Raw genomic sequence first — 72,089 nt, 5'->3', positions numbered from 1 at the left:
TCACATTGACTCAGATTTCATTTCTCTCGGTGACTGGATTTCTGGATCAGAAACACGTTTCCATCAGGAACTCCTAACCTCAAATCCGTGGTTTCTACAAAAAACATATTCTAACACTTTGTATTCTGACGTTTAACATGAAATCTACAAATTCTGCTTCATGATACTGGGGCAGCAACACTGCCAAACCTATATAAGTTCTGTCCTGCGATTTAACCATTGAGATCAATTACTAAGGTTACAACAAAACACACAAAAACGATTTCCCTCGCAGATAAGATAAAAGAGTATCCTAAAATATTTTATAAGTATAGTAAGGGAAAATGGTTGACTAGGGAGAGAGTAGGTCCCCTTAAGGATTAGTGTGATAATCTGTGTATGGACCCACGGGAAATGGGCGATGGCTTAAATGAATACTTTTCGTCTGTATTTACCGTGCAGAAGGTCATGGAAGCTAGTGTGTTCAAGGGAGGGAACAGCGATATCTTGGAGCATATCAACATTACAAGGGAGGAGATGTTGGAGGTTTTGAAGCGCATGAAGGTGGATACATCTCCAGGGCCTGACCAGGTGTATCCGAGGATGCTATGGGAAGCAATTGAGCAGATTGCTGGGACCCTGGCAGAGACTTTTGTATCATAGTTAGTCACAGGGGATGTATCGGAAGACTGGAGGACAGCTAATGTTGTGCCTTCATTTAAGAAGGGAAGCAGGGTGAGCCTTACATCAGTGTAGAAAGGTTATTGCAAGGGATTCTGACAGACATGATTTGCATGCATCTGGAAAGGCAAGATCCAATTCGGGATAGTCAGCATGGCTTTGTGCGTGGGAAATCATGTCTCACGAAGTTGATTGAGATTTTGAGGAGGTGACCTAGAGGATTGACAAGGGTAGGGCGGTGGACGTTGTGTACATGGACTTTAGCAAGGCCTTTAACCAGGTTCCGCATGGTAGGTTGGTCCAGAAGGTTCGAACACATGGGATCCAGGGAAAGGTAGCCAATTGGATACAAAATTGGCTTGGTGATAGGAGGCAAAGGGTAGTGGTGGACGGTTGTTTTTCAGATTGGGGGCCGGTGACCAGTGGTGTGCCGCAGGGATCGGTGCTGGGCCCTCTGTTGTTTGTCATATATATTAATGACTTGGATGAGAATGTAGGGGACATGATTAGTAAGTTTGCAGATGACAACAAAATTGGTGGTATAGTGGACAGTGAAGAAGGTTGTCTAAGGTTACAACAGGATATAGATCAATTGGAAAAGTGGGCAAGGGATTGGAAAATGGAATTTAACGCAGACAAGTGCTAAGTAGTGCATTTTGGGAAGTTAAACCAGGACAGGGCATATACAATGAATGGCAGGGCCCTGGGGAGTCTGCTGACCTTGGAATGCAAGTACATAGTTCCCTGAAAGTGGCAACACTGGTAGACAGGGTGGTGAAGAAGGCGTATGGCATGCTTGTTTTCATTGGCCGAGGCATTGAGTACAAGAGTTGGGACGTCATGTAACAGTTCTACGCATCATTGTTTCGGCCGCACTAGGAGCACTGTGTGCAGTTCTAGTCGCTGCACGACAGGAAATATGTGATTAAGCTAGGGAGGGTGCAGAAAAGATTCACAAAGATGTTGCCTGGTTTGGAGGGCTTGAGTTATAAAGAGAGATTTGATAGGCCAAATCTGTTTTCCCTCGGGCGAATGATGCTCAGAGGGGACATGATAGAGGTATATAAAATTGTGAGAGGCATAGATAGGGTAGTTAGCCAGTGTCTGTTTCCCATGATAAGGGTGACTAAAACTAGAGGGTATAGATTTAAGGTGAGAGGGAGGAGGTTTAAAGGGGATCAAAGGGGCAGATTTTTCATACAAATAATAGTGTTTATCTGGAATGAGCTGCCAAAGGAGGTGGTGGACACAGGAACAGAAGCAACATTTAAGAGGCATCTGGACAGGTACTTGAATGAGCAGGGCATAGAGGGATATGGAATTAATGCAGATAGGTGGGATTAGTATAGATAGGCATTATGGTCAGCATGGATGCGGTGGGCCGAAGGGCCTGTTTGTATGCTGTACGACTCTATCACTCGAAGAACAAAGCCACCTTGCACTCTTTTCTGCCCCATTATCCGGGGTGGGATTCGGTTTTGGAGACAGCACCGGCCGTTTGAGACTCTGGAGAGGAAAGAGACGGGGACAGGGTGGACGAATTCTGCATTAAGAAACTGTGCGAATTGACTATGTTTTACACTATTGTCTCGGCTCTGATGTTTGAAATCTGACCCACCAGCTGTACTGTGTATTGTTTCAACTACTCGCTGGATGAGCCAGCATTTCAGGTCCATCCCTAGTTGCTCTTGAACCACTGCAGTCCCTGTGATGAATGTTCCACAATCGTGTCAGATACAAAGTCCCAGGACATTGTCAACGGTTGATGATGGTATTATGTTATTTACTCGAACGTCCCAATCAATCTCTCCAATAACCATCCATGTTTGTGTTTAACAAATACCGATTCCATTGAGTCCCTCAATCAGATTGAATATTACACCAGTCACAGTTTGATTGAAATGGATCCTGGATCAGAAAATCCTGAAGGGAACTTCTCCAGTATTCAGGGTGAGTACATGTTTACTTGTTACCATCAGGTTTTTAAATCCATCACGCTGTCTGCTATCTAAAATCAGCAACTAAATATTTCAGAACTTCCTCGCCCTAAAATGATGCTGCTGAAGACATAGAGATTTTCTGAGTGATTTTAGTTTTAAAAAATGGAGAAATAATTTGGATTTCTGCAAAATCATCCCGATTGCGCCATGTAGTATAATGGAAATAAACTTTCAGTTCATGATGTTTTCTGACACTGTTGTCTGGGCGGTGAAATGTGAAATTTGTGTACATGTTGGATGGGTGATTCAATGGGATACATGTGACTTGAACTCGGAGGGCTGAAGTTTGTCACACAGTGACCACAGTCGGGGAGGGAAAATGCCGCGGATAGCGGTGCAAAGGAAGCTCGACGTCATTACACTATTAGGTGATATTCCCGGAATCGGACGAGCTGGCGGGTGGAGGCTCCACTTTAAGGCGCTGGTCAGGTAACTGAGCCTATAAAACAGGAAATGCATGGCAATTTTCTAAACCATTCACAATTTAGTGAAAGGCGGCCGAGAACAACAGTTTTCAGAGACTCGCCACCTGTAAAGAGGGGGAAGGTCAGTGGAAGGTCAGTTGTGGCTGTGAAAAGCATTACGTCACTGGAGGGAGGGTGAGAATTACGGCATTGGCAATCTGGAGGCTGACCTATCTTGCCGATCACAACAGAGGTATTCAGGGTGAGCATCTTCTCCGACGTGTAACATATGTATACAAAGTAGAAAGATTGGTGACATTGAGAAATAAGTGCAGCTATTTACAATAGGTCTCAGCCACTCCGGCTTTGAGGGCTCACATTGTGGAGGAGCATCAGAGATGGAGAGAGCTACAGTCCCCGGGAGTTGGGCTGCATCACCCAGATAGTGACAAGAATCATGAGGCTGGAAGACAGAGTGGATCATCAGGGCACACAGTAGCACGCAAGCAGCATCTTGAGTGCAGGAGATGCTACCCACCAGACAGGGTTTACCATCAGAGGCTCTTCTTCCTGCAAATGTCAGAGCAGCAGTCTCACTGAAGACTGTGCCTCTCCACGGAGGCAGTCACTGAGCTGAGCACTATGATGGTGGAGGATCTGAACCAATGAGTGGGGGTACCCCTTCTCCAATTTCATTTATATATTTTGTGACATTTAAGGTCGTGAGCTTAATGTTAGGCTCTGCACTCACCTTGCCATGCTACATACTAGATCATCTTCCTGCACCAAAGCTTCTTACCTGGACCACCACACGGCTGCACACCTGCTCCTCAGTCTCCTGCCATGCCCTCGCTGCCTGCCTAGCCGGCCTCCTTCACCCATCCCGTTGGGGAAAGCGCTTCCCTACTTGACCTTGCTACCTGGAGGAGCACTTCCAGCGAGGCATGAGAAAACCTGGACGCCAACCTTGCTCTGGCTGCTGCCATCTGCCAAACACACAAGTTGTCAGTCCTCCCACTCAATGTCCTACAGTGCTCCTGCCTTTCAATCGATTGCTGGGTGCTTAAAAATATAGCAGGGGCCTAAGAAGACTCAGCTACTGCGACACGATATGGTCCTAAAATTTACCAGCGTCTAATCGCACTACAGCTGAAGATCAGTCTACCCTGGCCGGCTCAGGTAGATTGACGTCTGATGATATCATTCTAAGCATTCAGTGATACAATTTAATTTAATTTCAGTGAAAATCATTATTTCCTCCCAGGTCTGGTTCCGGGTGATAATGATGATGTTCAGACTGGAGCTATTGAAACCCAAGATGGTCACTTGTTGCTGGACAGTGTTCCTGATGATCTCTTCACACTGACAAGTTCCGGCGGTGATCTCTCCACTCTTGGTGAGTTAAACTCCCACAGTCACCAGCTCTCTGTCACTACTTTGAATTTCATTCCAATCGGCGATGTCACAGACCCTGGTTGATTCAAATTCATGCTGTGATTAAAGGAAATTAGTCTAATCAATGCTTGACTTATTTTAGCAAAGACATCCTGATGTTATTCCGTGTGTGATATCTCTCTTATTAACACTCCCACGGGAAATCCTTCAGGTGCTCAATCTGAGCTCTCTGATTCAGGCTCAGCAGATCCACTTCATCTGCTTTCACCCAGCGGGAAACTAACAACACAGTGAATGGAGCTGGAAAACATTCAAATTCCAGTACCCATCACCTGATTGACACTTATTTCGATGACCCGCACTGAAATTCGCTTTCAGTCCAATCATGTATCCATAATCTTTCTCTCCACAGTATACAGCTCTCAGTCCCGCACTGATCCCGGTTTACCGGTTCCCTCCATTGCTGAAGACAATGAGGATGTTCACTGTGACACGTTCACAATAGTAGACATTCCACCAACGATGGGCCGTGACTGTTTGCTTCAACATATTACATCTACATAAACCCGGTAAGACTAATGCTGTATTATTTGTTTCATTTATTTGTGCTGACAGTGTGCAGTCCCGGATGGTTTTTTAATTTATTTTATTTAGAGTTACAGCACTGAAACAGGCCCTTCGGCCCACCGAGTCTGTGCCGACCATCAACCACCCATTTATACTAATCCTGCACTAATTCCGTATTCCTACCGCATCCCCACCTGTTCTTTTATTTCCCTACCACCTACCTATACCAGGGGCAATTTATAATGGCCAATTTACCTATCAACCTGCAAGTCTTTGGCATGTGGGAGGAAACCGGAGCACCCGGAGGAAACCCACGCAGACACAGGTAGAACTAGCAAACTCCACACAAGCAGTACCCAGAATTGAACCCGCTGGAGCTGTGAGGCTGCGGTGCTAACCACTGCGCCACTGTGCTGCCCTGACATTAATATGATAATGAGTGGTGTTTTCAACAGTTAGTGATTCTAAAGTATCAGAGAGACATTCTGTGTACTTACTATTGAAACAGGAGGCTTATTGAAACAGGAATATTCTGAGTCGGGAACATATGCTGTATTTGAGGTGTTTGTTTGATGTTTTGCATTGCTCTAACCCTCTCAAGTCGCTTTTGTTGTCCTTTCAGCTAACAGTCAGCCTCAACTCCTGCAAATGATGTCTGGAGGTGGATCACAGACTGGTGGAAAATATTCTGTGTTAAATCTGAGAGAATGGCATGAACTTTTACAACAGTGTAAACATGCTGAATGTGCTTTACTTCACGATATTAGCACCGCTTTATGTTAATCAATCACCAGATTACTTGGTGTTGAAATAACTAGATTTGGCTTTTCTCCACGTTTTGTCTGAAAGTGTGTGTATTCTGTTTAATTAAAATACCAAACAGAATTGATTTCGGATAATTTCTCTGTCTATACAAATACTGAGATATATCACTCCGCATGTAATTACTGACACTGTCACAGAGATTAAAACCATTGCTTATTAATATTGATTTTGTACGAAGATCGTTCTGTAACCGCTTCACATTTTCATATCCTATTAAAGAATGTTTAAAATACGTCAGGCGGCAAATATATGGTCTGTTTCTTTTACCTGCATTTATTGTAACAGCTTCCTCCACCGCTATATACTCGATGTGGACAAATTACTCCTGTTTATAAAGTAAGTGTTGATGTCCAGTGAAAACAATGCAAAAATAATAAAACATGTATTCAATGGGCGCCTTTGTCAATATTACTTCCAATATTATGGTTCAAGTACTAAATATACACCGATTCCTAGATACAATCCAACGTTGTTTTACTGTGCTGCACTATCCGGAGTGTGGCGGGAGAGCGGGGGAATCTGATCAGAAATTAATGTGTTTTTGCACTTCTGTTCTGAATATCTCAGTTAGTCATCAGTGGAGTGCAATTGTTAATCAGTCGGAAGAACGACGACACCGTGAATTACTCTCCAGCAGATTGTGATTTTTGTGATTGGTTGGCTTACTGAAGCACCCGTATCCACCAGCAGAGGGCGACCATTACTAGATTTGAAAACAGATTCTGCTGGAAACACTACTGGAAAAACAGGTCAGGTGTCATCTGTGGAGAGAGACACAGAACGAACTTTGCATGTTAATACGATTTCTTCAGAAACATATAATATTAGAGACGAACTACATTTAGCAAATACAGAACCGGGAAAAGGGGGCATGAAGAGAGTTAAATAATTGAGGTTTGTGTTCAGATGGAAGCAGGTGTGATTAAATGAATCCCGCCCGCTTTACGCTCTCTGATCTATGTCCCTTTGCTCTGCAACACTTCATTCTCTCAACCCTGAAATTATCATTAAACTTGCTCACAATTGTTTTCTGAAAAGAACCCTGGGAGCCTAAGCTCTAACCCTCTGACATACCTTCCCACTTTCCCCTGGACTATGACCACACCAGCGAACATCAAGTCATCCTTTCCCATACTATCACTGCATATGGAGAGTAGACCTGCGTGAGAAGGGCAGCGGCGGCATGAGATAAAAATCGTTAACAGAGAGCCCCTTCTACCTCTCTCGACCTGGAAGAGCTGAGGTGTGACAGCTCAGGAAAACAGATAGGTGATTGGTAGGTATCTCATCCGGGCCTTTTTTGATTAGCCAAGTGGTTTAAATCACGAGACGTTATTACAGATGATGAGTGCATTTAAGAAATTCACTTTTAAAGTATTTAGCATCCAAATTAATTAATTAAGTCGAATAGAGACGGCTGGGCAGGCGATGTGTTGCAGCTGTAGTATGTGGGAGTTGAGGGACGCCGGTGCGACCCACAGTGACCACATCTGCAGCAAGTGTTGGCTGCTCGAGGACCTTTGGCTCAGTGTTGATGAGCTGGAGTCCGAGTTGCGGACGGTGCAACAGATCAGGGAGCGGGGAGAGTTATCTGGACACTGTATTTCAGGAAATGGTCGCACCCCTTATATTAATTACATCAAAGTTTGAACATGGTTAGGGAAAGCAGGTGTGACTGCGAGTGAGGCAGGTATGGGGATCTGGAATTTAGCTTTGGAGGAGCCTCAGCCAATCCCCTTGTCCAATAGGTACGAGGTTCTTGCTCCCAGTGTGGACGAGGGCACAGACTGCTTGGAGGATGTGCGAACTGACCACTGCACCGTGGTTGAGTGTGTCATTCAAGTGCGGGGAGAAATGTCGTCGTAAAAGAGGATAGCATAGTTAAGGGAATAGATACTGTTCTCTGCAGCAAAGACAGGAAGTCCCGAAGGCTGTGTTGCCTACCTGATGCCAAGTTAAGGAGATCTCTTCTGGGCTAGAGAGAAACATGAAGTGGGAGGGGAATGATCCAATTGTTTTCGCCCACGTAGGTACCAATGACATAGATAGGAATCAGAAAGAGGTTCTGCTGAGGGACCATGAGCAGTTCGGGGCTAAATTAAAAAGCAGAACCACAAAGGTAATAATCTCCACATTACGACCTGAGCCACGTGCAAATTGGCGTAGGGTAAATAAGATTAGAGAGGTAAATGCGTGGCTCAAAGATTGGTGTGGGAGAAATGGGTTCCGATTCATGGGGCACTGACACCAGTACTGGGGAAGAAGAGAGCTGTTCCTTTGTAACGGGCTTCATTTGAACCAAGCTGGGACCAGTGTCATGCTGCAACGTATAACTAGGGTTGTAGATAGACTTTAAACTAATTGAAGGGAAGTTTAGTGAAGAGGCGAAAAGTAATCAAAGTGTGACAGGAAGGGGCAGAAAATATAAGCCGAAGATTGCAGCAGAAATTCGAAGCCAAATGAGTAATAATGGTAAAAAGTCTAAGCTTAAGGCTCTTTATCTGAATGGGCACACATTTATAACAAGATAGATGGTTTGATGGCACAAATAGAAATAAATGAATATAATTTTATAACAACTACAGAGACAATTTTGCAGAATGACAAAGACTGGAAACTCAAAATTCAAGGATTTCTGACATTCCGGATAAAAAAGGCAAAGCGGGAAAGGAGTTGAGGTAACTTTGTAAATAATGAAAGGTATCAGTGCAATATGTTGGGCTTGTTGACGCTTATTCATACTGAACAAGCTCGGCATGGTGATCAGAATCCTGGGCTGATTGAACCACATTCAGATTGTACCAGCACGGCATGGCGATCAGTATCTGGGGCTGGCTGTCCCATATTCACACTGTACCAGCCGGGTAAGGTGATCAGTATCCTGGACTGGTTGACCCATATTCACACTGTACCAGCTCGGCATGGTGATCAGTATCCTGGGCTGGTTGACCCATATTCACACTGTACCAGCTCGGCATGGTGATCAGTACCCTGGGCTTCTTGACCCATATTCACACTGTACCAGCTCAGCATGGTGATCAGTATCCTATACTGGTTGACCCATATTCACACTGTACCAGCTCGGCATGGTGATTTGTATCTGGGGCTGGTTGAGCCATATTCACACTGTACCAGCTTCGCATGATGATCAGTATCTTGGGTTGGTTGACCCATATTCGCACATTGACAGTTCAGCATAGTGATCAGTCTCTTGGGCTGGTTGACCCATGTTCACACACTGGCAGATCGGCATGGTGATCAGTATCTTGGGCTGGTTGACCTACATTTACATTGTACCAGCTCGGCATGGTGATCAGTATCCTGGGCTGGTTGACCCATATTCACACTGTCCCAGCTCAGCCTGGCGATCTGTAAACTGGGTTGGTTGACCATTATATGGGGGGAAAGCGGGAACAGGTTACTGAGTTGTATGATTAGCCATGATCATAATGAATGGTGAAGCATGCTCGAACGGCCGAATGGCCTTCTCCGCTCCTATTTTCGATGTTTCTATGTTCTATGCAGGGGTCTAACACTGCATTCTTAAAGGCAGGAGGATCGGACGATGCACAGGGATCTTCCTTTGCATTCTGAATGGGATGCGGCCTGGGATTACTGGGGGGAAAGTTGTGCTGGCATGAAGCGCATTAACATGTGCCAGCCCTCCGTTAACAGTGTGCTCTCTGTGTTTGTGAGGGGCCAATGGCACACTAGGCACCCTGTGTGAGTGGAGGGTGCCAGAAAGGGCAGGAGAATTAAGGTTATGTGGATGGTGGGGGCAATCGATTCAGCTGGTAGGATCTTGATGTTGTCATGCTGTGCCACTCTAAGTGTTGGCCAAGTTGGGAAATGCCATGGCACCCCACATAGTTGATCCAGGAAAGCATCTGATGTGCCTACCAACGCCAATCCTTGCCCTATTAGCAGCCTTCGAATATATGAAGGGTGCAACTTTATTTATCACATGGCAACAGATTTGGCTCGTCCGCCATTGTGTGATCCACTGCACGTGAGGATCCGTATGTGCTGGAAGCAATACCAACAGGCAGGTGCGATCCGTGTAGAGGCCCCTGGTCGTGAGCAGCAGACATCAAGGGGACCTGGCCATTACGTTTGCCGTACATCTACCAGGTCCCACATGATATACCAACAGATGTCAGATCACCAGTGTCAGAGGAGATTGTGCATATAGAGAGGGTGGTGGCATGTCTCTGTGCCCTGCTCAAGGATGACCTGCAGCCCATGGGCTCCTGTGGACATCCCATGCCTTTGTTTCTCATCGTTACAGCGGTTCGCGAGCCTAATCCCTTTGAAGCCTTATCGGGGCCCACCAGAGACCTTTGTTGGGTCATGCAGTTAGAAGTGCACCGCTGCATCAGGGAGGTCACCAATGCCCGCACCGGATGGCCAGCGAGGATGTTCACTTCAGGCCGGAGACTCACAGTCAGACCCAGAGGGCTATTGGTTCTGGCATCATTGCCGGAGAACCAAACGTTGTAATGTTCATAGACTGCACACAAGTGGTCATCAGGTCTACTGCCACGCTACCACCTGCAGACGCAATATTAAAGGAGCCCACTTAATCCAGGTGAAGCTGGTATGTGAACACCACAGTTGCTTGCAGTGAATGTGTGACCACCTCTCAGGAAACTGTCATGACACCTGGGTCTTGCACTCGTCCCGGCCACCACCACTGTTCACTAAACTGGCCAGAGGGAGGGGTGGCTTCTTGGAGATAAGGGCTATCCATTGCAGACATGGCTCCCAACACCAGTGAGAGACTCCACCACTGCTGCAGAGGAGAAGTACAACGCCAGCCACTGAGCTACAAGAGCCACAATTGAGCAGCTGATCGGCATGCTGAAAGAACGCCTTCAATGGCTGTATGGATAGGGTAATGCCCTGTACTACAGGCCGAAAAGGCCAACTCTTTTCTTTGCTGGTCTGCACAAGTATGCACCCAATCGGGGCCAGGCCTGGTATGATGAGGAGAGACGTCAACAGATTCCTCCTCGGAATATGAGGACGCTGAGGACCGACAACATGAAAGATACATTGGAGGGCAGATGACACCCAGGCTCTGCACACAGGGCTAGCAGTGAGCGAGGGACGTACAGAGGTGTAATATCAGACAAAGGCTGTCTGCTCCATAGGAACCACCATGAGCTCTGCAAGCCACACTGATGCAATGTCCATGTCACTGAGTCCCTGGAGACGCTCATGAGTAGTCATGGCATGGTAATGATGTTATTGCATACGTTGGCACTCCTGAAGTGCCAAAGGTGCAAAGGGATGTGACGTTGCCGCTACATGCTGGCACATATCACTCCCACAGAGAAAACGAATGTGCAAAATTAAGATTATTCACCCAAGTGCAGCATGCCTACAAGAGGGAATGTTACACTTAAGTGGGTGAAGAGAATCACGACTTCACAGGACATTGGGACGCAGCAGGGTAAGTATATGACAGCAACGCGGAATGTGTTAGGGTAACTGAGCAGGTCAGGCAGCATCTGCAGAGAGAGAAGCAGAGTTAACTTTCAGGTCTGTGAACTTGGACAAGTTAACTCTGCTTCTGTCTCCACAGATGCTGCCTGACCTGCTGGATTTATGCAGTACTTTCTGCTTTGCTGCCAGATTGACAGCAGCCCCACTCCGCAACAGTCATGTAAGTATTTCTCAGACGGCTGTCAGGAAACAGGTGCTACAGCGCTCTATATTAGTTATCAAGCGTAATTTAACAATTAACCAGAACAATAAACCCTGTGTATTCGGGATAACATCTAAGTTAGCAATTAACTGAAACGTTTTGCACTCTACTTTAGTTATCAAGTCTAATTTTACAATTACCAAGAATTTTATACCCTGTGCATTCGGGATGAGATCTTATTTCACAATTAACTGGAACAATTCATGTTATGTATTAGATATCATGCCTAATTTAACAACTAACCGGAATATTATGCCTTGTGTATTATTGGTGACATCTAATTTAACAACCAACTGGAGCGTTTTACACTCCGTATTAGATACCATGTCTAAAAAAGCAATTAACCAGAATATTATAACCTGTGCATTAGAGATGACATTTAACTTGATAATTTATTAGAATTTGAAGCACGCTATACTAGTTATCATGTATAATTTAACAATTAACTAGAATATTATAACTTGTGTGTTAGGGATGACATCTAATTTAACAATTAACTGGAACATTTTACAAACTATATTAGTTAGTTTGTCTAATTTAACAATTAGCAAGAATATTATACCCTGTGTTTTCGTGATGACATCTGATTTAACAAGTGGAACGATTTACGCTCTTTATTAGTTATACTGTCTAATTTAACCATTAACCAGAAGATCATTCCTTTTGTATTTGGGATGGCATCTAATTTGACAATATATTGAAATTTTATACACTCTTATTAATTACCATGACCCATTTAACAATTAACCAGAATATCATTCCTTTTGTATTAGGGATGGCATCTGACTTGACAATATATTGGAATTTTATACACTCTTATTAATTACCATGACCCATTTAACAATTAACCAGAGTATTATACCCTGTGTATTCAGGATGACAGCTAATTTAACAATTCACTGAAACATTTTACACTCTACATTTATCATCATGCCCAATTTAACAATTAACCAGAATATTACACCCTGTGTATTCGCGATGACAACTAATGTAACAAATGCCTGGACGTTCTATACTCCGTATTAATCATCATGCCCCATTTCGCAATTAACCAGAATTTTATACCCTTTGTATTCGGGATGACATCTAATTCAACACCTAATGGGAACATTTTGCACTCTGTATTAGATATGATGTCTAATTTAACAATTAACCAAAATATTATCCACTACTTAATATGAATGACATCTGATTGAACAATGCCCGGAACGTTTTCGTCTCTATATTATTTTGTATGTCCATTCAAACAATTAACCTTAATATTATCCCCTGTGTGTTATGGATGGCATCGAATATAACAAATGCCTGGAACGTTTTACGCTCTATATTAGTTATCATGTCCATTTTAATAATTAACCAGAATATTATCCCCTGTGTATTATGGATGACATTTAATTTAGCTATTAATTGGAACATTTGCACTCTCTATCGGTTATTTTGATTTGATTTAGAGATACAGCATTGAAACAGACCATTCGGCCCACCGAGTCTGTGCAGACCATTAACCACCCATTTATACTAATCATACACTAATCCCATATTCCTACCACATCCTCACCTGTCCCGATATTCCCCTACCACCTACCTATACTAGAGGCAATTTATAATGGCCACTTTACCTATCAACCTGCAAGACTTTTGGCTGTGGGAGGAAACCGGAGCACCCGGAGGAAACCCACGCAGACACAGGGAGAACTTACAAACTCCACACAGGCAGTACCCAAAATTGAACCCGGGTCGCTGGAGCTGTGAGGCTGCAGTGCTAACCACTGCGCCACTGTGTGGAGTTTGCAAGTTTCCCCTGTGTCTGTGTGGGTTTTCTCCGGGTGCTCCGGTTTCCTCCCACAAGCCAAAAGACTTGAAGGATGGTAGGTAAATTGGCCATTATAAATTGCCCCTAGTATAGGTAGGTGGTAGGGAAATATAGGGACAGGTGGAGATGTGGTAGGAATATGGGATTAGTGTAGGATTAGTATAAATGGGTGGTTGATGGTCGGCATCTCGAAACTAAACTAAACTAATGTAACAATTAACCAGATTATCCCCTGTGTATTAGAGATGATATCTAATTTAAAAATTAACTGGAAAGTTTTACACTCTGTATTAGTTAGCTTGTCGAAGTTAACAATTAATCAGAATATTTTACACTGTGTATTAGACATGACATCAAATTTAACAATTAACTGGAACATTTTACACACTCTATTAGTTGTAATGTCTAATTTAACAAGGAACAAGAATATCATCACCTGTGTCTTCGGGATGACATTAAATTTGACAATATATTAGAATTTTAAGCACTCTACACTAGTTATCCTGTGTAATTTAACAATTAACCAGAATATTACAACTTGTGAATTAGGGATGATATCAAATTTAACAATTAGCTGGAACATTTTACACTTTATATTTGTTATGATGCCTAATTTAACAGTTAACAGGAATATTCTACCCTGTGTATTAGGGATGGTGTCCTATCTAACAATTAACAGGAACAATTCATGTCCTATATTAGTTAACATTCCTCCTTTTACAACTGACTAGGATATTCACCCTCTGTATTAGGGATGACATCTAATTTAACAATTAGCTGCGACGTTGTACTCTCTAAATTAGATATCATGCATAATTTAACACTTAATCAGAATATTATAGCCTGTGTATTAGTGATGGCATTTAATCTAACAATTAACTGGAACGATTTATGCTCTATATTAGTTGTCTTTCCCATTTGAGAATTAACCAGACTATAAGCTGTGTAATGGTGAGTTCATGTTGTTTAACAATTTGCTGGCATGTTTTATACTCTATATTAATCATGTCTCTGTTGGAAGCTGCAGACGGAAGATCTCCAGAGGAGATGAGGTCAGTGACAGTCCCGGGGGAATCGGAAGAAGTGTCTGAGTGTTGGCACTGAGCGTCTGCAAGGTAGAGGTCGGTACACCGGACAATAACAGCACCACCCTTATCTGCAGGTTTGATGACAATGTCGGGGTTAGAACTGAGACCGGCATGTTCAGAGCAGGGATAGTTTAGAGTGAGTGTGGGAGGCAGAGAAATTATGATGACGCGCTGACAGTTTTCAATGAAAAGATAAAGAGCTGTTAAGAGGCCAGAGGGAAGGGTCCAGGTAGAGGGTGCATGCTGGAGGCGGGTGAATGGGTCTTCTGGCCGGGGAAGGACTCCTGTGCAAAGAAGTGAGCATGGACGTCAAGGCAATGGAAGAAGAAGTTAATATCGTGCCAAGCACGGAATTCATTGATGTGCGGGTGTAAGGTGATTAAACTGAATCCTTTGCTGAGTACCAAAAGTTCAGCACCAGAGAGGGGAAGGTCAGAGGGTATAGTGAATACATGGAAAGGGGTCAGATCAGAAGGGGTTGGGTCAGAGGGAAGAGAAACGGAAGGAGGATCTGCAGGGGCATTAGCTACCATCAGCTGTTGGAACTTGCGTTCCATAGCACATGAAAGGAAGAAAAAAGACTAATATTAATGCGTAGGATAAGACGAAGGATGAAATGAAACTGTGGAATAGAACAGCTTTGAGATAACGTGAGGTGGTGCTTCTGGAGAGAGAGGTCCAGTGTGTACATGCGGTGGGCACATGCAGAAATCCAGTGTGGATCTCAGGATGCGGCAAGAACAGCTGTCCGACGAACGTTGTATTTCTTAGAGATGCCTGTAATCCTGCTGGATTTTAAAAAAGGATGAAAATTCAGTTGGAATCCACGTGGAATAAGTCGGAGTTGGAGACAGTCACTGAGGAAGGAAATGTTAATGTGAAAACATGTTTTGGTAGACACTTTAGCAAGCAGCACGACGGAAATAGAAAGCAATGAAAGTGAACAAGGTAAAAGAGGCAAACGAAAATCCCGTCGGAGAGAAGAGCAGAACTTCTTCAATGTAATTCCTGGAAGAGAAGTGGCAGTGAATTAAACACTAAGTTAAAAGCAAAATGCATCAGATGCTGGAAATCTGAAATAAAAACAAGAAATTCTGGAAATACTCAGTGGGCCTGACAGCAGTGAGAAGCAGCGTTATTGTTTCAGGTCAGTGACCGATTTTCAGAACTGACAGATATTAGAAATGTAAAAGGTTTTAAGCAACTAAAACGGGGTGGGCAAGAGATAACAAAGGATAAGGTGTTGATACGACAGGGTCAGAGGCTAACTGACCATATTGTCATGGAACAAAGGCAAATAATGTGCTAATGGTGTGCTGACATACAAAGCGTGAGGACAAAGAGGGTGAGAATTGACTGTTGAGCAGAACGCACTCCAATCACTCACATTAAAAAAACAGTAGGTAAGCATAGTAGAAACAAACTGAAAAACCTAAAATAAAGTAAACAAATAAAAAAGGAAAAAGAAAACAAAAGAAAATATAACCAAAAATACAAAGGGGGGCGTCATGCTCTGAAATGATTTAACTCCGTGTTCAAGCCGTCAGGCTGCAGTGTGCCGAATAGGTAAATGAGATGTTGTTCCACGATGTTCTTCTGTTGATGTTCGCTGGAACACTGCAGCAATCCCAGGACAGAGATGTGAGCATGAGGGCAGGGGTGGTGTACTGAAATGACCAGCAACCGGAAGCTCGGGGTCATTCTTATGGACTGAATGGAGATGATCACCATGCCGAGCTGGTACAATGTGAATATGCTTGAACGAGCTCAGGATGCTGATCGCCCAGTCAAGCTGGGGCAGTGTGAATATGGGTCAACCAACCCAGGATACTGTTCACCATGTCGAGCTGGTGCAGTGTGAATATGGGTCAACCAGCTCAGGATATTGATCACTATGCCGAGCTGGTACAGTGTGAATATTGGTCAACCATCCCAGCATGCTGATCACCATGCTGAGCTGGTACAGTGTGCATATGGGTCAACCAGCCCAGGATACTGATCACCATGTCGAGCTGGTGCAGTGTGAATATGGGTCAACCAGCCCAGCATACTGATCACTATGCCGACCTGGTACAGTGTGAATATTGGTGAACCATCCCAGCATACTGATCATCATGCTGAGCTGGTACAGTGTTTATATGGGTCACCCAGCCCAGGATACTGATCACCATGTCGAGCTGGTGCAGTGTGAATATGGCTCAACCAGCGCAGCATACTGATCACCATGCCGAGCTGGTACAGTGTGAATATGGGTCAACCATCCCAGCATACTGATCACCATGCTGAGCTGGTACAGTGTGTATATGGGTCAACCAGCCCAGGATACTGATCACCATGCTGCGCTAGTACAGTGTGTACATGGGTCAACCAGTATTGGATACTGATCACCATGCCGAGCTGGTACAGTGTGAATATGGGTCAACCAGCCCAGGATACTGATCACCATGCTGAGCTGGTACAGTGTTAACATGGGTCAACCAGCCCAGGATACTGATCACATGCAGAGCTGGTACAATGTGAATATGGGTCAACCATACCCAGGATACTGATCACTATGCCGAGCTGGTACAGTGTGAATATGGGTCAACCAGCCCAGGATACTGATCACTATGCCGAGCTGGTACAGTGTGAATATGGGTCAACCAGCCCAGGATACTGATCACTATGCCGAGCTGGTACAGTGTGAATATGGGTCAACCAGCCCAGGATACTGATCACATGCCGAACTTGTACAATGTGAATATGGGTCAGCCATCCCAGGATATTGAGCACCATGTCTAGCTAGTGCAGTGTGGATATGGGTCAAACAGCCCAGCATTCTGATCACTATGCCGAGCTGGTACAGTGTGAATGTTGGTCAACCATCCCAGAATACTGATCACCATGCCGAGCTGGTTCAGTGTGAAGAAGCATCAACAAGCCCAGGATATGGCACTGATACCTTCCTTTATTAACAAAGTTCCACTTTTGCCTTTTTTCCCCGAATGTCAGATATCCTTGAATTTTGAATTCTAAGTCTTGGTCAGTCTGCAAGCATCTCTCTGTGATTTCTCTCAAATCACATTCATTTATTTCTATTTGTGCTGTCAAATCATCTATCTTGTTGTAGATGCTGCGTCCATTCAGATAAAGAGCCTTAAGCTTAGACTTTTTTCCCATTACTACTCATTTTGGTTCTAATTTCTGCTGCAATATTTTGCTGATATTTTCTGCTCCTTCCTGTCACACTTTGATTACTGTTCACCTCTTCACTACCCTGCATCTCTGATCTCTCATTTCCTTTTGATTGTTTTTAAAACTTCCCTTGAATTTAAACCCACCACCCCCGTCCCCCGCACTAATTAGTTTGAAATCGAATCTACAACCCTAGTTATACGTATGGGCATATGGGCAGGACACTGGTCCCAGCATTGTTCAAATGAACCCCGTCCCAACGGAACAACTCTCTACTTCCCTAGAACTGGTACCAGAGCACCATGAATCGGAACCCATTTCTTCCACACCAATCTTTGAGCCATGCATTTACCTCTCTAATCTTATTTACCCTGCGCTATTTTCCACGTTGCTCAGGTAGTATTGCGGAGATTATTGCCTTTGTGGTTCTGCTTTTTAATTTAGCACGAGCTGCTCATAGTCCCTCAGCGGAACCTCTTTCCGAATCCTTCCTCTGTCGTTGGTACCTACATGGGCTACAATAACTGGATCCTTCCCCTTCCATTCCAAGTTCGTCTGAAGCCAAGAAGAGGTCTCCTCAACCTTGGCACCAGGTAGGCAACACAGCCTTCGGGACTCTCTATCTTTGCTGCAGAGAACAGTCCCTATTCCCCTAACTATCCTAACCCCTATTAGTACATTTCTCTTTTCTTACCCACTTGAATGGCGCTCTGAACCATGGTGCTGTGGTCAGTTCGCTCATCCTCCCTTCAGCCTGTGCCCTCGTCCACACTGGGAGCAGGAGCCTCATAATTATTGGATCTGTCTCCTCCAAAGCTAAATTCTAGATCCCCATACTTGCCTCACTCGCAGTCACACCCTCCTGTCCCTAACTGCAGTCCAAAGTTGATGTAATTAATATAAGGGGCGCGACTGTCTCCGGAAGCACAGTGTCCAGGTAACTCTAACCCTCCCTGCTGTGTCACATTGTCCGCAACTCGGACTCCAGCTCATCAACTCTGAGCCGAATGTCCTCGAGCAGCCAACACTTGTTACAGATGTGGTCACCGTGGATCGCACTAGTGTCCACCAGCTCCCACATACTTCAGCTACAACACATCGCCTCCCCAGCTATCTCTATTCTAATTAATTAATTTGGATGTTAAATACTTTAAATGTGAATTTCTTAACTGTACTCATCATCTGTAATCACGTCTCATCATTTAAACCACTTGGCTAATCAAAACAGGCACGGATGAGATACCCACCAATCACCGACCTGTTTTTCTGAGATGACACACCTCAGCTCTGACAGGTGGAGAGAGGTAGAAGGGATTCTCTGCCACAGCTTTTTATCTCATGCCGCCGCTGCCCTTCTCACGCAGGTCCACTCTCCATGTGCAGTGATAGCATGCGAAAGGATGACTTGATGTTCGCTGGTGTGATCATGGTCCAGGGAAATTGGGAAGATACGCCAGAGAGTTAGAGCTTAGGCTCCCCAAGGTTCTTTTCAGAAAACAACAACAGAGATTCCATTGTCAGCAGGTTTAATGACAATGTCATGGTTGAGAGAATGAAGTGTTGCAGATCACAGGGACATAGATCAGAGAGAGTAAAGGCGACGGGATTCATTTAATCATACCTGCCTCCATATTAACATAAACCTTAATTATTTTATTCCCTCCATGCCTCCTTAAATTAGATTTATATTAGAGATACAGCACTGAAACAGGCCCTTCGGCCCACCGAGTCTGTGCCGAACATCAACGACCCATTTATACTAATCCTACACTAATCGCATATTCCTACCAACCATCCCCACCTGTCCCTACATTTCCCTACCACCTACCTATACTAGTGACAATTTATAATGGCCAATTTACCTATCAACCTGCAAGTCTTTTGGCTTGTGGGAGGAAACCGGAGCACCCGGAGGAAACCCACGCAGACACAGGGAGAACTTGCAAACTCCACACAGGCAGTACCCGGAATCGAACCCGGGTCCCTGGAGCTGTGAGGCTGCGGTGCTCACCACTGTGCCACTATGCCGCTTTTCCCTGGTTCTGTCTTTGCTAAAAGTAATAATCTCAATCATTACATGGTTCTGAAGAAATCGCATTAACGTGCAAAGCTGGTGCTGTTTCTCTCTCCACAGATGATACCAGACCTGCTCAGTGTTTCCAGCATTATCTGATTTCAAGTCTAATAATGCTCGCCCTCTGCTGGTGGTTACAGGTGTTTCAGTCAGCCGACCAAAAACAAAAATCACCATCAGCTGGAGAGTCAGCACGATGTAGTCGTTCTCCCGACTGAGTAACAATTGCACACCACTGATGACGAACTAAAATACTTAGAATTAAATTGCAAAAACACATTAATTTCTGATCAGATTCTCCTGCTCTACCGCCATACTCCGGGATAGTGCAGCACAGTAAAACAACATTGTATTGTATCTAGGAATTGGTGTATATTTAAAACTTGAATCATAATATTGGAATTAATATTGACAAAGACACACATTACAGCTAAAACATGGAATCAATGTTTTTATTAATTTTGCATTATTTCCATTGTACATCAACACTTACATTATAAACTGCAGTAATTTGTCCACATCGAGTAGATGGCGGTGGAGGAAGCCGATACAATAAATGCAGATAAAAGAGACAGACCATTTATTCTTCGACAGACGTATTCTAAACATTCTTTAATAGGATATGAACATGTGAAACGGTTACAGAACGAATTTCATACCAACTCTTTATTAATAAGCAATGGATTTAATCTCTGTATCAGTGTTGGTAATTACATGCGGAGGAATGTATCTCAGTATTTGTACAGACAGAGAAATGATCCGAAATCAATTCTGTTTGGTATTTTAATTCAACAGATTACACACACTTTCAGAGAAAATATGGAGAAAAGCCAAATCTTGTTATTCCAACACCAAATAATCTGGTGACTGATGAACGCAAAGTGATGCTTATATCGTGAAGTAAAGCACATTCAGCATGTTCACACTGTTGGAAATGTTCATGCCATTGTTTCAGATTTAACACAGAATATTTTCCACCAGTCTGTGAGACACCTTTAGACATCATTTGCTGGATTTGAGGCTGACTTTTTAGCTGAAAGGATAACAGAAACGACTTGAGAGGGTTACAGCAATGCCAACCATCAAATAAACACATCAAATACAGTACATGTTCTCTACTCAGAATATTTCAGTTTCAATAATCCTCCTATTTCAATAGTAAGTACACAGAATGTTCTCTGCGATACTTTAGAATCACTGACTGCTGAAAACACCATTCATTATCATATTAATATAAGAACCAGCCGGGACTGTACACTGTCAGCACAAATACCGGGTTTATGCAGATGTAAGATGTTGAACCGCACAGTCACTGCCCGTCATTGGTGGAATGTCTGCTGCTGTGAACGTGTCACAGTGAACATCCTCATTGTTTTCAGGATTGGAGGGAACCAGCAAAGCTGTTTCAGTGCGGGTCCGGGAGTTGCATACTATGGAGAGAAAGATGATGGATTAATTATTGAACTAAAAGTGAGTTCAGTGCGGGTCATCTGTATAAGTGTCAATGAGGTGATGGGGACTGGAATTTGAATGGTTTCCAGCTCCATTCACCGTGTTGTTAATTTCCCGCTGGGTGATAGCAGATGAAGTGGATCTGCTGAGCCCGAATCAGGGTGTTTAGATTGAGCACCTGAAGGATTTCCAGTGAATGTGTTCATAACAGAGATAACGTCAGGATGTATTTTCTAAAATAAGTCCAGCATTTACTTTTGTTCAGAGATACAGCACTGAAACAGGCCCTTTGGCCCACCATCAACCACCCATTTTCGACTAATCCTACACTAATCCCATATTTCTACCACATCCCCACTTGTCCCTATATTTCCCTACCACCTACCCATACTAGGAGCAATTTATAATGGCCAATTTACCGACCAGCCTGCAAGTCTTTTGGCTGTGGGAGGAAACCGGAGCACCCGGAGAAAACCCACGCAGACACAAGGAAAACTTGCAAACGCCACACAGACAGTACCCAGAATTGAACCCGGGTTGTTGGAGCTGTGGCTGCGGTGCTAACCACTGCACCACTGTCCCGCCCCATTGAGGAGACTAATTTGCTTTAATCACAACATGAATTTAAATCAACCAGCAGTCTGTGAGATCGCCGATTGGAATGAAATTCAAAGTAGAAACAGAGAGATGGTGACTGTGGGAGTTTAACTCACAGATAGTGGAGAGATCACCGCTGGCACTTGTCAGTGTGAAGAGATCATCAGGAACACTGTCCAGCAACAAGTGACCATCCTGCGTGTCAATGGCTCCAGTCTGAACATCATCATAATCACCGGGGACCAGACCTGAGAGGAAATAATGATTTTCACAAAAATCACATGGTAACACTGAATATTTAGAATGATATTGTTAGACGCCAATCTACTCAAGCTTGCCAGGTTTGACTGTGATATTCAGCTGGAATGAGATTTGAGGCTGACGAACGGTCGGACCATGTCGTGCCGCGGAAGTTGAGTCATCATAGGCCCGTCATATATTTTAAACGGCAGCCAGCAATCGATTGAAAGACAGGAGCACTGTAGGACATTGGGTGGGAGGACTGACAACTGGTGTGTTTGTAAGATGGCAGCAGTCAGAGCAAGGGTGGAGCCCAGGTTTTCTCATGTCTCCCTGTACGTGTTCCTCCAAGCGGCAATGGCAGGAGGGAAGCGCTTTTCCCATCGGAACGGGTGGAGGAGGCCGGCTAGGCTGGCAGGCAGGGCCTGGCAGGAGATTGAGGAGGAGTTGAGCAGACGTGAGGTAGTCCCATGTAAGAGGCTTCAGTGCAGGAACAGGATCAATGCCCTGATGTAGCATGACAAGGTGAGTGCAGTTCCTTACATTAAGCTGACAGCCTTAAATGTCACACAATATGAAAATGAAATTGGAGGAGGGGTGCCCCCACTCATTGGTTCAGATCCTCCTCCATCAGATCCTCCTCCAGCTCAGTGACCACCTCCCTGATATGGCACAATCTTCAGTGACACTGCTGCTCTGACATTTGCAGGAAGCAGAGCCTCTGATGGTAAACCCACTCGTGGGTAGCATCATCTGCACTCAAGAAGCTGCTTGCGTGCTACCGTGCTGCCCTGCTAATTCACACTCTGTTCCAGCCTCACGATTCCTGTCCCTCTCTGGGTGCAGCAGACCAACCCTTGGGGACTGCTGTTCTCTCCATCTCTGATGCTCCTCCACAATGGGAGATCTCAAAACAGGAGTGGATGACACCTATTGTAAATTGCTGCACTCACTTCTCAAACCCTTCATTGTTTTCATTTTTTATACCTATCTTATAAGTCAGAGAGGATGCTCATTCTGAATACCTCTGTTGTGATCACCAAGATCGGTCAGCCTCCAGATTGCCAATACCGTGATTCAATATCTCTCCCCCTCCCTCCAGTGCCACAATGCTTTTCACAGCCAAAACTGACCTTCCTCTGAACTTCCCCTTGGTTATCGATGGCGAGTCTCTGAAACTGTTAGTCTCGCCCGCCTTTCATTAAATTGTGAATAGTTTGGAAAATTGCCATGAATTTCCTGTTTTCTTTGCTCCGTTATCTGCCCAGCGTCTTAAAGTGGAGCCTCCACCCACGAGCTCGGTCGACTCGGGGAATATCACCTAACTGTGTAAGGACGTCAGGTTTCCTTTGCACCGCTATCCAGCGGCATTTTCACTCCCAGACTGTGGTCACTGTGTAACAAAATTCTGCCCTCCATTTAAAAGTCACGTGTATCCCATTGAATCACCCATCCAACATACACACAAATTTCACATTGCACCGCCAAGACAACAGTGTCAGAAAACATCATGAACTGAAAGTTTCATTCCATTATACTACTGGATACAATCGGGATGATTTTGTAGAAATCCAAATTATTTCTCCATTTTTTTAAACTAAACTCACTCAGCAAATCTCCATGTCTTCAGCAGCATCATTTTCGGGCGAGTGAGTTCTGATTGATTTAATTGTTGATTTTAGATATCAGACAGAGTGATGGATTAAAAAACGTGATGGTAACAAGTAAAAATGTACCCACCCCGAATTCGAGAGATGTTCCTTTCAGGATATTCTGATCCAGGATCCGTGTCACCCAAACTGTAACTGGTGTAATATTCAATCTGATTGAGGGACTCAATGGAATCAGTAACTGTTAAACACAAACATGGATGGTTATTGGAGAGATTGATTGGCACGTTCGAATAAATAACATAATACCGTCATCATCTGGTGACAATGTCCTGGGACTTTGTATCTGACGAGATTGTGGAAAATTCATCACAGGGGCTGCAGTGGTTCAAGAGCAACTCGGGTTGGACCTTAAATGTTGGCTCATACAGCGAGCCGTTAAAACAATACGCAGTACAGCCGGTCGGTCAGATTTCAGACATCAGAGCAGAGACAATAGTGTAAAACATAGTCAGTGAGCACAGTTTCTTAATCCAAAATCCCTCCACCCTGTCTCTTTCCCTTTCAGAGTCTCAAACGGCAGGTGGTGGGGCTCCAAAACCGAGCCCCACCCCGGATAATGGGGTAGAAAAGTGTGCAAGGAGGGCAATAACGGATTTGAAATTCGAGTCATAGAGTCGCACAGCAGAGAAACAGGCCCTTCGGCCCACAGCGTCCATGCCCACCAGAATGCCTATCTATACTATTCCCCCTGCCTGTATTAATTCCACATCCCTCTATGCCTTGCTCATTCAAGTACCTGTCCAGATGCCTCTTAAATGTTACTACTGTTACACTCTCCACCACCTCCTCTGGCAGCTCATTCCAGATAAACACTATTCCTTGTGTGAAAAATTTTATCCCCTTTAAACCTCCTCCCTCTCACCTTAAATTAATGCCCTATAGTTTTAGTCACCCTTAACATGGGAAACAGACTCTGGCCAGTTAACCTATCTATGCCTCTCATCATTTTATATACCTCTATCATGTCCCCTCTCAGTCTCCTTCGGTCCAGGGAAAACAGACCCAGCCTATCCAATCTCTCTTTATTAATCAAGCGCTCCAAGCCAGGCAACAGCTTTGTGAATCTTTTCTGAACCCTCTCTAGCTTCATCACATCTTCCCTGTAGTGCAGCGACCAGAACTGCACACAGTACTCCTAGTGCAGCCTAACCAACGTTATGTGCAACTGTAACATGACGTCCCAACTTTTGTACTCAATGCCTCGGCCGATGAAGGCAAGCATGCCATTCGCCTTCTTCACCACCCTGTCTAACTGTATTGATACTTTCAGAGAACTTTGTACATGCACCCCAAGGTCTCTCTGCTCAACAACACTCCCAGGGCCCTGCCATTCACTGTTTATCTCCTTCCCTGGTTTAACTTTCCAAAATGCATCATTTCGCACTTGCCTGCGTTAAATATACCATTTGCCAATCACTTGCCCACTTTCCCAGTTGATCTATATCCTGTTGTAGCTTTAGATAACCTTCTTCACTGTCCACTATACCACCAATTTTGGTATCATCTGCAAACTTACTAATCATGCCCCCTGCATTCTCATCCAAGTCACCAATATGTATGACAGACAACAGAAGGCCCAGCACCGATCCCTGCGGCGCACCACTGGTCACAGGCCTCCAATCTGAAGAACAACAATCCACTACCACCCTCTGCCTCCGATCACTAAGCCAATTTTGTATCCAATGTGCTACCACACCCTGGATCCCATGTGTTCGAACCTTCCGGAACAACCTACCATGCAGGACCTTGTCAAAAGCCTTGCTAAAGTCCATGTAGACAACGTCCACCGCCCTGCCCTCGTCAATCCTCTTGGTCACCTCCTCAAAAAACTCAATCAAATTCGTAAGATATGTTTTCCCACGCAGAAAGCCATGGTGACTATCCCTAATCAGACCTTGCCTTTCCAAATGCATATAAATTCTGTCTCTCAGAATCCCTTCCAATAAATTCCTCACCACTGATGTAATGCTCACCGGCCTGTAGTTCCCTGGCTTATTCCTGCTACCCTTCTTAAATAAAGGCACAACATTAGCTCTCCTCCAGTCTTCCGGTACCTCACCCGTTGCTAATGATGATACAAAACTCTCTGCCAGGTCCCAGCAATCTCCTCCCATAGCCTCCTAGGATACACCTGGTCAGGCCCCGGAGATTTATCCAACTTAATGTGCTTCAAAACCTCCAACACCTCCTCCCTTGTAATGTTGATATGCTCCAGGATATCGCTGGTCCTTCCTTTGAACGCATTAGCTTCCGTGACGTTCTGAACGGTAAATACAGACGAAAAGTATTCATTTACGACCTACCCCATTTCCCGTGGCTCCACACATCGATTACCACACTGATCCTTAAGGGGACCTACTCTCTCCCTAGCTACCCATTTACTCTTATATACTTATTGAATCGTTTAGGATTCTCATTTATCTACCAAGGAAATCGTCTTTGTGTGTTTTGTTGTAACCTCAGAAATTTATCTCAATGGTTAAATCGCTCCTTAAATATATCACAGGACAAAGCTTTCATCGATTTTCTAGTGTTGTTGCCCCAGTATCATGAAGTGGAATTTGTAGATATTATGTTAAGCTTCAGAATACAAAGTGTCAGAATAAGTTTTTTTGTAGAAACCACTGATTTCAGGTAAGGAGTTCCTGATGGGAACGTGTTTCTGATCCAGAAATCCAGTCACCTCGAGAAATAAAATCTGAGTCAATGTGACTGTCTCCTCCTGAGAGCAGTGATTATTTATGGTCTAGTTTAAATGGAATAAAATTACATGAAAGTTACAAACAAACTGAAATCACGTTCTTTAACCATTCGCGATGGGTGGGAATCTTCCCAAACCCATTGCTCATCTTACTATACACACTGATATAGACACACTCGCACTGTGATAGGACACCTTCACAGGGTGATAGTGAACGGATTTCTGACAGTGTTCAGTCAGTAAACTGACCATTAAAATGGGGTATTTAAGTGGAAGTGACATTTGTCTAGACAAAATTCGGTATGAAATATAAAACACAGACCTGAACGCCGGATCTGATAGGAATCCTTGCCAGGTGGAATATTCTCAATCTCTTCATAAATTGCTTGGTATAAACCAGCCGGTGAACCCTTGCCACCAGTGACAGAACCTGTCAGATGAAGGGTAGGGAGATTAAAGTTTAGTTGCAAACCACGAGCGTTTAACAGTAAATTATCTGCGAACACATCCAAATCACAGAGATGCCGATAGTAAAGAGACAAAGCCAGGTATTGTGAATGCAGAGTAGTTTTGTTGTGCATATTTTCGGATAAGTCTATGTATCTATTTTTTTTGCATTCTCATATATTTACCTGCAGCAGACTGGGGACAAATTCAATCAAGTTTGTTAGAAACGATCTCCCCCTGACAAAGCCATGCTGAGTTCCCCGATTAATGCCTGCCTGTCCAAGTGGAGATTAATCTTGTTCCTCAGGATTTTTTCCAATAGTTTCCGTACCACTGATGTTAGATTCACCAACCAGTAATTATCTGGTTTATCCCTGCTACCCCTCTTGAATAATGGTACCACATTCACTGTCCTCAGTCCTCTGGTACATCTCCTTGATCAGACAGGATTTGAAAATCTGTGTCAAAGCCCCTGCTATCTCTTCCCTTGTCTCACGTAACAGTATGTGGCACATCCTCCCAGGGCGGTACTGTGGCGCAGTGGTTAGCACCGCAGCAACCCGGGTTCAATTCTGCGTACTGCCTGCGTGGAGTTTGCAAGTGCTCCCTGTGTCAGCGTGTGATTCCTCTGGGTGCTCCGGTTTCCTCCCACATGCCAAAGAATTTCAGGTTGACAGGTAAATTGGCCATTGTAAATTGCTCCTAGTTTAGGTAGGTGGCTGGGAAATATAGGGACAGGTGGGTATGTGGTAGGAATATGAAATTAGTGTAGGATTATTATAAATGGGTGGTTGATGGTCGGCACAGACTTGGTGGGCCGAAGGGCCTGTTTCAGTGCTGTATTTCTAAACTAAGCTATCTCATCTGGGCCTGAGGATTTATCCATTTTAAGCCCACTAAAACATCTAATACTTCCTACCTTTCAATGTTAATTTATTCAAGTATATCACAATTCCCTTCCCTGATCTCTACACCAACATCATCCATCTCCATGGTGAACACAGATGAAAAGTAATAATTTAAAACCTAATCTATGTCATCCGGCTCCACACAGATGGCTACTTTGGTCCCTAATCGGCCCTACTCTTTCCCTGGTTATCCTCTTTCCATGAATATACTTTAAAAACTCCTTGGTATTGTCCTTTATCTTGCTCACAAGTGTTTTTGCATGCCCCCTCTTCGCTCTCCAAAGTCATTTTTTAAGTACGGCCTGTGCTTTCTATACTTTTTTAGGGCTTGCGCTATTTTCAGCGCTCTGAATCTGTCATAAACCTCCTTTTTATTCCTTATCTAATCCTCCATAACCCTTGACATCCAGGGTTCCCTTGGACTTGTTGCTCCTACCCTTCAACTTTACGGGAATATGTTGGCCCTGATCTCTCCTATTTCCTTTTTGAAGGTAAGAGCTCATGGGATCCAGGGCAATTTGGAAAATTGGATCCAAAGTTGGCTTAGTGCCGGAGGCAGAGGGTGACGGTCAAGGGTTATTTTTGCGATTGGAAGCCAGGGACCAGTGGTGTACTGCAGGGATCGGTGCTGGGGCCATTACTGTTTGTAATGTACATTAATGATTTAGACGTGGATATAGGAGGTATGTCAGTAAGACCGCAGATGACACGAACACTACTGGTGTCATAAACAGTGAGGAGGAAAGCCTTAGATTGCAGGACGATATAGATGGGCTGGTAAGATGGGAGAGGGAGTAGCAAATGGACTTTAATCCAAAGAAGTGTGAGGTGATACACTTTGGGAGGACTAACAAGGCAAGGGAGTATACAATGGATGGTAGGACCCTAGGAAGTACAAAGGGTCAGAGGGACCTTGGCGTACTTGTCCATAGATCACTTAAGGCAGCAGCACAGGGAGATAAGTTGGTTAGGAAGGCATATGGGATACTTGTATGTATTAGCCGAGTCATATAATATAAGAGCGGGGAGGTTATGATGGAGCAGTATAAAATTATAGTTAAGCCACAGCTGGAGTACTGTGTACAGTTCTGGTCACCACTCCAAAGGAAGGATGTGATTGCACTGGAGAGAGTGCAGAGGCGATTCACCAGGATGTCGCCTGGGCTGGAGCATTTCAGCTATGAAGAGTGACTGGATAGGCTAGAGTTGTTTTCTTTAGAGCAGAGAAGGCTGAGGTGGGACCTGATTGAGGTATACAAAATTGTGAAGGGCATTGATATGATAGATAGGAAGAAACATGCTCCCTTAGCGGCGGGGTCAGTAACCAGGGGGGATAGATTTCATGTAAGGGGCAGGTGTTTGAGAGGGGTATTGAGGAAGAAACTATTCACAAAGAGGATGATTGGAGACTGGAACACACTGCCAGAAGGGGTGGTAGAGGCAGTACCCCTCACAAAATTTAAGGTATTTAGATGAGCATTTGAAATGGGATAGCATGCAAAGCTAAGGGCCAAGTGCTGGGTAACGGGATTAGAATAGATAGGTGCTTGATGGCTGGCACAGACACGTTGGGCCGAGGGGAGTGTTTCTCTGCTGCATAACTCTATGACTCCATGACCTGATCTCGTGCTTGTGATCGTTTGCAAACTACTTCCAGTCTAGTCAAGTTACAAGGCTCGATCTTTTCAGCTTTATGATTGTCTTGTTACAGAGGCTGTTCTGGCCGGGTCCTTGGCAGAGATAACAGGTCTATGCTGTCCTAGCTATGGACTCTTTCTTATTCAGAGAGAGAAAGAGAGATTTTTCTATCAGAACTCTATATTATTATGAAAAGTGCTTTTTATTAAGAGGTCCATTTCTTATAATAAATCAGGAGTGGGTTAGATGGGTGAAATATGAGTGCAAGCGTTGTTTTGGAATGTCGAATCACCGCTGGTGAATACAGGAGGTCCTATACAAGTATCACTTGTCAAAATAACTGACAGGCCCGGTTAGACAACTCGCGATTGGATGCCCAGAGCCCGAATCTGAAGGGCAGGAATTGATACCCAATGGATGAAGGAAGATGAACAGTCAAATAAATAGCTGAATGCACAGCCCAAAAAATCAAATTATCTTCCTGATCCATTGTTACAATAAGTAAATTCTTCCAGAGTTTCATGTATTATGTGATGAACTCTCACAGTGAATGTGATCACTTCAAATCACTCTCCGTTTTGAATGTCACATTTTATTCATTCTGGAGCACCTTGAATGGAGAAAATCAGCAAAAACGACTGCAATGTATTTCTAACAAGGTCACCTGACAGTCCATAGAAAGCTGCATTGACCGAAAGTCTTGCAAGTATATGACATGAAATCTGCGATTTTCTGTTTGTTCCACGGTAAGATATGAGCCTCACCTCTTCTGATTGACTTTTTCTGTATAACCACCATCAGTGAGACCAACACACAGATTAGCAGGACTCCGAAGCAGACTGCAACTAGGATGGAAGTAGTTTTATATCCCTGTTCTTAATGACAAAAATAAAGAAAGGTTTAGCACAGACACAGTCCATCTTGTGTGATAAAATATTTGCAAGAAGTATTTAATAATTATATCCACTGCTTCCAGGCAATGAGTTGGGCTGAACATTCCCCATTATGTGGTGCACATTGCACCAGAGGAAAGTGTGAAACAATCTAAATTACAGAGACAGTGCCCCCATGTTTCTGATCAGTGCAGGACAGTTGAGGTACAGCCAGAAACTGGGATTAGCGGAATTTAAACTGGACCATTTGAAATATGCGGTGAGGCAACAAAATGTTCCAGTCAATGAGAACGTGCACATAGCATCTTCAGAAAATGACAACAATACCAATTCAACTAATACAAACTCTAATGCTAGCTGGACTATTAATAATGGTAAGTACCTGCAGATGTGGATGGGAAAGCAATTGGAGGCACATCGAACCCTATGGAAAATATTGTACAAAAAGTTCAGGAGGATGAAATGTCAGCACTTTCCATTTAAACGATAAATACTGTTCTTAATTTCCCGAACTAATGAGTCAATTTAACAAAACAAGGTACCCTAACCCCACTCTCCAAACCCTGCCACCCTCACCGGAACAAATCACACTGGCATCTTCCTTGTGATCACAGTCAGATTGAGCCGGCGATGAGGAAGGACAGTCGGCCAGAGAAGATTCGCTTCCAGTGCACTTCACCTCATCCAGCCAGATAACACCGACACCCTGAGAAAAAGTAGCTCCTCCAGGGGCCAATAGAGCGTGACCACAACCCAGCTGTCTGCAGACAACATTGGCATCGGACAAATCCCAGGAGTCATCACAAACCGTGCCCCAGCTGTTATTGCACAATATCTCCACTCTCCCAGAGCAGTTGGTGTTACCTCCAAACAGGCGCAACCAATGTCCAGAATCTGGCAAAGAGAATCAATTATTATTATTGATGTAGTATAAGACAGGAGTACAAGTCAGATAGTTGGTATAATAAAGAGGAAGTAGCACCTGGTGAAAGTACATGTTTACAATCATATTCTCGAATGCAGTCCTCTGATCGATGGAGCTGCTCCTCAGTTACTTTTGCTTCTGTTGAGAAGAGAAACATGCTGACTGTATCAGCCACCAATGTTTGAAATGACACTCACAGATTGAGACGTTTGTTGTGTTACCTGAACAAATAACACCAGCATCCTCCCTGTGTTCACAGTTGTGTTTCCCCCACGGTTCTGTTTGACATTGCCAAAGGAACGATTCGTGTGAAATACACTCCATCCCATCGAGCCAAATGGGTCCAGATCCTTCTCCGAATGTCAGAGTGTAATAATCGATAGAACTGAGGGGACCGCACTGTAACTGTTTACAGATCACTTCTGCATCAGGTCCATCAAGTGTATCCGAGCACACTGTTCCCCAGGTGCCATTGTAGAACACTTCCACTCTCCCCTCACAGCGATGCTTCCCATTCACCAGCCGCAGCTCTTTGTGCTCTGTCAATGACACAAGAAATATCCAGATAGTTAGATTGATAACTCGTTGTATGTTCATACTGCACAGCTCAACACATGCTGCACCAGTTGTGTTCACTGATTTCCGGTAAGTATTCAAGAAAAGCGATAGAAAAACACCGGCAGCCCATAATGTATTAAAGAATAATCAACACGGATTGAACAACAGAAAGACAAACAACGTTACTGAATTGTTTTCAGACGTTACAGAAAGATAACGGGGATAATGCAGTCGACGCAACATGCATGTTTTTTTCAGAAGGCCTCCGACAAGGAACCACATCGTGAGATCATGACTGGGGTCAGAGCATGTGAAGTCAAGAGATCAGTGGAAGAATAGTATAAGACGAGCTACAAAGCACACTGTCGGGTTTAAATGTGGTAACCCAGAATGGCGGAAGGTGGGAAGTCGTGTTCCACAGGTCTGGGGTCACTGCTGCTCAATATTTACAAAAACGATTTTGACTTAGACAAGGGAGACATGATTTCAAAATTTCAGATGACAGCAATTTGGGGATATAGTTAACACTAAGAACAACAAATACGAAATACGGAAGACGTTAGTAAAAGAGCCGAATGGGCAAACAATTGCCAAATGAGTTGAATACAGATAAGTCTAAGGTGGTCAGTGTTGATAGGAAGAATAAAGAGGCAACGTACTTCTTGTAAAATAAGGATTAAAATGATGTATAACAGCAAAGAGACCTCGGGATATAGGGGCACTAATCACTTATAAAGTGACAGAAACCGAAGCTAGTGATCATAAATATAGGATGATCATGAACAAATCTAATAAGATATTCAGGAGAATTATTTTTTTTAGCTCGGAGTGGTTTGAATTTTGAATTCCGAACACATGCAATTGTTGAAGTGATGAGCGTCGATGCCTTCAAGGTAAAGCTGTATAGGTACATGAAGAAGAAAGAAGTAGGCGGATATGCAAAGAGGGTTAGATGCAGTGATATGGGGCGATACTCGTGGGCAGCATAAACACCACATTGACCAGTAAGGCCGAATGGCCAGATTCTGTGCTGTCCATTGTATGTAATTCGATGTCATATCTTCCCTGTGAAGCCATGTGCACAACACTACGGAAAATGGGCACATGGAAGCACCCTTACCTGAACACAAGATCCTCACATCTTCTTTATGAGAACAGTCGTGGTTACCCCACGATGCTGAGGGACATTCCCAGAGAAATGATTCGTTACCGAAACACTTCAGTTCATCCAACCAAACTGGCCCTGAGCCTCGTTCACAAGATGCCGGAAGTGCCAGGTCCAAGGCCTTTCCACAACCCAGCTGTTTGCAAACCACGTCAGCGTCCGCCAGATCCCAGGAATCATCACAGACTGAACCCCATATCCCATTGTAATAAATCTCCACTCGGCCAGTACATGGGCTTCCACCGTCAGACAGCCTTACCTGCACGTGGTCTGTTGGACAACAGTACAGGAGGATTATACTTTCAATAGACATTCACCTCATCACTCAATGCAACTCATTGCACCATCACCAGCTTTAAAACAAGACATGTTAAATGCGCCTGCGACAGGTAAATAAAGCTATAAAACAGAATATCTGTTTACACATGCTTCTTACACAGAATGTAATGAACAGAAATGTTTCAGATATCCTACTACATCTGGCTTTGACATGTTATGTTCTCCAGTTCCCATTTTATGTTTTGAACGCTGTGTACGTTGTTGTACAGGCGATCACTCACACGAATAACAATTAATTTATACCCATGTTTTATTACTGTATATGTTCGTTGTCCATGTATGTTACCCTTATCTGTTATCTTGGTCAGACATTTACTGTCATCTCCTATTGCCTTTATCTTGAATTGCAAGTGACTTGCATTTATCTAGCGCCATTAACGTAATGCAACATCCCAAGGCGCAGTGCAGGAGTGATATCAAAGAAAATTTAACACAGAGCACCAAAGAATATATTAGGTCACATGACCAAAAGCGAAGTCAAAGAGTTTGCTTGTTATGGAGTATCTTGAAGCAGGGAAGAGAGGTTGACAGGCAGAGAGATTTAAGGAAGCAATTCTGGAGCGTGTGACCTTTGCAGCTTAAGGCACGGCCGCCATGGTGCGCAATTGAAATCAGGAATGCTCAAGAAGCCAGAACTGGGAGCTGTCAAACTGGAGCCGATTGCAAAGAGAGGAGCTGCGAGGCCAAGAAGGGATTTGAAAACAAGGATGAGAAATTTAAAACCGCGCATTGCTGGGAAAAGTAGGTCAGTGAGCAGAGGGCAGATGCCTGAGTGGCAATTGGTCGAGACAGCAGAATTTGCAGAGGTTGGAACTAAGGAAGCCAGCCAGGAGTACATTAGAATTATCGAGTCTGGAGGGAAAAGGGCAATCGACAAGAATAGATCACGGCAAATTCGGGTGATGTCATGGAGGTGAAAATAGACAGTGTTAATGAAGATATGGAGATTTGGTAGGAGGCTCACCCCGGGATCAAATGTAACACCAAGATTACAAGCAGTCTGCCTGAGTCACAGACAGTTGGTGTGGCGAGAAATGGAGTTGGCAGCAAGGAAACATGCGATGGGGACTGATGGTTTCTATCTTTTCAATACTGAGTTGGAGGAATTTTCTGCTGATGCAGTACTGAATGTCAGACTGGAATTCTGACAGTGTACAGGCTGTGGAGGGCTCAAGAGAGCTGAATGTGAGGTAGAGTTGGATACAGTGAGATACATGTGGAAACTGAGGCTCAGTTTGTGGATATCACTGAAAGGCAGCATGTAAATGAGAAATGAGGTATCAATGGATAGATCCTTTGGTGACACTGTAGGTGACTTTGCAGGAGCGGGAAGAGAAGACATTGCCGGTAACTTTCTGACTATGACTGCACAGATAAGACTAGAACCAGCTGAGTGCAGTCCCACCCAGCCAGGGGATAATGGAGAGGGGTTGGAGAGGAATTTCATGATCAATCATATCAACATTTGTAGACAAGTCAAGAAATAGGAGGAGGAAACGTTTAGATTTGTTACAATCACTTAGGATGACATTTGTGACTTTGATAAAAGTTATTCTGGTCTTGTGGTGTGGATAGAAATCGGATTTGAGGAATTGGAACATGCAGTCCATAAAAGATGAGCATGGATTTGGGAGGCGACAACACATTCAAGGACGTTGGCGAGCAACGAACAGTTGGAGCTGGGGCAATAATTTGCATGGACAGGTGGTCAATGGTTTCTTTCTGAGGAGAGGCATGATGACTGCCGATTTGAAGGAGAGTGGGCTGAACATGAAGAGAGAAAGAGAGAATCGTTAATATTGTCAGCTGTCATGGGACCCAGGAAGGGAATGTCTCTGTTCAGTATCTTAGTAGAAATAAGGCGCACACAGCAAGACGTGGATTTCATCAACAGCATAGGTTCAGAGAGAGCGTGAAGGACTCTAGGAGAGAAACAAGAAAAGCGAATTCAGGGTGATGGTGCGGGGTGGGGTTGAACAACTGATAGGAAGTTAGGCCCGGTGGATTGGGGAAGAAAGGTAAGTTGTGGAGGCGACTGAACAGATATTTTTGAACTTTGTGACAAAAAGTCTAGGAGTCCTCTCATTTATTTTTGGAGTTCAGGGTGGACGAGGCAGGGGAGTGGTTCAGGGGAAGATTTATGATGGAGAAGATATGCTGCGCGTTTCCTTTGCCTTCCTGGATGATCATTGTCTAACGGGTGGTTTTAGCAAAGAAGAGCAGGAACCGATGATGCTTTATGTGATTGATCCATTCAGGATTATATTACCAGATTGTTGGCCAGATGTCACCCAGCCTTTCTGTTTTTTTAAAATTCTTTCATGGGGTGTGGGTGTTACTGGCAAGGCCAGAATTTCTTTTATCCACCCTATATATTACTTCCAATTCATACTGGAGAATGTAACGTCCACAAGTTCTACCCTTGAACATCAGTCTTGCAATATACAGTATCTTCGTGTAGAACTATGTTCCAGGGTCGTGTTGATTATAACATTATCATAAATAGATGTAATATTAATTGCATAACAGAATCACTTACTTTTGTAAGGATGGGACTCTGTATTTGACAATGAAGACATTTGAGTAATTTTAGAGATAAACCATACGTCTGAACAGAGAATATGCAGACCTCTCTGTCCAGACAGGCTGCTGCTATTATGTTCAATGAGCAGACGAAACTTGTGAGGCATATTATCAATTGCTATTGTCTGTAAAATATCAATGATCTAAACTACCAATTATATCAATATATGACTGTTGGAGTGAACAAAGAGGGCAGAAAACAGGATCTCTCTGCAAAATGTTGGACAGGATCAGGAAGTGTCATTGGACAATTGAACTCCAGATGTGTAGACCTCCTGGCTGAGCAGGAAACCAGTATTTAATCTGGACGAGACAAAAATGATTGGACTAATTGCGTCAGGCACTTTGGGGAATAAGAATCAGGATGTGACCCATCAGATAGAGAAGTAGAAGACAAGGAGAAGACACATGGCTTCTGTAGGCGGACATAAATGTTGGGTGGAGCTGAACATCTACCTAACTAAAGAACAAGATGACATACTCTACTCTGTCCAGTGACTGAGTGTGTAATAACCATTCGGCACTGTAAACTTCTGACGTGAAACGATGGAATGTATTGAATGCCGCTGTGTCCGAAAAAAATACTTACTGTAACCAATCGGTATTAAATCTGAATCATTAACTATCTCATATGTTGTAAGTTCCACTCTGTCATATTTAAATAAATGTTCGTTGGAACAACCCCAAACTATCATTAGCGAAATATCAGCACGGTTTTGTGAAGGGTAGGTCGTACCTCACAAACCTTATTGAGTTTTTCTAGAAGGTGACCAAACAGGTGGATGAGGGTAAAGCAGTGGATGTGGTGTATATGGATTTCAGTAAGGCGTTTGATAAGTTTCCCCACGGTAGGCTATTGCAGAAAATACGGAATTATGGGGTTGAAGGTGATTTAGAGCTTTCGATCAGAAATTGGCTAGCTGAAAGAAGACAGAGGGTGGTGGTTGATGGCAAATGTTCATCCTGGAGTTTAGTTACTCGTGGTGTACCGCAAGGATCTGTTTTGGTGCCACTGTTGTTTGTCATTTTTATAAATGACCTGGAAGAGGGTGCAGAAGGGTGGGTTAGTAAATTTCCGGATGACACGAAGGTCGGTGGAGTTGTGGATAGTGCCGAAGGATGTTGTCGGGTACAGAGGGACATAGATAGGCTGCAGAGCTGGGCTGAGAGATGGCAAATGGAGTTTAATGCGGAAAAGTGTGAGGTGATTCACTTTGGAAGGAGTAACAGGAATGCAGAGTACTGGGCTAATGGGAAGATTCTTGGCAGTGTAGATGAACAGAGAGATCTTGGTGTCCAGGTACATAAATCCCTGAAGGTTGCTACCCAGGTTAATAGGGCTGTTAAGAAGGCATATGGTGTGTTAGCTTTTATTAGTAGGGGGATCGAGTTTCGGAGCCACGAGGTCATGCTGCAGCTGTACAAAACTCTGGTGAGACCGCACCTGGAGTATTGCGTGCAGTTCTGGTCACAGCATTATGGGAAGGATGTCGAAGCTTTGGAAAGTGTGCAGAGGAGATTTACTAGGATGTTGCCTGGTATGGAGGGAAGGTCTTCCGAGGAAAGGCTGAGGGACTTGAGGTTGTTTTGGTTGGAGAGAAGGAGGAGGAGAGGTGACTTAATAGAGACATATAAGATAATCAGAGGGTTAGATAGGGTGGATAGTGAGAGTCTTTTTCCTCAGATGGTGATGGCAAACACGAGGGGACATAGCTTTAAGTTGAGGGGTGATAGATATAGGACAGATGCCAGAGGTAGTTTCTTTACTCAGAGAGTAGTATGGGCGTGGAACGCTCTGCCTGCAGCAGTAGTAGACTCGCCAACTTTAAGGGCATTTAAGTGGTCATTGGATAGACATATGGATGAAAATGGAATAGTGTAGGTCAGATGGTTTCACAGGTCGGCGCAACATCGAGGGCCGAAGGGCCTGTACTGCGCTGAAATATTCTGATTCTAATTCTAAAAAACAAACATCGGTCGAGGCTTTCATTCTGCACAATCCAACATCCCCAGAACATATGCCTGCATTAACATGCTGCACAATGGAACTTTCAAGCATCTGGTCCAAAACATCTGTCTACTTTTATACACAGCCTAATGAAACTTACACCAGAACAACTCCCACACAGCTACCTGCTCTTATATACTGTACAATGGAACTGATTGCACGCTCGACGCCGGATTTGATACCACAGCTGAGAGTCCAATTCTGTATTCTATTTATCACAAAATAGAGATCTTTCATGTCTATCATCATTCACCTCCCTTCCTGCCGCAGCCCATCTGCTGCTGAAATGCTCACCCATGCTTTGTTGTCTGTGGAACAGCATATTTCAATGTTCTCCCGGGTGATAACCCATCCTGCATCCTCCAGAAACATCAGCTCATCCAAAGCTTTGTCGCCTGCCCTCCATTAAGCCCCTCTCAGGAACGCCACTGCACTCACTGGTATCCCTGCTGCCAATGCATCGAGTTTTCAATTATGATCTTCATGTTCAGACACCTTCATGCTCTCCCCCTGCCATCAGTATAACCTCCTCCAGCCTGAATCATTTCGAGAGCTCTGCATTTATCTGAATCCAGCTTCTTGTACATCTCCCACTTCCATCCCCCACAACTTTCAGTCTAGCCTTTAACCATCTAACTACCCAGATGAGAATTTCCACCCCTAACATCTCTGTGTCTCCGCCTCTTCAAATCCAACCATCTGACTAAAAATTTAGTCACCCACTCTAACATCTCTTTGACTGGCTCTGTGTCAGTTTTCTGTCCGATTACATTCCTGATAAACTCTTTGTGATGTATGTGTTTATTGAAAGTTCTGTGAGAAAAAAGTTCTTGTTGTTTAATTGTGTCTGTGTTCTCTCTCCCTGAACACCACCCCATCCATCCCCAGCTCCCCCACCGCCCACCCTGCTCATCCCCTACCCCCAAATGAAATTACTGATTTGAGACACCCAGGTACAAGTAACCTGTATTATCACTTTTCTCAGCAGATTAGACATTTCACTTCTTTGTTCTTGTAAAAGCAGTGAAGAATTTGTTTACCTGAACACAGGACCCCAACATCCATACTGTCAGTGAGAGACGAATTCAATGTGAACAAACTGCAGTTCTGGAGCTGCAATTCATTTCCTCCACATTGGACATCATTCACCCAGATGGGTCCTTCACTCTTTCCGTCCTTTGAATAATTATAAGCGGCTGTCGCTTCACCGCAGCCCAGCTGTGTACAGACCACGTTGGCATCATTCAGGGTCCAGAGTCTGTCCTGCAATCTCCTCCAGCTGCCGGTGTAGTAAATCTCCACTCGCCCATCACACCAGCTTCCCCCGTTAGTCAGCCTTAGTGACCAATTTTCATCTACAATATGAAACACTATGGTGAAATTGAAGCATAATTCACTGCCACCAGAAAAATTATTAATTTTGATGGTTACTATTTCTGTCATCATTGTTCAGAAGGCGTGTCGGCAGATGTTGTTCACCATCATCTTTTCTCAGTAAATACCTTTTGGAGACATACTGAGTAGCTTCCGCTGTTTAAACTGGGGGCCAAGGGTAAAATGAACTGGAGGTGAGCGCGGCACATACCGGCAATTGATAAGTGATGAGACCGAAGGGTGGGGCAGGGGCTTTAAATGGCTCCTGACAGATGACAGTTCCTTTCATCCCATATGGAGAGAAACAGACCAGTTTACGTTGCCACAATGCTTCCGATGACATCTGAAGTCGCCTCACAGGCAATGAAGCACTTTTGATTTGTAGTCACTAATGCTGACAGGTGACTGACCTGAGGGACTGAAGGTTGTCCTCCTGTCCACATGTACTGTTATGTCCTGCTCTCGCCCTGTACTTGAAGCATCATCAACGTTTCTTCCAATTTCACCCCCTCATTTTCACATAGTCCATCTTCAACTCTTCCATTCCCTTCCTCAACATCTGTGTCTCTGATTCTGGGGACTCTCACAGTTATCTTGTCTATGATTCCTCACACCACGAATACTAGAATGATTCTATCACATTCTTCCACTTTCTCCACCTGCATTGTATCTGTCTGGTGATGCAACCGATCATACCAGTGCTTCCAGATATGTCTTCCTTTTTCCACATCCGAGGACTCTCCTCACCTCCTCATCCACCCACCATGGTTGACAGTGCCCCATCACGTCCATTCCATTTCCCATACTTCTGCTTTAACCCTTTCCCCCCTCGCAGAACCATGATAGGATTCTGCTTCTCCTCATCTTCCACTCCATCAGCTTCCATATTCAACAGATGATCTTCCACCATTTACAGCACCTTTAATGTGATAGCACTACCAAGCACATCTTCCCCTTCCCTACACTTTTTACATTCTAAAGGGACCATTCCCTCTGTGACACTCTTCGCACTCTTCAATCATTCTCAGCAACCCTTCCCACAGGAACTTCCCAGGCAAGCGCAGAAGATGCAACCACTGCCTTGTTACCTCCACCTTTCTCACCGTCCAAGCCGACAAACACTGCTTCCAAGTGAAACAACGATTTGCTCGTACTGCTTTCTCTTTTGCATACTGTATTTACTGTATTGACTGATTATGATGCTTCTCCTTTACATTGGCACAGCAAACACAGTTGAGTGATTACTTTGCAGAACACCTTTGTTTAGTCTGCAAGCTTTACCTTTATCTTCCAGTTGCCTGTCATTTTCATTGTATACTCCACTCCCACTCTGACCTCTCCCTCCTTTTTCTCCTACACAGTTCCAATGAAGGCTAACATAAGTTTGAGAAATAGCAAATTAAAAGCAAAATACTGCAGATGCTGGAAATCTGAAATAAAAATAAGAAATGCTGGAAATACTCAGCAGGTCTGGCAGCATCTGTGGAGAGAGAAGCAGAGTTAATGTTTCAGATCAGTGACCCGCCTTCACAACTGACAAATATTAGAAACGTAAAAGGTTATAAGCAAGTTAAGTGGGGGTGGGGCAAGAGATAACAAAGGAGAAGGTGTAGATAGGATGAGGTTGCAGAATAGCTGACCAGAATGACATGGAGCAAAGATGTGTTAATGGTGTGTTGAAAGACAAATCATTAGTACAGAAAGGGTTTTAACGGACTGAAAATTGAACAGCCACAAGTACAAACATAAAAAACCAGTGGGTAAACCAACTGAACAAACTAAGATGAAATAATATAAAAACAAAAAAAAATTAAAAAGGGAAAAGAAAAAATAACTGAAAATAAAAGTAAAATGGAGGGCCCGTCATGCTCTGAAATTATTGAACTCAATGTTCAGTCCAGCAGGCTGTGGAGTGCCTGATCGGTAAATGAGATGCTGTTCCTCGAGCTTGCGTTGATGTTCACTGGAACATTGCAGTAATCCCAGGACAGAGATGTGAGCATGAGAGCAGGGGGAGTGATGAAATGGCAAGCAACCAGAAGCTCAGGGTCCTGCTTGAGGACTGTTGGAGGTGTTCACAAATCAGTCACGCAGTCTGCGTTTGGTGTCCCCAGTGTCGAGGAAACCACATTGTGAGCAGCGAATACATTATAGTACATTGAAAGAAGTACAAGTAAATCGCTGTTTCATCTGTAAGGGGTGTTTGGGGCCTGGAATAGTGAGGAGAGAGGAGGTAAATGGGCAGGCATTACACCTCCTGCGATTGCAGGGGCAGGTGCCGTGGGAAGGGGATGAGGTGGTGGGGTAGCGGAGGAGTGGACCAGGGTGTCACGGAGGGAATGATCCCTTCAGAATGCTGACAGGGGAAGGGAGGGGAAGATGCATTTGATAGTGGCATCACGCTGGAGGTGGCAGAAATGGCGGAAGATGATCCTTTGGATATGGTGGCTGATGGGGTGAAAAGTGAGGACAAGGGATCCCTGTCACGGTTCGGGGAGGGAGGGAAAGGGGAGAATGTAGAGGTGCAGGAAACGGGCTAGACACGGTTGAGGGCCCTGAAAGCCACAGTGGTTGTAAGGACCTCCTATAAGGACTCCATTCCATTCTCCCAGTTTCTCCGTCTCCGTCGCATCTGCTCTGATGATGCTGCCTTCCATGACAGCGTTTCTGATGTGTCTCCCCCCCCACTGCGATTTGCTTGTACTTCTTTCAATGTAATATACTGCATTCGCAGCAAAAACGACTTGAGAGGGTTACAGCAATGCTAACCATCAAACAAATACTCCAAATGTATGATCTCTTCAGAATATTCCTGCTTTAATAAGCCTCCTATTTCTTTATTAAGTATAGAAAATGTACCCTTTTACTCTCTTCAATCATTCTCAACATCCCTTCCCACAGGAACTTCCCATGAAAGCGCAGGAGTTCCAACCACTGCCCTGTTACCTCCACCTTTCTCACCATCCAAGCCCCAAAACACTGCTTCCAAGTGAAACAACGATTTACTTGTACTGCTTACTCTTTCGTATACTGTATTTACTGTGTTGACGGATCATGATGCGTCTCCTTTACATTGGCAGACCAAACACAGTGGAGTGATTACTTTGCAGAACACCTTTGTTCAGTCTGCAAGCTTTACCTTTAGCTTCCAGTTCCCTGTCATTTTCATTGTGTACCACACTCCCACTCTGACCTCTCTCTCCTCTTTCTCCTACACAGTTCCAATGCAGGATAACATAAGTTTGAGAAACAGCACTTCCTCTTTCCACTAGACTCTTTGCAGCATTTTAGAATGAACACTGAGTTCAGCAATTTTAGATTAGATTCCCTCCCCCTTTTTTCTTTATTGGACGATATTTGCCTTCCAATTTGCACCTCCTCTAGAAATGTGCTTTTTACTTGGCCCATTCCAACATATTTTTGTTCTGCATTGTCCGTTTTACCATTTCATCTCTCCTGTCTTTCACCACATCACGGAGCGTTCCTTTCATTCTTTCCTTGTTTCCCCCTTTCTTTAAAAAAACTGCTAAATCTCGAAGTCCTGATGAAAGATCCACAAACTGAAAGGTTGATACTCTTTCTCTCACCATAGATGCTGCCGGAACGGCTGAGTATTTCCAGCACTTACTGTTTTTATTACCTATATTTTAAGTTGTGAAACGTGGGAGCACTTTTGCATTGAGCAATGTCCCACATACAGTGATCAGATAACTGAGCAGATATTCTGTTATATGAGGGTGCTGGCTGAGAGATAAATGTAATCCCGGAAACTGGGCGAATTTAAATTTACATCATGTTTGTGAAATTTTCAAAGACATAGCACATTGGTGAAATAACGAATTACGTCATTCAATATCATTTTATTGCAATCGGTGTGGTGGAACTTAAAATATATCTCACACTATGTATCTTGCAACAAGCTCACAGTGTTTTCTATTGAACAGCTGATCTTTGCAGAGAATTCCATGTTCATTCATATTTGAACTGCCGACATTGATAACAGTTTCAATGCTCGAGCAACATTTCCATTCCATGGCAGTGGTCCTGGGAGCATCTTGCTGATTCTATAGCCCTTGAATAATGCCCCAGATTTACCCAGAAATAGATATTATATGACGCGAAGTACTACCAACTAGTCATTGTATGTATTAAATGTTTACTGGAGTGAAGCTTTGATTCATTTGTAATTTAATTCAGACCAATAAACCCACAAACACATCTAGTGAATCAGAGACTTGTGGAAATAGTCAATGATGCTTGAAAGCAGAATTGACTGAGATGACTCACCCGCACAGATGACACTTGCATCGTTTTCATGTGAGAAGCTAAACTGTTCCCAGGATGAAACAGGACAATCCCACAATCGCGTCTCGTTCCCCAGACACCTGTAATTTTCCTTCCACACTGGACCAGTTCCCTTCCCAAAGTGAGCTCCTCCCGGGATTGAGTTTACTGTCCCACACTGTAGGTGCTCACAGACCACGTTGGCGTCTTCCACATCAAAGTAAAGGTCACACAGCGTCCCCCATTGGTCTCCATGTAGCACCTCCACCCGGCCGGAGCATCTGTTCATCCCACCAACCAATCGAGGTTCAGGTTTCCCTGTATTGGAAACAAATACAAATCCAAATAATTGCTAAATCATCCTCTGCATAGAAACAGCAAAATAGAAAATGGGTAAAAAAAAAAGTAAAATTTTATCTGCACGATTATCCAGCCATACCTTACACAAATTATCTATCAAAAAACAATTAGAATTACTACAGCAACACAAAAGTAACATTCTGAGGCTGTTGAAGATCTGAAATGAAACAGAAAATGCTGGAAATACTGAGCAGGGCTAGCAGCATCTGTGGAGAGAACAAGGGTTTCAGGTCTGTGTCCTTCCCTCACAATAATTACTACAGGACCTCTTTAAGAAGTTGGCTGAATACTCAAAAGTTAACAGCTCTTCTGTCAAACGTTAATCGATTGTTGGACTTTATCTCTTGGGTCTTGGAATATAAAACTCAGAAGGATGTGATGTTTCTGTTGTATCTGTTGTCGCTTTTGGGCACCGCACTTCGTAAACCATTGGCTTTGGAGGTGGTGCTGGACAGAGTCACTGGAATGACAACAATGCTCAAAGCATTACATTATGAAGACAAGTTGCATAAACTTTGTTTACAGTAGATTGCGTTTAGAATGATTAGACCTTATCGAGTTGACGTGTTTAAAATGTTTAAGGGGTTTGATAGATGCGCTAGAGAAGATCAGGAGAACAAATACAAAACAAGGCCATTTAGGAGCTGCTTGTCTTCATGAGGGATGTGGACATCTCTGGCAGTTATTGCTCAACTTTATTTGCCATTGAAACCGTTGTCAGAACCTTCTTCTTGAACTGAAATTGATTGCCTGGGCAATGTTCTTCTGCAAGTTCTGAGGTCGGTCGAGTTAAGTCAAAGGTTTTAGGCATAGTGTGTACCTTTAGCTGCATGTGTTATAAACAGAGTGGGAAGTGTAGAATTTGGTAATTAGTGTGAAAGACTGAAATCCAGCCTTAACATTTAGAATTTAACTTGCAATATAAAAAAGCTGCAAGGCAGTTCATGTTGGTAGTTAATCGTGCAAGTCAAGTTCGCAGTCAGCAGTCAATCAGCTGTGTTTGTCCGATCTGGGGTAATTACTGTCAGCTGGAAACGGTCTAAACTGTTGCAACTTGAATGAGCCTGCAAAGGCATAACACATTAGACTTCATTGCAAGTGGGTTTGAGTGCAGGAACAGGGATGTCTTACTTCAGGGCCTTGGTGAGACCACATCTGGAGTACTGTGTGCAGTTTTGGTCTCCTCATAGAACATAGAACATACAGCACAGAACAGGCCCTTCGGCCCACAATGTTGTGCCGATCCTTTGTCCTCTGTCAAGGACAATTTAATCTATACCCCATCATTCTCCTTTATCCATATACCTATCCAAAAGCCTTTTGAAAGTCCCTAAAGTTTCTGACTCAACAACTTCCCCGGGCAAGGCATTCCATGCCTCGACCACTCTCTGGGTAAAGAACCTTCCCCTGACATCCCCCTTATATCTCCCACCCTTCACCTTAAATTTATGACCCCTTGTAACGCTTTGCTCCACCCGGGGAAAAAGTTTCTGACTGTCTACCCTATCTATTCCCCTGATCATCTTATAAACCTCTATCATGTCACCCCTCATCCTTCTCCTTTCTAATGAGAAGAGGCCTAGAATGTTCAGCCTTTCCTCGTAAGACTTATTCTCCATTCCAGGCAACATCCTGGTAAATCTCCTCTGCACCCTCTCCAAGGCTTCCACATCCTTCCTAAAATGAGGCGACCAGAACTGCACACAGTACTCCAAATGAGGCCTTACCAAGGTCCTGTACAGCTGCATCATCACCTCACGGCTCTTAAATTCAATCCCTCTGCTAATGAACGCTAACACCCCATATGCCTTCTTCACAGCCCTATCCACTTGACTTGCAACTTTCAATGATCTATGCACATAGACCCCAAGGTCTCTCTGCTCCTCCACATGCCCAAGAACCCTACCGTTAACCCAGTATTTTGCATTCATGTTTGTCCTTCCAAAATGGACGACCTCACACTTTTCAGGGTTAAACTCCATCTGCCACTTTTCAGCCCAGCACTGCAACCTATCCAAGTCCCTTTGCAGACGACAATAGCCCTCCTCGGTATCCACAACTCCACCAACCTTTGTATCATCTGCAAATTTACTGACCCACCCTTCGACTTCCTCATCCAAGTCGTTAATAAAAATCACAAACAGGAGAGGACCCAGAACTGATCCCTGCGGCACGCCACTGGTAACTGGGCTCCAGGCTGAGTATTTACCATCTAAGACCACTCTCTGCCTTCTATCAGTTAGCCAATTCTTAATCCAACTGGCCACATTCCCCACTATCCCATGCCTCCTGACTTTCTCCATAAGTCTACCATGGGGGACCTTATCAAATGCCTTACTAAAATCCATGTACACCACATCCACTGGTTTACCCTCATCCACTTGCTTGGTCACCTGCTCAAAGAATTCAATCAGGCTTGTGAGGCAAGACCTACCCCTCACAAAACCGTGCTGACTGTCCCGAATCAAGCAGTGTCTTTCCAGATGCTCAGAAATCCTATCCCTCAGCACCTTTTCCATCAACTTGCCTACCACCGAAGTAAGACTAACTGGCCTGTAATTCCCAGGGTTGTTCCTATTCCCTTTCTTGAACAGGGGCACAACATTCGCCACCCTCCAATCACCTGGTACCACCCCCGTCAGCAGAGAAGATGAAAAGATCATTGCCAGCGGCTCTGCAATTTCATCCCTTGCTTCCCATAACATCCTTGGATATACCCCGTCAGGCCCGGGAGACTTGTCTATCTTCAAGTTATTCAAAAACCCCAACACATCTTCCCTCCTAACGAGCACTTCCTCGAGCTTACCAGTCTGCTTCCCACCGTCCTCTTCAGTAATACACCCCTTCTCATTTGTAAATACCGAAGAGAAGTACTCATTCAAAACCTCACTTATCTCTTCCGGCTCAACACACAGTCTCCCGCTATTGTCCTTGACCGGACCTACGGTCCCCCTAGTCATCCTCATATTTCTGACATACGCGTAAAAGGCCTTGGGGTTTTCTTTTATCCTACCCGCCAAGCATTTTTCATGCCCTCTCTTAGCTCTCCTAATCCCTTTCTTCAGATCCTTCCTGGCCATCTTGTATCCCTCCAGAGCTATGCCTGTGCCCTTTTTCCTCAACTTTATATACGCATCCTTCTTCTTCCTAACAAGACTCTCAACCTCTCTTGTCAACCACGGTTCCCTCACATGACCATCCCTTCCCTGTCTGACAGGGACATGCTTATCAATGGCCCCTACTATCTGCTCCTTGAAAAAGTTCCACATTTCGACCGTGCCCTTCCCTGCCAGCATATGCTCCCAACTTATGCTCCTCAGTTCCTGCCTGACAGCATCATATCTACCCTTCCCCCAATTGTAAACCTTGCCCTGTTGCACATACCTATCCCTCTCCATTACCACAGTGAATGCTACAGAATTGTGATCACTATCTCCAAAGTGCTCGCCCACCAACAGCTCTATCACTTGCCCTGGTTCATTACCTAGTACCAAATCCAATATTGCCTCCCCTCTGGTCGGGCAGTCTACATACTGAGTCAGAAAAGCTTCCTGGACATACTGCACAAACACTACCCCATCCAAACTATTCGATCTAAAGAGTTGCCAATCAATATTTGGGAAGTTGAAATCCCCCATAATTACTACCCTGTGACTTCTGCTCCTTTCCAAAATCTGTTTCCCAATCTGCTCTTCCACCTCCCTGCTGCTATTGGGGGGCCTATAGAAAACTCCCATCAAGGTGACTGCTCCTTTCCTGTTCCTGACCTCAACCCACAGTGCCTCAGTCGGCAGATCCTCCTCGAAAATTCTTTCAGCAGTTGTTACACTATTTCTAACTAACAATGCCACCCCCCCACCTCTTTTACCACCATTCCTAATCTTATGAAAACATCTATAACCAGGTACCTCCAAAAACCATTCCTCCCCCTCACCTATCCACGTTTCAGTGATGGCCACAACATCGTAGTCCCAAGTGCCCATCCACGCCTTCAATTCACTCACCTTATTCCTGATGCTTCTTGCGTTGAAGTATACGCACTTTAACCCTTCTCCGTGCCCATCTGTCCTCTGCGACAGTGCTACCTTCCCCAATACCTCACTACACTCTTTGTCTTTCTGAGTGGACCCACTGGTCCCTGGATTACAAGTCCGGTTCCCATCCCCCTCCCAAACTAGTTTAAACCCTCCCGAACAGTACTAGCAAACCTCCCTCCCAGGATATTGGTGCCCCTCTGGTTCAGATGCAGCCCGTCCTGTTTGAACAGGTCCCATCTTCCCCAGAATGCAGTCCAATTATCCAAGAACTGGAAGCCCTCCCTCCTACACCATTCCTGCAGCCACGTGTTCAGCTGTGCTCTCTCCCTATTCCTAGCCTCACTATCACGTGGCGCCGGCAACAAACCAGAGATAACAACTCTGTCCGTCCGAGCTTTCAGCTTCCAGCCTAACTCCCTAAACTCACTTCTAACATCTGTGCCACCCTTCCTTCCTACGTCGTTGGTGCCAATGTGCACCACGACCTCTGGCTGCTCCCCCTCCCCTTTAAGGATCCTGAAGACGCGATCACAAACATCACGGACCCTGGCACCAGGGAGGCAACAAACCATCCGTGCGTCTCGCCTGCGCCCACAGAACCGCCTGTCCGTACTCCTCACCATCGAGTCCCCGATGACTAGTGCTCTCCCATTCTCCCTCCTTCCCTTCTGAGCCACAGTGCAGGACCCCGTGCCAGAGGCCCGGTCACTGCAGCCTGCCCCCGATAGGCCGTCCCCCCCAACAGTATCTAAAACTGTATACTTGTTGTTGAGGGGAACGACCACAGGAGATCCCTGCACTGACCTCTTCCCACCTCTAACTGTTACCCAGCTGCCTTTGATTTGTGGAGTAACGACCTCCGTGTAGCTTCTATCTATCAACCCCTCAGCTTCCCGAATGATCCTCAGTTCATCCAGCTCCAGCTCCAATTCCCTAACACGGTCTGATAGGAGCTGGAGACGGATGCACTTCCAGCAGGTGAAGTCGGCAGGGCCACCGGAGGTTTCCCTCACCTCGAACATTCTGCAGGAGGAGCAATACACTACACTGGCTGCCATTTCTTTTATTCAATTACCCCTTAGTTAAGTACAACTATAGATATTAACAAAAACAGTAAATAGCTTACCTGCTCAGTCCTTTTTGGTTAGAGGAGGAGGGTAAAAAGGGTCTTATTATTAGGTTAGAGGAGGAGGATGGGTGGGAGACACTACATGTGTAGTGGCTCGGGTTTACTCAGCTCCGCACCTTTAAGGAAAATACCCACCCAGGAGTCCTCGCTGCCGACCAGCTTCCGGTTCCTCCGGCGCCAAAAGAAACTCAAAGACAAGGAAAACAGTAAGTAAAACAGTAAGTACTTACTTTTAAAACACAGCTCCTGCCTTGCCATGGACAGAGTGCAAAGAAGATTTACTAGGCTGGTTTCTAGGATGGCAGGATTTACGTATGAGGAGAGATTGGGTCCACTGGGCCTATATTCACTAGAGTTTAGAAGAACGAGATAGAGCCACATAGAAACCTATAAAATTCGAACAGGACGAGGCAGGCTCGATGCAGGGAAGATGTTCCCGATGGCTGGAGAGTCCAGAACCAGGTGTCACAGCCTCAGGATATGGGGTATGCTATTTAGAACCGAGATGAGGAGAAATGTCTTCACTCAGTGGGTGGTGAACCTGCGGAATTCTCTACCGCAGAAGGCAGGGGAGGCCAAACAATTACATATTTTCAAGAAGGAGATGGATATCTTTCTTAATGCCAAAGGGATCAAGGGGTATGGGGACGAAACGGAAGAGGGTACTGAATTTGATGATCAAACATGTTTTTTTTTAATTGCTTGGCAGGCCCGAAGGGCCGACTAGCCTATTCCTACTCCTATTTTCTATGTTTCCATTTTTAGTCTTCTAGTAAGGCAGAGTGTAACCACAGATTGCAATGTTAACTGAATACATTATGAACATAGTGGGAAGTTAGAGTTTGCTCAGAGAAAGTATTCGGTGCAGAGGGGGAAAAGGAGGTTGTTTTTTTTTATTCTTTCACAGGGAGTGGAGGTTTTTGGCTCGGCCAGCATTTATTACCAAACCCGAATTGCCCTTGCAAAGATGGTGGTGAGCCGCCTTCTTGTACTGCTGCAGCGCATGCGCTCTCAGTACACCCACAGTGCTGTTCGGCAGGGAGTTCCAGGATTTGACCCAGCGACGGTGAAGAAACGTTGATATAGTTCCAAATCAGGATGGTGTGCGGCTTGGAGGGGAACTTGCAAATGGCGCTGTTACCATCCATCTGCTGTGCTTGTCCTTCTGAGTGGCAGATGGCGTGGGTTTATAACGAAGTGCTTTGTTTTGTCTGTTCAGCTTGAGAAAGTGTGTGGAGTCACTGATTTAACACAGCACCACAGCCAGCAGCAGCAGAGCCTATTGGGAGAAGCAGACACCAGACAAATAGAGGGGAAGCAATTGTCAAGTCAGAGTATGAGGGGACGTGGATAAGTTTCAAATAAGTATTAAGTTAATTGGTGAGTGCTCAGTGTTTCGGCATTAGCAGACCAGTAAAATAGCTTTAAACCTAAAATGCATCTACAAATAATTTTAACTCTAAAATAAAGACAGACTAAGTTATGGCAGAGCAGTTATTTTTTTCAGGATATAGGATTTTGTGGATGACGCAATTATCCCGAGGGAAAATGACCGTAGTAGATGTATCCACCTGCAAACTCTCTGGCTCTGGGCCATAAAGCTGGAGTGGGAATTGGAGATACCCCAACACAGACAGCAGCAAGAGGAGTATTGGACAGTTTGCTGCAGATTTCAGTCACATCTTGTAGAGAGGTGCGGGGTCAGAATGAGGTTGTTGCAGCTTCTAGTCCACAGTAATGGAAATCCAGATTTGTTGGTGAACGAGGATATGCAGAAAATGAATCTTTCCAACAGGAACAATGTACTGGCTATTTGTGAGGATAAGGATGAAGACTGTCAGAAGGACAGCCAGAATGTTGACCGTGATACGTTGGAACAGGAAGCTGTGCAAAAGGTGGAGGAGTGGAGCATAATTTGATACTTTTAAGTAGTTCAGTCATTAGGGTATTAGGAGTCACAAACAGTATTTGCCCAACTTGTGCGAAGTGAGGGATATATCAAATCAGATTGCAAGAATGCAGGGGAAATATCCAGTCGTTTTGGACCATGCAAGGACCAACAGCATAGGAAAGAAAAGGCAAGAGTTTCTTTTCAGAGAGTACCTGGTGCTGAACTATAAAAGAAGATCTCAAGGATTGTAATCTCTGGATTATTATACAAGCCGCTTGCACATTTGAATTGGGAGTGGGGGGTGGGGGAATAGGGAGGTCAACACGTGGTTGAAGGTGTTGATGTTGGAAAGAGGTGTTACTTTTTATGGTACCCACCACTTGTACTGGGATATTAAATAATTGTTCTGTTGGAATGCGCTTCACCTGAACCGGGTTGGGATCAGGGTCCTAGAATAAAGGATAAATAAGGTTGTTACAGGAATCTTAAACTTGTAAGTGGATGAAGGGAAGCTGGTGGGGGCTGGCTGAGGGGGTAGAGCAAAGTTGGAAATCTAACGTAAATAGGCAATACCTGGAGAGGAAAAACTAAAACATGCAATATTTGAGTAAGACAATTTTACAGCTTTACAACACTTGAATCTGCGGTGAAAACAGCTGTTGCTTTCTTGACAAAACAGTTGCTAGAAATACTCGCAGACCTCGACGTTTTGGGCAGTGTACTCTGTCCATTGTCTGGAGAAACAACTGGAACTGGTGGAAGCGATCGGTTTATATGTAGTGGAGAATGGGAATATGGACAGGATCTTAGGTTATTACAGGTGCTTGTTCTAGCTGCTATTGGTCTGTTAATTATATTCCGTGAAAGGTCGGTACATGCCATTGTGCTTGCTGCTGTTTGGTCAGCTACAGTGTATCGTGGCAGGTCAATCCATACTATTGTTCTGGTCGTGGTATGTTGGCTGCAGAGCAGGGGATGGTGTGTCTCTTGAGGAGAGACAACCAGATATCCACTGAGGAGCAGGCCACTGTTAGGGGGACGTTGTGGTGTTTATAGATCTCCATACCTTCCCTGATGCAGTGAATGGGACAAGCCTGCCATCGTCAAGTAAACTCAACGCAATGACCACAGCTTTGAATGGTCCAATTCCAAACTCACCTCATCTATCATGGACTGGCATGCAAGACACAGTAACATCATAAGTATAAAAGAAAACAAAAACATGGAAAAATAGGGAAAAGAGCCCAGATTCTCGTGAATGGCAGATATACAAAGAATAGCAAAGGGTGACAAAATAGATCGCAAGAGCTACAATACTTTTACAATAATTTCGAAAAAAGTTTGTAAGTAAGACCAATGTGGCCTCATTAAAATGACAATGGTGATATTATAAATGAAAATAAGGAAATGGCGGGAATTATACATAATTACTTTGCATCAGTATGGACATGGACGTCACTTTTCTTAAGGTTCCTTGTTGCCACAGTTGACCAAAAGCTGCCTTGACGTCGAGGACAGTCACTTTCATCTCACTTCTGGAATTCAGCTCTTTTTTCCATTTTTGGACAAAGGGTGTAATGAGGCCTGAAGCTGAGTGGTCCGACAAACCCAAACTGAGCATCAGTGAGTAGTTTATTGGTAAGTACTGCTTGATAGCGCTGTAAACAACACCTTCCATCACTTTGTTAATGATTGAGAGCAAACTGCTGGGACAGTAATTAGAAAATTGCAATTGTTACACGGCTATTTAAAGTATGTTAGCGAGGGAATCGAGGGAATTATAGATTGGTTCGCCTAACAGCTGTTGTCAGGGAATTACTAGAGTGTACATTTAAAGCTGGAGTGTTTGATCACCTTGAAAAGTTGCAGCCAATCAGAGATAGGCAACATGCATTTGTAAAAGGTAGATCATGCCTGATGAACCTGATCAATTGTTTTGTGGAGGTAACTAAAGTAGAGGGCAGGGGAAGCTCAATGGATGTTAATCAGATGGACTTCCAGAAAGCAAACAACAAAATCCCTCATAACTGATTGTTAGCTAAAGTTGCAGCTCATAGGATTTAGAGCAAATTATTGACTACTTAGGACGTGAGCTAAGTGGCAGGAGACAGACAGCAGGGATAATGGGCAGATCATCTAACGGGCAGGATGTGATGGCGCCGTCCCACAGGAACCTCTACTATTTATTAATGATTTAGATGGTTGAATAGAAAGCCACATATAATTGACATACTCAATATTGCCATTGAAAAAAATCAACGATATTGTCATCATGCATATTTTAAGCATAAATTTGCAACAAGAAAAAAAGTAGATTAAGTGACTGTGTAAAACTATTACAATATTGGCAAGTGTGAGGTATCCAATTTGGAATTTAAAATGTTCCAGTATTTTCGAAATGGTGAAAAAACGGAAAATAGACTTCAGGATCAAGGGCAAGGACAGAAAAAAAAACAGCAAATGGAATGCTGGGCTTTATATCTGGAGGAACGGAATACAAGGGGCTAGAAATGATGCTACAGCTAAAAAAAATCCTGGTCAGGGCACATCTACAGTAGTGTTCAGCTGTGTGCAAACAAAAAGTATTTTGGGCAGTTAGAACTGTGCAAGAAGTATTGTGCGACAAGAACTGATGCTGGGAGTACTATTGATCATATTTTGCATAAATGATTTCGACTCAGGAAAGGGACATACAATTACAATATTCATTAATGACATGTACTTGGGACAATGGTTAATACTAAGGCAAATTGTGATAAAATACATGACGTTAACGAAATTGTAAATGAATTCTAATGCAGATAAATGTACACTTACAGATTAGGGTAGGAAGAATGAGAACACATTTTCCTTGGACAATGATAATCTAAATTGTGTCGAGGAGCAATGGGATTCAGGGGTACAGATAGAAAAATGAATACAACAGCAATACGGGTTAACAAAGCTACAGAAAATACAAAAACATTGAGGATTATTTTCAGAGAGATACGTTGAAAGGGGAGTCATACCCAGCACAAGGAAAGATTTGCTGTTGATGGGAGTCGGTTGATTGGGTGCGAACTGGTCAGTGTTTCCCTGCTTTTCGAGGAAGTATGCAACAGGGCAATTTTCCACCGTATCAGTTGGATCCTAGTGCTGTAACTGTACTGGATCAGCTAGGCTCCAGTTGTTGCTAGATTTAGAGCACTGATCTTCAGCACTGCAGCTGGAGTGTTATCGGGCCCCGAATCTTTGTTATGTGCAGTGTGCTCAGCCGCTTCTTAATGTTGTGCACTGTAAATTTAGGAATGGACCGAGAAATAGAAAGCATTTGCACAGCAGTAGCTCATTGGCATGGATTGTCACGCACTACTTCTCACCTTTTGCCAGTCTGAATAACTACCTTTAACCCACACTTTGTTGACTGTTTTGCAGCCAGTTTTCTACAGTCTGTCATGATCACCCTTCAAAGTATGCAATTAATTACCTTGAAACCACATTCACAGTTTTAGGTTTAAAAACTGAACAGACAGCTTCTGACCAGCAAGATGCAACAGTCAGCATATAATCATAGAATGTTTACAACACAGAAGGAGGACATTCAGCCCGTTGTGTCCACGCTGGTTATCAGCAAGAGCTCCTCAGCTGGTCCTATGCTTCTGCCCTTTCCCCATAGCCATGCAAAGATTTTCTCTTCAGGTGCTTGTCCAATTCCATATTGAAAGCCACAATTGAATCTGTCTCCATCAGACTCGCAGGTAGAACATTCCAGAAGATCCTAGCCACTCGCTGTGTAAATAACTTATTCCTCATGTCAACGTTGGTTCTTATCCCATCCACCTTATAACAGTGTTCTCTGGTTATTGACCTTTCTGCCAAGAGGAACACTTTCTCTCTATCTACTCTGTCTATTCCCCTCATGATTTTGAACACCTCTATCAAATTTCCACGCAGCCTTCTCTGTTCTCAGGAGAGCGACCACAGTTTCTCCAAACTATCATTGTAACTGAAGTCTTTCATCCCTTGAACCTTCCTTGTAAATCCTTTCTGCACCCATTCTATAGCATTCACATTCTTCTAATGTCCCGTGCCCTGAATTGTACACAATACGCCAGTTGAGGTGAAGCCAGTGTTCCACAAAAGTTCATAATAACTTCCTTACTTTTTTACACTATACCGCCACTTAAAAAGGCCAACATCCCATTGAATATTAACCAATTTCTCAACCTGCCCTGCTACCTTCAACGATTTGATCAAAAAGACTCCCAGGGGACTGTTGGCTGCAGCCACTTTCTAATTGTACCCTTGAAAAGAGACTGGCAGCAAGCATTAAAAGAAATCCCAAAGTATTCTATAGACAGAGAAATAGTAAAGGGGTGATAAAAGGAGGAGTGGGGTCGATGAGGGATCAGAAAGAGGATTTACATGTGGAGGTAGCGGGTATAGTTCAGGTATTATCTAAATTCTCTGCGCCTGTCTTTGCCAAGGAAGAAGATGCACCCCGGGCAATGGTTACAGAGGAGGTAATTCAGATACTGGAGGGGTTTAAATTAATAAAGAGGATGTATCAGATATACCCTGTTAATAAGAACATACGTATGAACATACAAATTAGGAGCAGGAGGTGGACACTCGACTCGTCGAGCCTGCTCCACCATTCAATACGTTCATGGCTGAACTGATTACTCCACATTTCCACTGACCCCCGATAACCTTCCACCCCCTTGGTTTAGATTAGATTAGAGATACAGCACTGAAACAGGCCCTTCGGCCCACCGAGTCTGTGCCGAACATCAACCACCCATTTATACTAATCCTACACTAATCCCATATTCCTACCAAACATCCCCACCTGCCCCTATATTTCCCTACCACCTACCTATACTAGTGACAATTTCTAATGGCCAATTTACCTATCAACCTGCAAGTCTTTTGGCTTGTGGGAGGAAACCGGAGCACCCGGAGAAAACCCACGCAGACACAGGGAGAACTTGCAAACTCCACACAGGCAGTACCCAGAATTGAACCCGGGCCCCTGGAGCTGTGAGGCTGCAGTGCTAACCACTGCGCCACTGTGCCGCCCGGTTATCAAGAATCAACCTACCGCTGCCTTAAAAAAATTCAAACACTCTTCTTCCACTGCCTTTTGAGGAAGAGAATTCCAAAGAGTCACAAAACACTGAGAAAAAAATTCTCCTCATCTCTGTCTTAAATGGGAGACCCTTATTTTTAAACAGTGACCCCTAGTTCTAGCTTCTCCCACAAGGGGAAACATCTTTTCCACAACCACCCTGTCAAGACCTCTCAGGATATTATATGTTACAATCATGTCACCTCTTCCTCTTGTAAATTCCAGCGGAAGCAAGCCCAGCCTGTCAAATCTTTCCTTGTATAGCAGGTCACCCATTCCAGATATTAGTCGAGTAAACCTTCGCTGTACTACCTCCAACGCATTTACATCAGTCCTTAAATAAGGAGACCAGTTTGGTACACAATATTCCAGATGTGGTCTCACCAATACCCTGTGTCGCTGAAGCATAGCCTCCCTACTTTTGTATTCAATTCCACTCGCGATAAATGATGACATTTTCCTAGCTTTTTTAATTACTTGTTGTACCTGCATACTAACGTTTTGCGTTTCATACACGAAGACACCCATATCTCTCTGTATCTCAGAGCTCTGCAATCTCTCACCATTTAGATAATATGCTTCCCTTCTATTCATACTCCCAAAGTGGACAATTTCCCAGTTTCCTACATTATACTCCATTTGCCAGGTCTTTGCCCACTCACTTAACCTATCTCTATCCCTTTGCAGACTCCTTTTGTCCTCTTCTCAAGTTACATTCTTACCTATCTTTGTGTCATTAGCAAATTTAGCAAGCATACCGTCGGTCCCTGCATCTAAGTCATTTCTATAAATTGTGAAACGTTGAGGCCCCAGCACAGATCCCTATGGCACACCACTCGTTACTTCTTGTCAACCAAAAAAATGACCCATTTATGCCTACTCTCTGTTTCCTGTGAACGAACCAATCTTCCATCCATGTTAATACGTTACCCCCTACACCATGAACTTTTATTTTCTGCAATAGCCTTTGATGTGGCACCTTCTCAAATGCCTTCTGGAAATCTAAGTGCAATACATCGACCAGTTCCCCTTTACCAACAGCACATGTAACTCCCTCAAAGAACTCCAATCAATTGGTTAAACATGATCTGCCTTTCACAAATCCCTGTTGACTATGCCTGATTACCTTGAATGTTTCTAAATTCCCTGCGATAACATCTTTAATAATAGCTTGTAACATTTTCCCTAAGGCAGGTGTTAAACTAATTGGCCTATAGTTTCTTGCTTGCTGTTTCCCTCCCTTTCTGTCTAAAGGAGTTGCATTCGCTATTTTCCAATCTAAATTAACCTTCCCCGAATTTAGGGAATGTTGGAAAATTAAAATTAACGCATCAACTACCTCACTTGCCACTTCTTTTAACACCCGAGGATGAAGTCCATCGGGTCCCGGGGACTTGTCAGCCTGCAGCTCCACCTATTTGCTCAGTACCTTTTCCCTGGTGTTTGCAATTTTCCAGAGTTCCTCCGTCCCTTCCATTTCCCGACTTGCAGCTAAAACTGGGATGTTACTTTTGTACTCAATAGTGAAGACCCATGCCAAATATCTGTTCAATTCATCTGTCATCTCCTTATTTTCCATTATTAACTCCCCAGACTCACATTTTATAAGTTCAACGCTCACTTTATTACCTCTTTTCTTTATTTTTAAAAATATATGTATATATGTAAACTCTTACTATCTGTCCTTATATATCTATCTAGCCTTATCTCGTCCTCTAATGTTACGTGCCTTATCAATCTTTTAGTCATCCTTTGTTTTTTAAAAAATATTCTGTCCAATCTTTTGACCTGCCTCCCATCTTTGCGCAATTACAGGCTTTTTCTTTAAGTTTGATACGACCTTTGGCTGTTTTCCTTAACCACGGATGGTGGGACCCACTCTTGGAATGTTTCTTTCTCGTTCAAATGTGAGAAATTCTGTATTCTGAAATATTCCCTTAAATGTCTGCCACTGAAACTCTATTGACCTATCCCGTAACCTGATTTGCCAATTTACTTTAGCTAGCTCTGCATTCATGTCCTCATAATTGCCCTTATTTAAGTTTAAAATATTAGTCTTGGACCCACTCTACTCTCCCTCAAACTGAATGTAAAATTCTATCATATCATGATCGCTGCTACCTAGGGGCGCCTTAACTGTGAGGTCATTAATTATTCCTACCTCTTTGCACAATACCAGGTCTAGTATATCCTACTTTCTGGTTGGCTCCACAAGGTATTGTTCCAAGAAATTATCCCGAGAATATTCTATGCAGTCCTCATCGAGGCTATCTCTGCCCATCTGACTTTTCCAGTCTAAATTTAGGCGAAAATCCGCCCCTAATTATCACTGTACCTTTCTGACAGGCTGCCATTTTTTATTCATTTATAACCTGCCCCACAGTGTGGTTAATGTCAGGTGGTCTGTACACCACTTCTGACAAGCAAATTCTTGCCTTAATGATTTTTCATCTCGACCCGAACAGCTTCTACATCCTGGTCTCCTGAACTTAGGTCATCCCTCACCATTGTGCTCATACCATCATTAATTAACAGAGCTACCCCTCCACCTATTCCTAGCTTCTTGCCCTTCCTAAATTCCATGTATCCTTCAATCTTCAGGTCCCTGTCTATATATATAAATGAACTAAACTTTGGTGTACAGGGCACAATTTCAAAGTTTGCAGATGATACAAAACTTGGAAGTATTGTGAACTGTGAGGAGGATAGTGCAGATCTTCAAACGGACATTGTCAAGTTGGTGGACTGGGCAGGCAGTTGGCAGATGAAGTTCAATGCAGGGAAATGTGAAGTGATTCATTTTGGTCGGACTGACATGAAGATAAAATATAAAATGAACAGTTCAGTTCTAAAGGGGATACAGGAGCAGAGGGACCTTGGTTTAATAGTGCATGATTCATTGACGGTGGCAGGCTAGGTTGAGAGAGCGTTAAATACAGCATACACGGCCCTGGGCTTTATTAATAGGTGCATAGAGTGCAAGAGCAAGGAAGTTATGCTGAACTTGTATGAGACACTAGTTCGTCCTCAGCTGGAGCATTGCATCCAGTTCTGGGCGCCGCACGTGAGGAAAGATGTGAGGGCATTGGTGAGAATACAGAGACGTTTCATGAGAATGGTTCCAGGGATGAGGAATTTCAGTCATGAAGATAAATTGGAGAAGTTTGGATTGTTTTCCTTGGAGAAGAGAAGGCTGAGAGGTGAATAGACAGCGATATTCAAAATAATGAGGATTCTGCACAGAGTAGGGAGAGAGAAATTGTTTCCACTGGTGAAAGGATCGAGAAGGAAATGGCACCGATTTAATGCATTTGGTAAAATAAGCTAAAGTGACATGCGGAAAAAGTTTTTCATGCAGCGAGTGTTAAAGATCTGGAATGTTTGTCTGAGAACGTGGTGCAAGCTGGTTCCATTGCAGCATTCAAAATGGAACTAGACAGTTATATGAAAAGGAAGAATGTGCAGAGTTATGGAGTGAAGGCAGGGAAATGGAACTGAGTGAATTTCTCTTTCAGAGAGCCCATGCAGTCATGATGGGCCGAATAGTCTCCTTCTGCACTTTAACAGTTCAGTGATTCTGTGATATTGCCTCTCCTCCGTGTTCCAACCAGAATGTATCAGTTCACACTTCTCTGCATCAAATTACATCTGCAACCTGTCCGCCCATTTCACCAGCCTCGCTTTATCCTCTTGAAGACTTTTGCTATCCTCATTACTGGCCATGTTTTCAGGCAAACTCGCCTCCTTTCTTCCAATAGTTCAACGGTGTTGAGTTTAATCGTTGCAGCTACTTACTGAACTATCTTAGCTCCTTTGTTTAATATTCTGTGCATTTTACTTTCTCAATATTTCCTAAAATTTAAAAGGCAATGCGTAGGCAGCGGTGGGATCTTAATGCGCACTTTCCTCTTGTGATACCCACAATAACTGCGGACCCATTACTTCAGCTCCCCGAGGCTGAGAAACCTGCCTCCCTCCCTCCCCTGCTCCCCAGTCTCAGCTTCACAATCTGTGTAATACATCAAATCTGAGGCGAAGCGATCATTGCAGGCGGACAGCCGGTCTGACCGTGCATGCCAGGTAGCGGCTGCTGGGTTGATGAATGGCGAGTTCGATTGAGATTGTGACATTTCCATCGGTTCAGATCATTTTCTGCGGCTTTCGGGAAAATCTCAATGGAAACTGCACTGTCTGTATTGTAAATGTGCTGAGTATCAGGTATTTGCTGCTGCCGGTGGAGAATGTTTATTAAATATGGTGATAATGATATAATTTTAAACAGTGATCCGAATATTAACATTAATTCTAACCGGAGATTACTGGAATTATTAACATCTGATTTTTCAGGTACGGACCGTCCCGGATTGTTTTACCTTTGCTTCTTCCCAGATTCTATCAGCCGCGGCAGGAGATGAGAGACTGAGAAAGATTTTTACCTGAACAGACGACGCCGGCATCATTGAAGTGTGAGTAGGGATAGTGATCCCATTGCTCTGACTGACAGTCCTGCAGAGTGGCCTCAGTCCCGCTGCACTCTACATCACTCGTCACAACGGGTCCGGACCCTTCCCCAAAGTGAGCCCGGACCGGTGCAGAGACCGCGGTCCCGCAGCCCAGCTCCCGACACACAACAGCGGCGTCTGGCAGGTCCCAGTACGAGCCATACACAGTCCCCCACTGTCCCCTGTAGTGAATCTCCACTCTCCCAGCGCACCGACTGCCCCCATTCACCAGTCTCAGCTTCACCATCTCTGTAAAATATCAGAAATATCGTCAAGCGGTTATAGTGTTTTAAACCCAAAGGTTCCCAATGCACGGACGCTCCGAATTCACCAGGCATGAATGGATAGGAACATCAGTCTGCACTCAGAACCCTAATAAAACCCGGAGTAAATATTACACATGTAAAAAAGAGATGGAAATACTAATAAACGGTGCAAACGAGCAGGGAACCGGGAGACAGCCGGATATTCCCATCAATGGGCACCGTGTGGCGAAAAGGTCAGAATAGATTTAACCTGCAGAGGTGGGGAGATGGGCGTGGCTGTAATGATCACATCTTTACGTGCTCAATACTGATTGGAGGAACACAGTGTGATCCCAGCACCAGGAAAGAGCAGAGGAAATTGCACCCTCACCTATCACAACCAATAAAGATGAGGCTGGATGGTCATGTGATCTCGATGTCAGCGCAGATTTGTGAGGTGAACCTTTGGACCAGCAACAGTGTCAGTGGAGCTGATCGTTCACTCTCTGCTCATTAGAGACCCTCAGTTATTGTCCCTCCACATGAAGACAGCAGTCATCGCTCAGCTAGGTAAAAGTGTGAGTGGAGCTGATCCTTCATATTCTGCGCTTCAGAGACCCTCAGTTATCGTCCCTCCGCATGAAGGCTGCAGCCATCTCTCAGCTAGGTAACAGTGTTAATGGAGCTGATCCTTCACACTCTGCTCTTTGGAGACCCACAGTTATTGTCCCTCCACATGAAGACAGCAGCCATCTCTCAGCTGGGTAACAGTGTCAGTGGAGCTGATCATTCACACTCTGCTCTTCAGGGACCCTCAGTTATTGTCCCTCCACATGAAGGCAGCAGTTAACTTCCAGCTAGGTAACAGTGTGAGTGGAGCTGATCATTCACACTCTGCACTTCAGGGACCCTCAGTTATTATCCCTTCACATGAAGGCAACAGACGTCTTTCAGCTAGAATTAAAGATCTTTTGCAACACTGTGAGGGACACATTCACTTTCTGACTGGCAACCGGGCAGCAGGTTAATCCGCTGGTACTGAGATTGTCGCTCAAGCTTAATATTTAATGGGATGGATTAGAGCAGAGAGATAGCAGGTAGTGTGAAAGTAAAGGGCGATTACCTAAAGGGTCAGCATGACTGTTCCCAGGTCTGCCTGAAATGAGAAGTTAACAATTAGAGTTCACTGGGACAATAAATGAATGAAAATGTTAGAAAGAAAAGACACAAATACAACTAAATGCAGGGTCATTATTCCCATCGCTTTGCAGATGAAGTTATACCGGGATGTGTGATTTCCTTCCGTAAAAGCGAAAATACAATTTCTGCAACAAATTAATATTGGTAATGGGCTGAAATGTATCCAGAATTGTTTTCATATATACACACACTGAAACCCGGATACACTCTCTCCATGTGGTGACGGTGCGTCGGCCCCATGTATTACCAGTGTGAAGGTGCCTGAGAATGCGGTGGTGATGGTTCTCTCCCTTATAGAATCTTACAATGAAACAGCAAAGATGGACGCCAATCGACCCATGGTGCCTATGCTGTCTCTTTGTAAGAGCTGTCTAATTAGTCCCACTGCCTTTCCGCATCACCCTGTAAATTTGTGCTGATGGTGCTCTGACCATTGATGACCCATGTGTCGATGCCCTGAGAAGAAGGTGGTGATGGACCTGCTTTCAAACACTGGTGGTGGTACTCTCAGAGTATTCAGCTTTCTGATCTAAATTTCGGGAAGGAATGGGAACATTTAAATTAAATTAAAGAATTTCCGATCCTGTGGCAGATTTCGATGCCTTTTAATTTACTGCAAATCTTCCACCTGCAGCTGTCAAAGTCTCTATAAAGGTGTAATTGGGCATTTCTGCTGTTCAATAAAATATATAGCTTCCTCAAACAAAACAAAACAAGATCAACGGTCTGTCAGCCTCCTAACTCGGTGCTGACTGTTTCTTGCAAAGTTCCTGCTGTTCTGATTCTCTTTTAACCTGTCCTCGCCGACGTGCCCTATTTTTTTACCCGTTGATGATGTTCCAACAATGGTCCTCCTGTTTACTGGCTAAGCGCTTCAGCTTTTTAAAAATGCAGTCAGTCGTTTGACCTGTACCCAATCCCACTGAAAACAATGTGTCTCACAGGTCTCCAGGTATTTTTACTATTCACAACATTATATACTAGGGACGGTGTGTTGACCTGCTCCCAATATCCCTGATGATCATGTGCCTCACAGATCTCCAGGTGTTTTTACTATTGTCTGCATTATATACTAGAGACGGTGTCTTGACCTGCTCCCAATCTACCTGATGACAATGTGTTTCACAGATCTCCATGTGTTTTTACTGTTCACAGCATTATATTCTACAGATGGTGTGATGACCTGTACCCAATCTCCCTGATCACAATGTGTCTCACAGATCTCCAGGTGTTTTTCCTATTCTCTACATTATATACTATGGACGGTGTGTTAACCTGCTCCCAATCTCCCTGCTGATAATGTGTGTCACAGATCTCCAGGTGTTTTTCCTATTCTCGACATTTTATACTATGGACGGTGTGTTGTCCTGATCCCAATCTCCTGATCACAATGTGTCTCACAGATCTCCAGGTATTTTTCCATTCTCAACATTATATAATATAGATGGTGTGTTGACATGCTCCCAATCTCCCTAATGACAATGTGTCTCATAGATCTCCAGGTTTTTTTCTATTCGCATTATGCAATATAGACGGTTTGTTGACCTGATCTCAATCTCCCTGGTGATAATACATCTCCCATGTATTGGTGTCTCTCTGTATACTCTGCTGATATATGAAAGACAACGGGATACCGATTCCTGTCCTCAGCTGTGCTTACCGAGTAATCTTGAATGAGTTACAGTTGCCCAACAATAATCTCACTGGTCCCTTGATGCTCCTAGTTTTGCAATGTAAATATTGCGTGACTTCTTCCCAGTCCTGGAGCCTCAGCATTCCTACCAACTCTGCCTGATAATAGTCAACTCCCTCAAATTCCCCTTTTCCAGTGACCAACCTTAGTGCTTCATAGAACATAGAACATTACAGCGCAGTACAGGCCCTTCAGCCCTCGATGTTGCGCCGACCTGTGAAACCATCTGACCTACACTATTCCATTTTCATCCATATGTCTATCCAATGACCACTTAAATGCCCTTAAAGTTGGCGAGTCTACTACTGTTGCAGGCAGGGCGTTCCACGCCTTCTGTGTAAAGAAACTACCTCTGACATCTGTCCTATATCTATCACCCCTCAACTTAAAGCTATGTCCCCTCGTGTTTGCCATCACCATCCGAGGAAAAAGACTCTCACTGTCCACCCTGTCCAGCCCTCTGATTATCTTATATGTCTCTATTAAGTCACCTCTTCTCCTCCTACTCTCCAACGAAAACAACCTCAAGTCCCTCAGCCATTCCTCGTAAGACCTTCCCTCGATCCAAGGCAACATCCTAGTAAATCTCCTCTGCACCTTTTCCAAAGCTTCCACATCCTTCCTATAATGCGGTGACCAGAACTGCACGCAATACTCCAGGTGTGGCCGCACCAGAGTTCTGTACAGCGGCAGCATGACCTCGTGGCTCCTAAACTCGATCCCCCTACTAATAAAAGCTAACACACCATTTGCCTTCTTAACAGCTCTATTAACCTGGGTGGCAACCTTCAGGGATTTATGTACCTGGACACCAAGATCTCTCTGCTCATCTACACTACCAAGAATCTTCCCATTAGCCCAGTATGCTGCAATCCTGTTACTCCTTCCGAAGTGAATCACCTCACACTTTTCCACATTAAACTCCGTTTGCCATCTCTCAGCCCAGCTCCGCAGCCTATCTATGTCCCTCTGTAACCTACAACATCCTTCGGCACTATGCACAACTCCACCGACCTTCGTGTCATCCGCAAATTAACTAACCCACCCTTCTACACCCTCATCCAGGTCATTTATAAAAATGACAAACAGCAGTGGCCCCAAAACAGATCCTTGCGGTACACCACTAGAAACTATACTCCAGGATGAACATTTACCATCAACCACCACACTCTGTCTTCTTTCAGCTAGCCAATTTCTGATCCAAAGCACTAATTCACCTTCTATCCCATACTTCTGTATTTTCTGCAATAGCCTACCATGGGGAACTTTATCAAACGCCTTACTGAAATCCATATAGACCGCATCCACGGCTTTACCCTCATCCACCTGTTTGGTCACCTTGTCAAAAAGCTCAATAAGTTTTGTGAGGCACGACCTACCCTTCACAAAACCGTGCTGACTATCTCTAATGAACTTATTCTTTTCAAGATGATTATAAATCCTATCTCTTATAACCTTTTCCAACATTTTAGCCACAACCCACAATAGGGTCCGTGAATCCTCTTCAATCCACTCAGTTATTTATTGTACACTTCGGGCATTTACCACTTCAGCCTGTAACCACCGATGACACGCCGGATTTTTTTTTTTTGCCAGATAATCCAGTGGTTCAAGGAGTAAGCCGATGCACACCTTCTTCGGGAAACTGGGGATGGACAGTAAATGGGTGCGGGAAAAATCCCCAAAATGACGACGGTGTTTCAAGGAACTACCCCGCCATCCCCTCTGCCTAAGCAGGGGTTGTTCAGTCAACTCCACCTGGTCAGCGAACACATATCCCGAAAATGTATCTAAGCAATCTGTAACCGAGACTCCCATGCTTCCCTATTCGTCAAGTATATCTCTTACTGTCTCAGAGAAATTCTCAGTCTGTCCTCTTTCTCAATTAATACTACTTTTCTATTTATCTACACTACTTATCAAATCTGCTAATCCCTCCATTTTGCTCTCGTCTGCTTCTGCAGTTTCTAAGTGCTCTCATTGTTTTTCTAGTAAACGTTTGAATGCATTTCTTTGTGTACCGTTATCCAAATCACCTATATATACAGAGAATATACCCAATATACTCACACACTCCTGTTTGGCCTCCTACCGTAGGTAAACTTCAAGTGATCTAAAATTCTGCTGCTGCACTGATATTGGAACGGACAGTCCCGTTCACCCATTTCCCCTGCTCTCACTGACCACCGTTAACTCCCGCTTCCCAACGCCTTAGATTTCAGTCGTCACATGGATACCTTCTGATGTTTCGGCTAATGGATTTGGTGCCAAACTGATAAGTTATTTTAACATTTAATACTTATGTTAACTTGCTACTGCACCGTAGTACCACAACGAGTAATAGAGAAATATTAATTAGAAATATCAATAAACTCAACGGAGGTGAAATCAAACGGGACAAACGTGGGATATATAAAGCCCAGAAGTTAAACTCTTGAATGAGTTAAATGCATCTCACGGCAAATTATTAGGTGCGTCAAGAATCAATATAATGAGATTAAAACAAACTATTTTAGGTCCAATTTGCACAACTTTGGCAATTAAGTGTGCTCTGATAGAGTTAAGAAGTAAATTAATTGATAAAATTACAGTAAGTGTAGCTTACAAGCACAAGCAAAGCACCAGACAGAAGCAACTCACATCAAAAATCCGGATTCTGTGCATCAATAGCATTATCATTAACTTTCAAAAATATGTATCTACAACACATGAGCTAGCGTCTGAAGAAACGTTACCACGGTCAGAAATAACCAAACATGCATCGGTCCTTTACAGTACCGAGACAAATTGCTCTGGGCACTGTCTGTTGAATTTAAATACGGAAACGAATTCAGGATTTGTTCCACAAGGTGACCAGAGTATGGGACTTGTGGAAGGACATTAAAGAATTTAGTAGGAGTAGGATTAGGCCATACTGCCTACCCAGCCTACCCTGTCGTTCAATAAGATCATGGCTCATCTACTGCCCCAGATCCACTTTCCCAACTTTCCCCAGAGATTGGGAAACAACTCCAGATCTTTCATTAAGCACTGCATCGCACCATATAAAAAAGGATGGGACATGCAGAAAGAGATTCAGAAACGTGTCTGGATATTAAATACTGCATCAAATGTATGAATCATGTAGAATGAGACTGAGGAACACTAATTATTACCCAACACCGTGCACATAAATGTATGAAACAGAAAGCATGATTTAATATAAAAAGGCATAGTTTTGAAGGTTGTCGGTGACTAAATAAAACTGTTCATACAGAGAATCCCCCTGAAATCAATAGCATCATTTCTGGAGAGTGTAATTGATAACTCTATTAATAATCAGTCCAATTGGAGCAATATAGATTCCACCTCCAGTTAATATATTATACAAAATTTATTGTCGTTTCTGAACATTCAAAATGCTGTACAAACTATTTAATCTAATTCTCTCTATCACACGGCACTTTACTGAGAAATTCCGGGGACAGAAATCTCAATGTGGGATGAGTCGACTGGATCCAGATCCCAGTATTCTGCAGTTCTGACTCCCATACACTCGATTGTAACACTGAGCACTTTCTACTTCCAGGAGTGACCATTTTCAACCCCTGATTAGAATTTTAACTCCAGTCTGGTGTTTCTGTTCGAGAGCCAAAGGAAACAGCATAACACAAACTCCTGTGGCATTTTTGTTCAATTCCGGGAATAAAACTAAATGTAAATCAAATTTCCTCTGTAAGTGCAGTTAAATGTCAATCAGATTACAAATATCAGATCCGTTCTTGCTGTCAGCGACAAAAATGGATAACAGTTCCCTATTTGAATTTGTTGAACTTAAAATCAAAAACAGCAAAATGTATTAAATGATAAATTTATAAATTAAGGGAACTGTTTCAATATTCACTTTATATGTTCGCAATAAATGACAAATTCAAATAAATATGCACATTTCCTACGAATTGATTTTGAGCAGCGGCCGATTGCTAAAAAAAAAAGATTGAGGGATCAGCTGCATTTCATGCTTTCTCTCCGTTCTGTGGTTTGCAGAACATATTCTTAAACTACCTTTAAAATCAGGATTTTAGAATAAAATCCCTTTTACAAAAACAAAAAAGAAAATTCATCATGGAAGTATGTAATAACATTTAGGGAGCGTTTCCCTATCGTGAAGCAGCATTTGCTGTCGATTGACATCAACAAATGTAACCAAACCCGCACTGGAAACAGTGAGAAACTGAATCGAATCATCGACCGAAAAACTCTGCAAAAATATCGAGCAGGTGGAAGGAGACTATTCATGATATCTCATTAAACACTTCACGATGCTTTACACAAAAGGAGCATGTGGAAGGAGACTTTGTCACATTAATTATTACTTGATGCTGCACATATGAATATTTGAAATAAGGTGATTAAGTTACAATACAATGTTCTAAAGTTTCTTAGTCATCATTAAGTAAACCATAATAAATGGAAAATCCTCCTGAGGATTTGGAATATTCAGTAACATTATCTTTTGGAGAGACACTTCACAATTACACTAATAACTAATGCGAATTGAAATAATATTTGTTCTGCCTCTAGTTAACACATTATACAATATTTATAGATCATGTACAACACTCTAACGTGGAACAAACTATTCAAATTATTTCATTTCCACTCAGTATATCACACAGGATCAGACATCACTTCGACTGTGAAATACCTGGGACAGAAATGCCCGTGTGTGTTCAGTCAGCAGTAGATTTAGCTTTGACTGCTGTTCTCTAATCCCTGTGTTACTGTGGACCCCAGACCCCAAACCCTGAGACCTTCCATTCACACTGTGATCACGTTCTACTGCTAGATTACTGTGTTTAAATAATCTGCTTAGAATTTCAACTCCAGTCAGTTGTGTCAGTACAAGAACCGCAGAGGGCCAAATAAAACAAATTGCCACGGTATTTGTTTTCAATTTTGGATTTAAGTCAAACTTTGCACATGTCCCACCTGGGAATTTAGAAGACGTGTTAATCAGATGCAAGATATTCTAAAAATATTGCTTTCAGAGAGCGAAAGAATGGATAATTATTCCCTGTTTAATATTGATGGAATGTAAAATCAAACCAAATCCGTTTTCAATGTGAATTCTACAAATGAGATAAACTATTTCAAGATTCACTTCATATGAAGGAAATTAATCACATTGCTTTTTGTCAGAAAGCATGCCTGCTTTTTAAAAATGATTCTGAGCAACTAGCGATTGGACAAAAGGATACAGGGAGGCATGTGCACTTCATTAATCCACAAACCAGGACTTTACTTTCCAACAAGTTAATTTTCATGGAAATGTAATTCGTCAAATACTGAAAGCATCTGATAACACTGGGACTAAGCTGTCCTGTCAGTAAACCAATACAGTTTTTAATAGACAGAGATTAATAAATGTAAGCAAACACACACGGGAAATAATGAGAAACAGAATGGAATCATCAATGGAATAAAACAACAAATATCGAGCCGTTGGAACAATAATAAAGGACAATATCACTAACTCATTGCACACTACATGACACTGTGTAAAAGTATGTGATTGGGAAAACGTAACTATCTTTAGGCACTGTACATACAAATGGAGGAAATAGAATAATGAATGTAATGTAAAAGATAATAAATTTGAAGATCATCACTAACAGATCAATAATACAGAGCAAATTCCCCAACGATTTAGGAACATTTAGTCGCATCATTTTTTCCAGTGTGCACTTGATAATTATACTAATCATGACAATGAATTGAAAAATATTGGATTTATCTCCAGTTGAGTGGTTATCATAGATTCAATATAACACTTCAACACGGAACAAATTATTCTAAAATATTTAGCTTCATGAACTGTATCTCTAGGAGAGCAGACAGCACTTGTATTGAGAAATATCTGTGACAGAAATGTTTGTGGCGGTCCATGTCAGCAGTAGATGTAATTTGGACTGGTGTTCTGCACTCAGTGAGATAACTTACACCCAGACTCTGATACACTCTATTCAAACAAAGTCGGCGCTCTACTTCTAACAGACTCGCTTTCAGTAATCAGATTAGAATTTCAATTCCAGCTGGCTGTGTCAGTATAAGAAACACAGGGGGCAAATAAAACAAACTGCCACAGTCTTTGTGTTCAACAAAACTTCAACTGGGAATTTATAATACCCGTTAATTAGATGCAGAATATTCTGAACTCGTTTACTGTCACCAAAGCAATCTTGCTGTCAGCAATAGCTCAATTGCTAGCACTCTCGCCTCTGAGTCAGGAGATGGTGGGTTCAAGTCTAATTCCAGAGACTTGAACACAAAATCTGGACTGCCACTCCAGTGCAGTACTGCGGGTGTGCTGCACTGTCCAAGGTGCATTCCAGCGGAGGAGATGTTAAACCGATGCCCCGTCGGCCCTTTCAGGTGCTGCATTTGGAGAAAGGGCAGGGGAATTATCCCTAGTGCTCTGGTGAATATTCATCCCTCAATCAACATCACACACACAAAAAAAGTATTCTGGTCATTATCACATTGCTGTTTGCAGGAACTTGCTGTGTGCAACTTGCCTGCCACGTTTCCTACATTACAGTATGGACAACACTACAAACCCGCACCGAATTGACAGTAAACCTCTTTGGGATGTCCTGAGTCGTGAAATGCGCTATATAAACGCAAGGCATTTTTATATAAATGGAGGTTTATTCCTATTCGCAGTTGAAAGAACTTAAAATGGAATCAACAATCCAAAACTTGTATCAAATGAAACTTCTGCAAATGATATAAACATTTCAGTATCCATTTCAAACCATTCCAATGAATGACAACTGTAAATAAAATGGATGCATTTTCTGTAAATTGATCCCAGACACTGACAGATTCTATTCTAAGAGCGAACTGCCTCTTTTTCTAACAGACCCTGCTTAAATAGACCCATTAGATTTTCAACTCCAGTCTGCTCTGTCTGCACGAGCGGCAGGTAGAAGGCAATAAACAAGTTCCGATATTTCATTACACTCTACACAAGAATATAAAAATGTATAAAGCATTATTTACTTTCTACATCTCCTGAATGTGTTCTGTATTAAAGATGATAATTAGATTAATAATAAATATCTTGTAATAATAATCAGTGTATCAGTAAATAACATAATGCATTCAATAATCTGTAACTTACAGTTCAAAAGCTGCAGTAGAGACAGGGTGAGGAAGGACCGCAGCATCGTTCTGGTGCCGGGTACAGCGATGTGAACAGAACATTAACCGAACGCTATTCTCAAAGACTAAGAGCTCCTTCCAGCAACTTCTGAAACTCTGACTGTTGTGGAAATTAATTCTTTGACAGAAGTTTCTGCAGAAACCAATGTTTCCTTCCAAATAACCAATAGATTTTGACTTGTGTGAACCGTGAATTACAGTCTGGTAAAATACACCAATGAGATGAAATGTGACCATTAATGGATAAAATGAACCCAGGTTCCAACTGCCAGCCTATCCTGCGAGGACAATGACATGTGACAGTGTGAAAAGTAAATGAATCACTGATCTGGCGTCCAGATCATCGAATCATAGATGCACAGGAAAGGCCATTCGTCTACTTTGGTCAGAGTCGTTTAGAAAGAGCTGTCTAATTTATTGTCACATATGTAGCATTTTCTTGTAACCCTGCAAATTATTCCACTGCAAGCACTTGTTTAATTGTCTTTAAAAATTCCTCAGGAATCTGATTTCATCACTCTTTCAGGTCGTGCTTTCCAGATCTTAACAAGCCTCTGTGCAAAATACTGTCTCTTCATTCCCCCTCTAGTTATTCTGCCGGTTCTACAGAAGGCCTCGGCCCCCAGGCGCAGCGCTGGAAGCCCAGAGAAGAGGTAGGTGAGGCGGGGTCACCAGTTACAGTCCGTAAGGCCCCGGTGAGAGAGTAAGGCGGTGTTCTGGTGGTGCAGGAGGAGGGAGGTCCCGGGGAATGAACTGGTTCCTCGTGGAGGTGCTCTGTGGGCCACAAAATACCCACGAACGAGGCAGCGCCCCATCCCACCCGCAAGGCCGCATGGTGAGTGCTTCTTTTTACAAGGTGTCCTCTCCATGTGGTGGAGGACCTCGCTGCTGGTAAGATCCCAGCGGCGGTGGAATGATCCCATAATTATCCCATAATAGGCCACATAAGATCCTCAATGTGCCACTGGGCGAGAAGGCTGTTGTTGGTCTATCCTGCCCCCAGGATCACTGGACGAGGGGGATGCGTTGGGCTCTGCATCCTGCCATATCCCCTGCCAGCCGCCGCTTTTCTCCTTGTCCCCTCCCCACCCCTCCTGGCTTCCAATCATGCCTCTGGGGGCCAGTAAAATCCTTGCCATGATCTCTGATGACAAACGTATTCATGAGAGCAAATAATTTCCACATGCTTACTCCATCATAACCCCTCATTATTTTGAGTTC

The 72,089-nt window shown here is 43.7% G+C and overlaps 1 protein-coding gene and 1 long non-coding RNA gene across 2 annotated transcripts; both read right to left on the bottom strand.

Annotated features, from left to right (window-relative positions):
- Positions 1-20,179: 20,179 nt before the first annotated feature.
- LOC137361302 (uncharacterized) lies at positions 20,180-21,958 on the bottom strand. Its single transcript, XR_010972147.1, has 3 exons — positions 21,876-21,958; positions 20,984-21,140; positions 20,180-20,743 (listed from the first exon to the last, which is right to left on the bottom strand). It is a non-coding gene; the product is annotated as an uncharacterized lncRNA (long non-coding RNA).
- A 10,270-nt stretch (positions 21,959-32,228) lies between these two features.
- LOC137361299 (scavenger receptor cysteine-rich type 1 protein M130-like) lies at positions 32,229-60,771 on the bottom strand. The gene is made up of 6 exons (XM_068026186.1): positions 60,754-60,771; positions 60,459-60,639; positions 43,499-43,813; positions 38,878-39,192; positions 32,869-33,177; positions 32,229-32,269 (listed from the first exon to the last, which is right to left on the bottom strand). Exons 1-6 carry the CDS (start codon positions 60,769-60,771, stop codon positions 32,229-32,231), a joined length of 1,179 nt encoding a protein of 392 aa, XP_067882287.1.
- Positions 60,772-72,089: the final 11,318 nt, after the last annotated feature.

Source organism: Heterodontus francisci, unplaced genomic scaffold (assembly GCF_036365525.1).
Source record: "Heterodontus francisci isolate sHetFra1 unplaced genomic scaffold, sHetFra1.hap1 HAP1_SCAFFOLD_435, whole genome shotgun sequence".
Lineage (NCBI taxonomy): Eukaryota > Metazoa > Chordata > Chondrichthyes > Heterodontiformes > Heterodontidae > Heterodontus > Heterodontus francisci.
This window is presented reverse-complemented; position numbering and strand designations above follow the sequence as displayed.

What these genes read in the sequence shown, in the direction of transcription:
- LOC137361299 (XM_068026186.1), bottom strand. An exon ending in TGCCGGCGTCGTCTGTTCAG is followed by an intron (nt 43,814 to 60,458) that starts GTAAAAATCTTT and finishes TTTCCAATACAG; the next exon opens with GGAAACCTGAACCTCGATTG. An exon ending in TGCAAGTGTCATCTGTGCGG is followed by an intron (nt 39,193 to 43,498) that starts GTGAGTCATCTC and finishes TTCATATTGTAG; the next exon opens with ATGAAAATTGGTCACTAAGG.